The following is a 68615-nucleotide window of genomic DNA, read 5'->3' as shown; positions in this document are numbered from 1 at the left end:
GGCCTCCTCACTCATGCCCTGATCCTGCTCCCATCCGCACTTGCCCTGCCCCGGGGTGGGGGTGTGGGGGGCTTTTTAGATCACAGCCACGTTCTTGCTACTTTTCATGTCTTGTGAACCTGCCCAAGCCTCGATGTCTTCATCTGTATCATGGAGCCGATGATGTTTACCTTGAAGGACTGTAGGGAAAGTAAAATGAAACGATGAGCGTAGAAAAGGGTTTGTAAACTGTGAAGCGAAGTGCCATTGTGGCAATGAATGAGCAATTTTCAGGGCCAGAGACGTGGGGAAGCCGCCCTTGCATGAGTGTTGTCCGTGGTGCTGAAAATTGGTTCTGTGCTCCCGTTATTGGCTTCCCTGGGATGCTGGCTAAAGACGTCATCCGTTAGATTTTTTTTTTTCTTCTTCTTCATTTGCCATCTAGATTAAAAAAAAAAAAAAAGAAAATTTTTTTTAACGATCACGGTGACTTATGGTTCACCAGGTAAGTGAGAGGAATAGAAAGTAAGGGTGAAGCTTGAAGTTTCAGGAGTTAACTTCACTACTAACGCAGACAACTGATTTATCATCAGTATCTCAGTTTTCTTATCTGAAAAACGGGGATATAATACATTAATATTAACTTGCTTATAAGTGATTGGAAATTGAAATTAGATGAAACCGGAAAACAAAATTAAGGTAACGTTAGTTGTTAGGTTAACTTGCGGGCTTTACCATAAAAACACTGCCCCTAAATAAGCATTATATTAACGTTAGTTGTTACCATTTTTAGTAGGTGGTTTCACAGTACAAGCGAGAGGGCTTTATCACCTCTTGGCCATTACAGACATTTTTTCTTCTCTGGGAAGTCAAAGGGGAGGGGACAATTTCTCTGCTGAGAAAAGTTAAGGCAGGGTGGGCAGCAAGTCCTCCTGTCCTTGGCAATTCAGATTCAGCTGGAAGGCCCTTAACACCTACTTCAGGCTCCTTCATCCTTCCGAGACCACTTACTGTGAGGTGATTAATGTTAGTCCCACCTTACAGATCGGGAAATTGAGACTCGGAGAGGTGAAATGATTTGCTTGAGGGTACCCAGGAGGAGGAGAACCCGGCTCGCATAGACTAGAAGGTGGGCGGGCACCCCGGCTAGGGAGGCCGGTAGCGGGGAAATCGAAGGCGCTCCCCCCACCACGCAGGTCCCTCCACTCCCGGGAGCGTGGGTGGAGGCGAGACAAAGGGGGCGGAGGCGGGGAGAGGTGAGGGGGAGAAGGCCGGAAGTACGGCCAAGGCGGAGGCGGGAAATTCCGCGCAGGGGGAGCTCGGAGATCGCGCAGACCTGGGTCCCGCTCCAGGGGCCGAGTATCCGCGGACAAGCGGCTTCCCCTCTCTGGGCCCCAATTTCCTCCTCGGTGAAACAAGCAGAGAGCGTTCACCGGGCTGGATTGAGTGAGGTCTGACAGCGCGCCCCTCCCTCAACAGGGGCGAAGCAAATAGGCAGCCTCTCCACCCCTTAGTCTCCTGTCTGTGAAATGGGAACCAGGTCGAGGAGGGCGGGGAACCCAGGAGCCCAGCGGCCGTGGTGAGGGGCGGCAGGCGAGGGGCGCCCCTCCCTCCTTTGGGCCCCTGCTTCCCTGCGGGCACCGCCCCCTCCCGGGTTCTGAGGCCGCGAGTCGGCCAGTGCGCATGCCCGGGGCGGGGCGCTGGGCTGGAGCGCGTAGCCGGCGCGGAGGACGGCGTAGCGGAGTCCGCGGGTCCGCCCGCCAGCCCTGCCGGAGGCAGCCGAGGCAGCTTGGGCGGCGGCGGTGGCGGTAGCGGTGGCGGTGACGGGAGTCGGAGCGCAGCGCGCCGGGGAGACGGAACGGCGGCACAGCCGGGTAAGCGCCGCGCCTGCACCTGCTGCCCGCTCCAGGTGGGCGGTGTCGACCGCCTTCTTCGGCTCGCGGCCGCCCCAGAGCCGCTGTCCAGGGTCCTCGAACCTCCTGGGTGGCGGGGTTTGGGCACCGTGCGCAGCGTGTGTCTGGCGTGCGCCCGGGTGAATATACGCGCGCGGCCGGGGCGGCGGGTGTCCATTTCCAGGTTCCACTCAGGGGCGGGGCGGGGGTGGGTCCGCAGTCCTGGCCGGCACCCGAGGGGCCCTGCGGGCCAGCCCACCCTGTAAGACCCCGGCCCCGCTCCTGGCCTCGCCGCTGACTGCCGCTTTGTTTGGCGCGGTGGTGCGGGAGGGGACGCTTCCCGCCACCGCGGGGAGGGGTCCGCCCGCGTTGATTCATTTTCCCCCTGGAGCGAGCTCGGCGCTCGAGTGGCTCTATTGGCACCATGGAGCACATTCGCTGTCGCACGCTCAGTGTGGACTACACGCTGGGGCTCCATCACACACACTGTCACACACCGCTCGAGGCCACAGGTCTACACCCACTGTGTCCCTTGATCATTCCATCAGACTCATACACATGGTCACCTGTGCACCCACCCCGTACACCTTTGGTACACACCCAGGCATAGCTACACACTCACACCAGCCATTGCCTATCACAGCACACTCAGCAATACTCCCCGATCACAAAGCACTCGCAGCCATCCTGCTCTGGCCTGCTTGTGCCTATTCACGTCATGGTATCCCTCATGTACCCCCGGACCCCGGAGCAGGCGTGTCACACACTCCGTCACACACTTTTAGCTTGCTCTCCACACACACACACCCACTCCTGCATGTCTAGTCTTGCTCTCCTGTGGATAGATGGACGGATGGTCTGGAGGCCATTTCTGGAAGGAAGACTGGTTATCACCCTTTGCTAGACTCCATCTCCCCTCCAGCCCCAGGGAGGAAGCTTTGCTGCTCTGAGGGTTGTAGGAGACAAGGGGATGAGAGAGTGAAGTACAGCACACCAGGATTGTAACACACACACACACACTCTTTCTCACACACCTGCTGAAGTACCACAAGCCTTTGTCAGTCTTATCACCATGGGAGGAGGTGTTTGCAGGTGCCTGGCGCCCTGGCTCCAATTAGGGAAGAAATCCTGAAGGGAAAATAACTGGCTGGTCAGGTCTCTGGGCCTGAGTGAGCATTCACAGGGGCTTCTCTGCCTGGGGGCAGGGCACAATCACTTGTGCACATACCCAGGCCATCCCTCCTATGAGTGAGGCTCTGAGGCCATGTGGCCACACATGTGCATACCCACAGGGTCCAAGTGGCCACCATGAGACACAGGGCATTCTGCACATGTGCACACCAAGTTATTGAGCAGAAGGTAGGAGCCAGGCCCTGGCTCCCCAGGCTGGCCTAAGCTGGTGCAGATGTCCACAAGCCACCTAGGTGCTCTCCTGCATGCTGGGTGAGCCAGCCCATACAACCGGGGGTCATTTCAATCTTTTACCTCAACCGGGTGGGAGAAGTGCGCAGGCTTATCTGCTCATAGGGTGTTCCCAAAGGCGGGTTCCCGCACGGAGGACACTCTTGCTTCCTTTCCTAGACGTTCCCTCACACTGTTGCCTGTTAGGTCCAGGGGATTGGGAGGACCCTTGGCATGACCCTGAAGAGCAGAAAGGGGTCTTAAGAGCCAAGCATCAGTGTCCAGGATCTCAGCTGATATGAGTGGGAAGAACCAGGCTTTGGATTCAGACAAAACAGGCTTTGAATTAGAGCCCCCCATCCCAGCTGTGTGCCCTTGGTCAAGTCTTTTCTCCCTCTGACCTCAGTGTCATCTGTGAAATGGGATGATAATGCCCCCCTCGTGAGATTGTTGTGGAGTCCAGGTGCTAAAATGAGCCTGAGAATGCTGCGTCCAGGGCTGAGCGCACAGTGGGAGAGTGATGGGGCTGGGTTCCAGTGGGAGATGGGAGGTGAGGAGGTAGGGCCCCAGGCCTGAGTTGCCTTTTGGAGAAGAGTCTGGCCGATACCGAGGCTTCTTTGAGAACCAGGAAAAGTCTAGCAGAACTGTGAGCAGCAGAGCCTCTGGGAATGGTATCTTGGCAAATCTTAAACCCAGGGCTCAGCCAGCTCTACTAAATATAGCTACATCCTCTCCCCCATTTCACAGATTGGGAAATGGAGGTTCAGGGTGTGGAAAAACTCACCCAAAGTCATGTAGGAAGTCAATGACTAAGCTGGGGCTTGACCCCACATCTTTCTAACTCCCTGGCCAGGCTCTCTGTCCCAATCCGGGACCTTATCCCATATCAGAGAATTGTGAGCTGAGAACTAAGAAGCCGGCCTCTTCCAGGAGGACTTTTGGAAGGGGTATGTTACCAGCTGGGCCATGCCTGCCTCTTGGAACCTCAGTTTCCTTCTCTGGAAAATAAGAATACAACATCTGCCTGGAAAGTGTATGGGATCTGCACATAATAAGCATAGTAAGGGCTTGAGGTCACCTCCCACCTTTCTTGGCATCTAGGTCAAGGGTCAAAACTCAGGTGACTACCGGCCAGGTGGGCAGCATGCATGAAGGGCTGCTATAAGAAGAATGATGGTGCAAATCAGTGATCAGTGGCAGCGGGCAGTCAACCTCAGTGTCCAGGACACCACTGGGAGGGGTAGAGATGGTGGCTAATTGGAGAGTGTACCCCCAGCTAAGGAAGTAGCCACTGCTTGGCTCCAGCTGACTGCTGCCATGCAGGAAGCATGCTCAGATTGCCAAGTTTTAGTTTTCCAAGAGAAGCTAGAAATCTGATTTTTACATGAAACCTTCTAATTTTTAAATGTTGATGACTAAATTCCTTAAAAAAAATTTTTAAGCACTCTGAGTTAATCAAGCATGTCCAAGGGTGAGGTTTTGCCAGTTTGTGCCTGTGCTGCTGGCCCTCCCTCCCCTGCCCCCTCCTGGGACCACAGCTGGGCTCTGACAGGCTGAGTAGATAAAAACAGGCCTTGCATGTACACAGCCCAGCCCTAAAGTAGCAGAGACGTGCACACCCCTCATCTTTAATTCTCCCTGCAGCCCTGTGGGAGCAGGGGGTAGGTTTGTTAGGGTCCCCAGTGAGGAGATGGGACTGGCCTGAGGTCACAGAGCTGGTAAATCAGGGAGCTGTCCCAACTTACTACTCATGCCTCACCCAGGGGTAGGGAGCCTGTTGGAGGGGCTGGTGTGAGAGGACCCCAGGGCTGAGCTACCAGGGGTGAAAGGAAGGGTTGTGAAGACTCAGAGCACACCTCCTATAGCCCTTGGTGACTCCTTCCAGTTCCAGCCCAAGCTCCCCATACACCTGCCATTTTTATGCTGACGAAAACCAGATCCGAAGAATTGCAGCAGACCTCTCCTGTGTTTCAAACCTGTCTCCCAGCAGCCTCCTGGATATCTCCCCATAAGCCCCCCAGGCACCCCAGTTCAACTTCCCAAAACCCAGTCCCGCACCATCCTCTGCAAACTGCCCCTCCCCCCATGCCCCCATTTTGGTGATAACCCTTATCCCCCCAAGTCTCATATGCCCAAAGCTTGGGGGACCCAGTCGTGAACAATACCAGCTGAGTCCCCATCCAGGGACCTGAGAGCTAGGCGGGGACCCAGAGGTGTAAAGGGCTACAAGCAGAATGACAAGAGTCTGGTTAGGGGCAGAACAAGAGGCCACAGGGACCCTGAGGAAGCTGGTAGGCAAAGAAGGCTCACTGGAGGAGGAGGCATTTAAACTGAGGACTGAAGGTTTAATAAGAGCCAAGCGGGAAGGTGTGTAGAGGCCAAGATTGGAAAGAATGTGAACTCATGGTTGAACCCAAAGAGGTTTCGTGTGTGTGTGTGTGTGTGTGTGTGTGTGTGTACACACGCTTTGGGGGATGGAGTGCATAATGAAAGATAAAGCCCAGCAGGTGAGTAAATACACAGGGGCTTAGAAGCACATTGAAGAGTTGGAACTTGACCCTATAAGTAACAGGGAGTCATTAAAAGTTTTTTTTTTTTCCTGTTTTTAAAAAAATATGTGCACACAACCAAAATTCAAGTGTCGCAAAGGGGCATTCAAAAAAAGCCCCTTCCACCTCCAGATCCCTGGTCTCGCTTCACAAAGGCAATCACTGCTAAAAGTTTCATGGGTTTCCTTCCAGAAACTTTCTCTTTATAAATAAACCTACAGATGTGTATTTGTCCTTGTCCTTGCCTACCCGCATGGGATCCCACTAGCCATGCTATCCTCTGGCTTTTTTTCACTTAATTTATCTTGGGCATCTTTCCTCATCACTCCACACATTCTAACAGCTGTGGGGGAGGGGAGGTCCTCTGCTTGTCCCACATTTTACAAACCCACTTCCTGGTTTTCTTCTCATCACCAGCCATGTTCTCAATGCACCATTTGTCTGTCTTCAAGACCACCCCAGAGGTGGGCTTGCTGGCCCAAATGCTGTATGCATTGTAAACTGATATGAATTGATAAATGTCCTTCCAAAAACATTACAACCAATTTACTTCCCCCGAAAAAGCAAGGAGGGTTTTGAGCCAAGGAGTGGCATGGTTGGACTAACATCATAGACAGGTCATTCAGTCATTCATTTAACGAATATTTATTGGGAGCCACTTGCTTACTATGTGCCAGTCATCGTCTCAACCCTGAGACCACATCAGTAAACACAGCAAAGTCCCCACACTTCTGGAGATGACATTCTGATGGTAGAGACAAATCACGAGCAATAAACAAACATATGCAATATGGTGGCTGGAGACAGGTACCATGAAGGAAAACTGATCGGGGCAAGGGGGATGGAAAGCGTCAGCCAGTGTTGTGAAGGAGGCTATTTTACACAGGTTGGGTCAGGGAAAGCTTCAGGGAGATGCAGATGTTGGGAAGGAAAGCATTTCAGGCAGAGGAGACAGCGAGTGCAAAGGCCCCAAGGCAGTGGGTTCAAGGATCAGCGGGGCAGCCAGGGTGACTGAAGCAGGGTAATCACAGGAGAGCAGTAGGAGACAAGGCCAAGAGCGGTGACGGGGCCAGAAAATGCAGGAACTTGTGGACTATGGTAAGGAGTTTACTTCTACCTTGTATGAGATGGCGAGACATTGCATGGTTCTGGGCAAAGGAGGGACATGATCTACCTTGAGCTTTACTAAGATCCCTCTGGTTCCTGTGTTGAGAAAAAACTATATGGGGTGAAGGAAAAAGCAAGGATAATCCAGGTGGGAGAAGGTGCAGGTTTGGCTCAGGGTAGTGGCCAAATTCTCGATATATTTTGAAGGTAGATCCATTATGTTTTGCTGATGATGGGATGCCGGGTGTGAGAAAAAGTCAAGGGATATTGGCCTGAGCACCAGCAATATGGTTTTGGAGAAGATGGCAGGAGGAAGAGGTCTGGGGGGAATTGGGAACTCTGCTTGCTTTGGCCGCTGAGTGTATAATAAAACAGAGTTGCATGCAGATCCAGCTGCCTGCCAGACCCTCTCCCTGATATCCCCCAGGCACCACACACCCAGCTTGTCCAAAATGCAACTCCCCCTTTTCCCGGATCTGTCGTCCAGCACCCGCCACCCTAGCCAGCATCCTGCAGGCCACCCCCACCATCACCTCTTACCACCAGCTGGTTCCTCTTAGTTTCCCTCAAACCTCTCAATCCTGCCAACTCTTCATTCCCACAACCTTCGCTGTACCATCTCTCATCTAGACTGTCGCAGAGAAGGGGCTGGGTAAACGAATGAAGAATTAGATGAATGAGAGATTGAATAAATGATTGGCCAGCCCCTCCCCTCCAGCCTCCACACCATCCCTGAGCAACCTTTGAAAACACACATTTCAGACTGTGTCCTTTCCTTGACTGTAAACCATTCCCATCTCCCCAGGGCCTACACAGACATAAACTGGTGATCTGCAGACATATTTTGTTTGGGCCACATACTGGTTTTTTTTTTTAATCTTGAATTAATTGGGATATTTTACAGTAAACTTCTATATTTCCCACTTCTGGCTGATACTACTAAGATGCATTTCTCCAGGGCAGTACTTGGCTGATGGAGTATGGCTCCCCCTTTAGACAGGGCATGTGCTCTCCACTTTGCCTTAGTCCCCACCACTCCCTACTGTTCTGTACCCAGTCTGTTTCCCTCAATTAAATTACCTACCTGGCTCCTATGGCATCAGAATTTGTGACCCATGGCCTAAAGGAGAAAAGCATAACTTCTAGGTAGCATGTTGCATGGGGTGGGCTGATAAGGGAGGGGTGATGGTAGATGGAGTGCAAAAGTTAGACTGTGGCCAAGTTGTGAAGGGCCTTGAATGCCATTTTAGGAAGCCTGACCTTTATCCAGAGGGCCACTGGGAGCAGTGAAGCAGGGGAATGACATAGTTGGGTTCATGTTTTTAGCCCAGACCCTATGGGCAGGAGGGGACCAGACAAAGGCAAAGAACGTGGTGAGAAGCCCCGCCTGCTAGAAAGAGAGTGAGAAGGAGGAGGCCCAGATGGAGGCTCCTCCCCACTGGATCCCCTCTGAGTCTGAGTCTGCTCTCTCTGTGTTTCAGAACCAGACAGAAACCTGGGGCCCAAGCATGGTCATGAGGGCAGTTGGGCAGCGCTGAAGACCCAGCCTGGCTCCAGCTGCTTCGAAAGGACTCCAGCCCCCCAGGACCCCAGCCCACAGCCCTCTGCTGCCCACAGGATGGGAGCCTGGGGGCTGGGAGCCCGGCCATGAGGGACTGCTGCCCCTCCCAGCAAAAGGCCAGCCCTGCGCCCCCAAGGCACACCACTGCCCAAAGCCCAGGCATGGACACAGCAACCCCGCTGGGGCTGGGGAAAGGGCATCGTGCTCTGAGGGCCCTGGCAGGAGTTTGGCCTTCCCCTCCCTGACCTGCATCCCTCCCCAAGAGGCAGCCGCCAAGGAGACATTAGGGACACATGGAGCCTTGATCTCAGGGACACCAGAAACCACCTTCTCTGGGAAGCCAGAGCCTGTGTCCTCAGTGAAAACTGACCCTTCACCCTCAGAAAACAGAAATCCTATGTTATTACAGAAGATGGATTCCAAGTCTTCAAAGCAGGCAGATTCCATTTCCATAGGAAAAGAAGATGCCGGGTCCTTGAGGAAGGCAGATCCCATGTTTACAGGAAAGACGGAGCCTGTGGCTTCTGGAAGGATGGATCCTGTGACCCCAGAAAAGGAGGATCCTGGATCATTGGGAAAGGTAGATCCTGAGTGCTCCAGCAAGGTGGATACAATGTCTGCAAGGAAGGAGTATCCTGTATCCTTGGGCAAAGTGGATCCTGCATTCCCAAAAAAGGAGGAGCCCAGGTATTCAGGAAAAGACCTTCAAGTGTCCTCAGAAGAGGTGGGTCCTGCATCTGCAGGAAAGACAGATCTTGTATCCTTGGGAAAGAGAGATCCTGAGCTATCTGAAAAGGTGGATCCCATGTCCTTGGAAAACACGGATTCTGCATCTGTAGGAAAGACAGATCCCGGGTCCTTGGGTATGCTGACTCCAGGGTCATCAGGCAAAATCAAGCCTGTATCCCCTGGAACAGTGGCTCTGGGGTCATCTGGAAGGGTGGATCCTACTCACTTAGGGATGACAGAGCCTGCATCTATGGTTAATGCAGAAACCGTGTCCTCTACAAAAGAGGACCCTCAGTTCCTGGGAAAGATGGATCCTGCCTCCTCAGGAAAGCAAGAGTCCATGTCTGTGAGAATGACAAAAACCACGCCTACTGGACAGGTGGATCCCATGTTTTCAGGAAAGATGGATCCTACATCTTTGAAAAACATGGACCCTGTGTCTTCAGGCAAGACGGGTCCAGTTTCTTTGGGAAAAGTGGATCCTGTGTCCTCAGGAAAGCCAGAGCCCTTTTCTCCTGGACAGGCAGAACTGATGTCTGTGGGAAAGACAGAAACTGCATCCTCAAGAAAGGAGGACCCAGTGTCCTCCAGAAAGGGGGATCCCATTTCTGTGGGAAATACAAAAACATCATCTTCTGGAAAAGTGAATCCTGAATCATCAGGAAAGATAGACCCGGTGTCCTCAGGCCCAGCGGGTCCCCCATCCTCTGTAAAAACTGAGGCAGTGACTGGAGGAAAAGCAGATCCACTATCTTCAGAAACGTCAGGTCTTGTGGCCCCTGGAAAGGTGGGTCTCATGGCCTCAGGGAAGGCTGATCCCCCGACCTTGGGTAAAGTGGACCCTGTGTGCAAGGGAAAGGCAGAAACTGTTCCCCCTGGAGACATGAACTCCGAGTCTGTAGGAAAGGTGGCCCCCACGACCCTAGGAAAAACAGTCCAGGCATCCTCGGGAAAAGCAGAAGCTGTCCCAGAGGGAAAGGTGGATCCTCTGCCTCTAGAGAAGGGCAATCCTATGAACTCCACGAAGGTGGATCCCAGGGCTTCAGGGAAAGCAGAACCCAAGTCTGAGGTCAAAGCAGAAACAAGGCCCCCTGGGCAGGAGGGCACCGCCTCATCAGGAAAAGCAGAGGCTAAATCTTTGCAGGAGAAGCCGCTGACCTCGGAGAAGGGGGATCCTGGATCCTCTATTGTCTCTGGGAAGTTGGAGCCTGTAGCCCTGGGGAAGACTGACTCTGCGCCTCAGGGAAAAGGGGAACCCCCATCCTCGGGGAAGCAGGCCCACCTGACCCTGGAGAAGGCGGAGGCCTCCTCCTCCAGGCAGGCAGATGACAAACCCTGCGGCTCCGCTTCTTACCCCGCGGATAGCGGGGGTCGCGTGGAGCCAGCGCCACTGCCCAGCTCCGAGGCCTGCAGCCTTGGCCAAAAGGACCCGGCGGCCACTAGGGCCGAGAGAAACCCGGGCCTGGAGGCCGTACCGCCGTCGCCGGGGCCGCGAACTCGCGACAACTTCACCAAGGCGCCATCGTGGGAGGCGAGCGCCACGCCGCCACGCGAGGACGCGGGCACGCAGGCGGGCTCGCAGGCCTGTGTGTCGGTGGCCGTGAGCCCCATGTCTCCGCAGGACGGCGGGGGCGGCTCGGCCTTCAGCTTCCAGGCGGCGCCGCGCGCACCCAGCCCCGCGCCCAGGCCGCCCTCTCGCCGGGACGCGGGCCTACAGGTGTCACTGGGCGCCGCTGAGACGCGCTCCGTGGCCACGGAGCCCATGACGCCTCAGGCCGCCGCGCCGCCCGCCTTCCCCGAAGTGCGGGTGCGGCCGGGCTCCGCACTGGCAGCCGCCGTGGCGCCCCCAGAGGCCGCTGAGCCGGTGCGCGACGTGAGCTGGGACGAAAAGGGCATGACGTGGGAGGTGTACGGCGCCGCCATGGAGGTGGAGGTACTGGGCATGGCCATCCAGAAGCATCTGGAGCGACAGATCGAGGAGCACGGCCGCCAAGGGGCGCCCGCGCCGCCGCCCGCTGCGCGTCAGGGCCCGGGCCGTGCGGGCTCCGTGCGCACCGCGCCCCCAGAGGGCGCAGCGAAGCGCCCACCCGGCCTCTTCCGCGCGCTGCTGCAGAGTGTGCGCCGGCCGCGGTGCTGCTCACGGGCCGGACCCACGGCCGAGTGATCTGCTCCCCTTTTGTACGCCCGGGTTTCCAACCTTCTCAGGCTCCCTTCTTGACCCCAGACCCCTAGAAGGGATCCCCTCGACGCGTGACAGGCCTCCGAGGGGCGGGCAGCCTCTAGGGTCTTATCTTGTCTTTCCAGCCCCCTCTCCTCCTAAACACACAAATGAACGCCCTCTACCCGGCTCCCTCGTGGTCATGAGCCCACGAACCCAGCCCTGACACCCCACTGTCCCCTCACAGCCCTCAGTTCCACCCCCTCCCGGTCACACTGGGCAACCTCTGGGGACCCGCTCAGCACCCACGCTCCCAGCCCTGAGAGCTGAGGCAGGCTCCTGAGATGTCCAGACTGGTGCACTGTGGTCTCCAGCGGCGGCCAGGTCCCCAGAACGGGAGAGACTGTGTACAAAAACCCCAAGTGTGCGAGGATTGACATGTGAGACCCCCCGATGTGCAAGGCCCCGGGTGTATGCGAGTGCATGTCCATGCAGCGGGCTGGCCCCATGGCCTGGGCATCTCTTGCATGCTGGTAGTTGTCCCCAGTTCCTGTCTCCCCCTCACCTGGCCCAATCCCCAACCCTATCCCCACCCCCACTGGACACTGGTCCACAATTCGCAGACAGGCCAAAGGCAGCTGCAGGAGTGCCCTGGGGGCGCAGCTGAGTCACAGAAAGGGGAGAGGGCTCAGACAGGTCCGGGGATCAGAGTCAGAGGCTCACAGACAGCCTGGGTGACAACTGGTCTTGGGTATTGGGGGCAGGATGGAGAGCTCATTCTACAACCACAGTAGTCCCTGAAAGACCACCCTCTCCAGCCCTCGGTCCCCCAGTGCTGTGAGCCCCACAAGTCCCTTGTGACAACTCAGTTCCCGTGTCCCACCCCTCCAGCCGCGGTTTTTGGCTACAAACTGTCACAATATATACATTGGTAATAAAATACTCCCCCAACTCTTGTCAGCTGTGATTGGCTACAAGCAGACGGGGGTGGAGCAACATGATATCTTATTATGTTCAGGGAGGGGTAGGTATAATTTGGGGGTAACAAGGCTCTTCCAAGGTGACCCAGAAGAGTGGGGGCCCATGTGGGGCTCTGTGGCCAGGGTCCTGTGGCAGGGCCCCCATCACACGTCTGTGGTATTCAGGCCAGTGTTGGTGAAGGCCAGCTCCTCCTTCTGCTGTTCTCGTGTGCCCACCTTCATTCCTGACAGCACTCTGTTCAGGGGCTCTGGATCCGGCCCCATCAGACTGTGCAGGGGCTCCTCCTGTGGGAAGAGGGAGGGGAGGTGTGAGGCCAGGGCCAAGATGGGGTGATCTCCCCAGTCCTTAGGTGAGTGGGTGGCCCTCCAAGCCCACGACCAGATGGCTCCTTGGCTGGGGCCTCAGTTTCCTGACTCTGTCCCAGAGGGGGCCATGGATACTGGTGGTACAGATGGGCTCAGGTGAAGGGGAGGGCCTAGGGGGTCTACTCTGACCTTTGCCCACCCATGGACATGGTGGCATTTGGGTGTTCTGCCCAGTCCTGAACGATGCCAGGCCCTGGGTCCTGTGTCAAGGAGCCAGTCCAGCACAGTTCCTGTCACCTGTACCTCATGGCAGGCACCGTGCTGGGCTCAACCATCCATCAGCTGAGGTACCCACAGGACCCCCAAGGGAGGGATCATGTCCCCCACTTTACAGATGTGGAAATTGAGGCTCGGAGCGCTCTCTGGCCAGGAAGGGACAGAGCGGTGTTTGGACCGCTGGTCTTGCTGGCTCTAAAGCCTGTCCATGGCTCAGCGCTGCTCCTGGTTGAGTTTGGCAGGTCCTTCTGCCACCCCAGAGGGACATGTCACACCCAGGATCCCGCCTGCAGGCCATCATGGCACACACTCTCTCGTCTCCTGCCTTTCCTCTTACCCCTCCCCATGTGATGTGTCACACCCTCACAAGAATCCCTCCTGTGAACCAGCCAGGCCCCAAGACTCAGCTACTCCACCACGTAGACACCCACGGGGACAGAGCCTCCACCACCTCCACCCTCCCCAGGGTACACTAAGGGCTTTTTCCAGACTGGGACTGTTCCAGTCCCTGGTAAACAGTGGAACACATGAGGGGCCCCAGGAGGGACTAAACGTTGTGCCTGAGCTTCCCAGAGCCCTCTACACAGATCCCCAGTGGGAGCAGTTGGCGCAGTACAGCCCAGGAAGTGCAGCCTGGCCCGGGAGACAGGATACCTGGGTTCTGGGCTGCCCTGGCCTTGCAAGCTTTCTGACCTTGGGCAGCTCAGCACCCCTCCCTGGCCTTGGTTGCTTGAAAAGTTTGGATTGGATGGGCCCTCAGATCTCACAGACCTTCCACACAAACATTTACGGAAGTCTTAGGTGAGTCAGGGCACCAAGGGATCTGTGGAAGGAAGCCCCACCTGCGTTCCCCACCCAGAGACCCCAAGGCCCACCTTCCACTGCAGGAGTTGGGGTGGAGCCTCGGGCAGCTTCTCAGAAACTGAACAACCCCCTGCCGTTGCAGGATTGGCTCTTTTTTGGCTTTGAAGACTCTTAGCGGCCTGGCCCCCTCTCCCTTTCCAGACTCTCAGAGCTCCCTGAACCTCCTCAGCCCACAGGTCCAGCCCCACTGCTGGGGTTTCTGACCCCACTCCCCTCTGGGGGTCAGCTTTGGCCTCCACCAGGGCCTACCTGCTGGGTCACAAGCTCCAGCCCACAAGACTGTTCCCTTCTGCCTCAGTTCCCCCCAGATATGTTTATTGGAGTTTTTGCCCCAAACCATCTTGAACCAGAGATGAGCCATCCACCCAGAGGCCTCCTGCACTGCCTGGCAGCCTGGACCACCATTGATGACCCCCATCCTTGGGGGTCCATTTGGAGGCCTCCATGTTACAGCCAGGTCCCTGGGCAGCATTCTGATATTTTAACACCCACGAGAGGCTTTGGTTGACCAAATCTTTCCAAGTAAGGGGTCCTCAAGGGAAAATAAGTCCTGACTCATGAGGAACAGCAAGGGACCCCCTGGAAGGGCAGGGCCCGGCTGAGGGCAGGACCCAAAGTAGGGTGGATAAGGTGAATGGTGGGTGGATATCCACCCCTATGCACGCATGCGCGCGCGCGCGCGCACACACACACACACACACACACACACACACACACACACAGAACCGCAGACTATAAAAGCTCAGTGGGTCTTAGAGCTTCTACTCCAGTGGTGGTTTTCAGAGTGGGAAGGAGAGGGTAGTTCCTTCTGGTTCTGGCCTCCCATCCCCCATTCAGCCCTCTGATCTACTCTCCTACTTTCGTGGTTCTCACTCCTGCCTGCACATTAGAACCCCAGAAGCTTTAGCAGCACCTTCCTGCCCAGGCCCACCCCAGCTATCTGATCAGAATCTCTGAGCTGTGACCTGGCATCCTCAGGTCTAAAGAGCTCCCCACGTGATTTCAGTCAGCAGCCCAGGCTGCACAAATGCTTGGTCTAACTGAACCAACTAACCTATTGAATAAATGATGGTATTGTTGTTCATCTGAGCCTACCTTTGCTCCCTGGCTAGATTATGTTCATCTCTGGATCTCCTCCCCCCGCCCCACCAGCTTTTATATAAAGGATATAAAGGGAGGGAACCAGATTCCTGACCACTCGTTTTATGCCAGATCGTTTTCATACCCACTCTTATTTCATCCTCACAGGAGTCCTGCATATTTGGTGTTCTGATCCCCATTTATAGATGAGAAAACTGAGAACCAGAGGGAAGAATTCACCCACCCAGGGTCACAGTTAATGAGTAGAGGAGCAAGGATCGGGCCCCATTCCAAAGCCGTGGGGTTTCCCAGGGCCAGATGCAGACACACCCATGGCAGCAGGAGGTCCCTCGAGCTCTGTCCTGAAACCCACCCCTTCAGAGAAGAGCCCCAAGTCAGAAGCCTCAGGCACCAGCTCATCCCCCATCTTGCCTTGATTTCCTGCCTGCTATTTTCCAGATCCACAGAGTTGTCATCCAGGGAGTTGAGGCTGAAAGGGAGATAATGGAGCTCAGAGAGTTGGCAGGCCCAGCCCTCCCTGTCTCTGACCAACAGCTACTCCTGCCATCACCACCACCATCACCATCACTACCTCGACTACCACCTCACCACCACTACCATCACCACCACCATTACCACCATTGCCATCACCACCATCATCACCACCACCACCATCACTGTCACCACTACCACCATCACCACCATCACCATTACCACCACCATCACTGTCACCACTACCACCACCACCACCACCATCACCACCACCATCACCATTACCACCACCATCACCATTACCACCACTGCCATCACCACCATCATCACCACCACCACCATCACCACCACCATCACCATCACCACTACCACCATCACCATCAGCACCATCACCATCATCACCATCACCACCATCACTGTCACCATCACCATTACCACCACCATGACTACCACTACAACCAGCACTGCTCACCTGACGTGGTCCAAGTCACTGGAGGAAGACTGGGACTCGAAGCCCAGGTCCTTGGTGGGGAGGTTCAGCACGGGATTGGCACTGGAAAGAAGGCCCAGTCAAGCGACCATGGGCCTCAACCACCCCATGGGGCCTCTTACCCATCCTTCGACCCCCACTTACCGCTCAGTGTTGTACACGTTAGTCCCGGGGATAGCAGAGACTGGGGGCATCACCCCCGCCGCTGTCTTCCGGGCCTCCTTGGAAGCCTTCATAGCCCGAAGTTTCCGGTGGTAGCTGGGGGAACATGGCGGGGGGGCATCACTATTTTCCCTGCACACCCACTGTGTGCCCAGTGCAGGCCCTGAGAGTGTGACTTCACAACAACCCTGGCAGGTGGGAGTGTTAGCTCCATTTTACAGAGGGTAAAGGAAGAACCAGAGAAGGGAAATGATTTGCTGAAGAACACGTAGCTGACCAGTGGCAAAGCCTAGAATCAAACCCAGATGTGGCTACTGGCTTCATATGTATTGGAAAGGTAAAAAGAAGCAGCATTTATTAAACATATAGTATGTGCCAGACAGCTTGCTCGGTATGAGATGCGCATGGTTCCCTTGAATGCTTTGAGGAATCTAGTGTCATGTCCATTCTGCAAATGAGGAAACTGAGGCTTGGGGAGGGGAGTTTAACGTACCCAAGAGGTCATAACGGGTCACCTGGGATTGAATACAGATGTACCTGACACCTAAACCCCAGGTCTTTCTACCCCTCAGATTTCTTGGGTGGTGGGAGAGGCGAGGTTGAAGACACAGGGGGTGATGGGAGCAGCACCTCTTCTGGGTACACACGAGGACCGTGGTCATGATCACGATGACCAGCAGCAAAGCCACTCCCAATCCTATGATGGCGTTATGGAGCGTGTCCGGCAACTCTGACTCCTGGCTCCCCTGGGAGCCCTGGAGAAGAAGGATTGTGATGGGGGAGGATGTAGGGTCAACACCCCCCTCCTCACCCCCGCTGTTACCTCCACCCTGCCGGCACTCACCAGCACCACGAGCCCCAGCTGCAGCAGCTTGGTCAGGGAGTCCTGGTCATTCCGGATTGTCCTGGCCACAGAGCCCCGCTCAGGCCCGAGGGACGTTGGCATCCCCCAGGCTTCCTGCTCACCCTCCTGCCCACCCCAAGGGCAGCCCCACTTACACACTCAGCTGATCAAGGGTCAAGGCTGACCCATTTGAGAAGACAAAGTAGGCATCGAGGTAGGAACGGGCTCGGGCCCTGGAATGGGGCAGAGGTGAAGCCAGCAGCGCAGAACCACCAGACAGGCAGGCCCCTCCTACTGCTGGTCCTCTCTTCTTCGCCCCAACCACCGGTCCTGTGGGCACTCACCGAGCCATGGATTCTACGTCCTGAATGTTCACAATGTAGACAGTAGTCCTGGTCGCCTGGACAAGAGCCCTGCAAAGGGGGCAGGTGTCACAGAGGGCTGGGGTAGGGGCCTTAGCCCAGGCCTGTGGCCAGGGCTCTGCCAGTGGAATTAGGGATTGTGTGAGGGGCACCACCTCTGGATAGCTCCATTGGCTAAGCAAGTTGCACTTCTGTGCAAATTAGACAAGGATGCCCCTTCCTCTGGGACTGGGTTTCCAGTTTAGCAAGCAGAGTGCCCTTGTGCAATGCACAGCCTTTGCAACTGTACATGGCAGCCCTATTTAGGCCTGTCTTTGCCCAGGCAACCATAGGCTTCTGGGGACAGGCAGAAAGGAAGTGCAAGTACAGGTACAGGTACAGGTACAGGGTCAAAGACAAGGACACTACCTAATGTACTGTGGTAACCTAAATGAGAGGGAAGTCCAAAAGGGAGGGGATATCTGTATGTGTATGGCTGATTCATTTTGTTGTGCAGTGGAGGCTAACACAACATTGTAAAGCAACCATACTCCAATAAAAATTAATTTTAAAAAAAGACAAGGACAAGGTCAAGTGTGGGTCAGGGACAGGGTTAAGAGATATGCCATCCAGGTTTCTGTCAGGGACGAGGCTCCCAGACCGTGTTTTTCCCTACAGGCCCCTCCCAGCTCCCCAGACCTACGCCTTAATCTCTTCCGTGTTGGCGCCCACCTCCTCCTTGCTCATGGAGAACTGCAGCCTCACACGGTAACTCTGGTCCACAGTGAAGAGCTACAGAAAGAGGGTAGGGGGAAGATGAGGCACAAGGGACCCAGGGGTTGGCAGAGGGCACTAGGAACTGAAGGCAGAACCCGACACTCACATTTAGGGTGATTTTGGCTTCCTGGGCAGGACCCTCAGATGGCCTGTCCTGGGCCTTGACCGTCACTTGGTAAGTTCCTTGGAGAGTGGAATCAAGGTTGGTCACCAGCCTATGGAAGGTAGGAGAGCAGAGCTCAGTCCTGAAACCCAAGCTGAAGTCTCCTTGGAACCTCCTGGTACACCTCCCAGGACGAGGAACTCACTGCCTTGAGGCCCTGCTTGGCTCCCCCCACCCCATCCAGGGGCTGCCCACAGTTACTCAATGTTGCCAATGAACACGCTGGCCTCCAAGGAAGTGGAGACATGGAAGAAGCCCTGGAAAGGGATCACGGCCCCATCCTTAGCGATGAAATCCACTTGGAGGATGGAGAACAGGATGGCTCCATTGTTCCCTGAGTCATTGTCTCTGGCCTAGGAGCAAGGGCGAACAACAACTGCAGACCAGGCCAGGCCAGGCACCCCTCCATCCCCAGCAGGAGTCTGAGGCTAGGGTGGCCTGGGAGGCTGGTCCCCATGACCTCTATCAGCCTTCCCCAGGCCACTGACCAAATGCTTTAAACAAACAGTGTTTGAACAAGTCCCTGCTTCTGGCGCCCCAGCTCAACAGGTCATTGCCCAAAGTCCCTCCCATGTGGAAATCCCACCCTGCTCTCCCCCGCCCCCACCACTGCCACACACACACACAAGCTCAGGGACACTCAGATTTCCTGGGCACCTACTGTGTGCCAGTCACCTTCCCTTAGATCCCTCGTTTCAGTACTTGCTAACATGAGTACGAATTCCCCTAGTGGACCACAAAATGATGGGGGGAAAGGGCACAAGCAATTTTATTCATTCTAGTGCCTTTTAGAGAAGAATATAACCAACACACAGAGCTGTGAGTCCACTGACGTCACTTTTCAGGATGAGGCCAAAGCTGGTGTTTATGTTTCAAAAAGGAGTCAATTTAAAGAAAATTGTTCAAAGCCATGGCCAGACTCATGACATTAGAATGCAATTGGCTGAAGACTGGAAAACTGAATGTTTAAGCCTAGAAAGAACCTAGAGAGGGAGAATCACTATCCCCCTTTTATGGGAGAACGCTGGGGTTCTGAGAGAGACCCTGTCCTGCCCACAGGCACACACAGCTCTAAGTGGGGAGGGCCAGGCCCATCCATCTCCACACCTGTGCCCTTTCCTCAGCACAGGGCGTGACGCCCACATATAACCCATCTCTTAACCCTAAGGAGTTACTGCAAGGAACTGACAGCTCCTTGTCCAGGAGGGAAAGTGAGTTCCAGAAAGGTATGGCAGCTCCCCAGCTCAGTAAGAGGCCCAGCCAGGCCCAGGCCCCAGGGCTGTGTGGGAGGCCACACTACCCGCCCCCCCTGCATGGCATAGCTGCCACCCTCTAATAAACACATACAATGCCATAAAAATTGAAAGTATTTTTACAGCTTTGCTCTGAAAATTATTTAATACGAGGAACTTAATTTACAGTTACTATGGTTTCTCTGTAATACTCCAGAATTCTGGTGTAGTGAGAAAACCACTGCAAGTGATTTTTACGGTCATGAAATTTTTATGAATACTACATTTAACAGTTAATGGAGTTTAATCATATCAATTAAGCAGGTGTTCATTTCCATTCTGAGGTTTTCTTTTCATACGTCGGAGCCAATAGATTTTCTTTCTAGTGTTAAAACATTCTGGGGGCAGCTGAAGGACCTAAAGGCCTAGGCCCTGTGTCTCCTGGAGCTAATGTGAATGACAACGTTTGGAGCCAAGGACTTACCTGGACAGAAGCCACCTGCTGGTTGGGTATCACAAGTTCTGGGATGATCACTACAGGTGTGGACAGGAAGAGGTCAGTGGGGTCAGGACCAGTGCCCAATTGGCCAAGTGCCGACCGTAAGCCCAGCTCAGGGCTCACCCCACCAAACCTGCCCTTAACCTCTCTACCACCAGAGACCCCCCATTACAACTACCCCTAAGCCGTTAGTTAGCAGGTCCTCCACCTCTCATTGTGAAGATGGGGAAACTGAGGCCCAGAGAAGGAGGGCCTGGCCCAGGGTCAGATGTGAGTTGGGACAGAGCTGGGGTGAAAACTCAGGTCTCCCCTCCTGTTGAAACCCTGAGGGAGAGGCAGGGTTGGAGGCCTTCTTCCCTTTCTAAGTGCACACCTGGGAGTTGCCCAAAGGTAGTCCTGGCAGAGTACAGTGTGGGTGGGGAGGGAGGGCCTTGCTGCTTACCAAAAGTCTTATTCTCAGGCAGAAAGTAGGGTGCATTGTCATTCACATCCTCGATGGTGATGGGGAGGCTTCCTAGGGGGGAAATGTTGGCCGGCCTTGGTGTCTAAGCAAAGACCTGACCCAGAAAGTCTCATCCTCAGTCTTGCTCCTAGCAGCCTCCCTCCCATGCATCACCCATGCTCAGTCCCCTCCCCTGCTCCTGACTCAGGATGCTGACTCAGTCTCCTCTGGCCTTCATAGGAGGGAGCATCCTCCCCAGACCTCAGAGAGGAGAAGCAACTTGTCCAAAGTCATACAGCAAGAGCAGTGGGCCAAGACTGAGCCCAACCCAGGTATGTCCCACCTGACCATAACATTATTCTGACACTTACTAGCTGTGTAATCTAGATTATTGAACTGCCTCAGTTTCCTCATCTATAAAATTGGATAGGGACCACCTACCACATGGATTGTGTGGGAATAAAATGAAGAAATGCTTGCAAGGTACCTGGCATAGCTCTTGACTGTAGTAAGGATTCAATATACACTAGCTGTTAATATGATTGTTATTGCTACTTGGTGTCAGAGGTGGGATCTGAGTGCACATCTGGCTCTGAAGTGTGCTTTCTTTTACGCTGCCTCACAACATAATAGCATTAATTAAGTGCTTACTATGTGCCAAACACTGCATGAAATGCTTTACATATATATTCTCATTTAATCTTCACAGCCAACCTACTACCCAGCTCCACTTGATAGATGGGGCTACTAAAGCTTGGGGAGGTGTCATGACTTTCCCAGTGGAACAGCTGGTAAGGGCTGGAGCCACAATTTGAACCCAGACCTTGCAGGTGCCAGTTCTTTCCCATAGCCCCTATGTTACAGCCTGCTGAGCCCTGCAGGCCAGGCTGCCTCACCATTGTCACTGTATGCCTGGAAGCGGGGGTCCGTTGTGAGGTCATAGGCCCGCACAACCAGCGTGACCAGGTCACAGGTCTCATAGTCGATGACCTCACTCTGATGGATGAACACAGAGCCGTTGGCCAGCACAGAGAACCAGTCATGGCACAGACTGCCCACGTCGACCCCGGCCTTGGTACAGATGACGTTCACAAGCTGTACCTCCACCTGGGACATGGTGTCCCTGTCCTGAGCCACCACCTCGGCCACCATACCATGCTGCGAGCCATTCTCAGCCACACGGATGCCCCGGAGCGAGGTTGGGTCCAGGGTGGGTGGCACGTCATTCACGTCCTCCACATTCACGAGGACTTTTGCTGTGGCGTCACGCCCCTGGGGGTCTGGGCTCTCAGCACTCACTGTCAGATTGAAGAAGTCCTGTGTCTCATAGTCCAGGCTCACGTCCAAGGGCAGCCAGAGGTGGCCCTCTGCCAGCCCAGACCCCAGCACCAAGCCTCGGATCAAGAAGTTGTTGGCACCACCCCCTGATAGGCTGAAGCTGATGCGGTTGTTGGCTTCCGTCTGGTCTGCATCCCAGGCCTCCACCACGCCCACCAGCACTCCTGTGAATGAGGGGCAGAGTGTGGAGGGACCCCTGACCTGGCCACTGGGGGCATCCTCTGTCCTCACTCCCCTTGGGGGCTTCAGGCCTGCCCTCGAAGGGGTTGTATAGCCTGGCCGAGGGAGGACTTACCTGGGTCCCTCTCCCTCACTGAGAAGGAATAGCTGGACTGGTTGAAGATGGGAAGATTATCATTGATGTCCTGCAGACAGAGGCAGTTCTGAGCCCAGGGAACTCAGGAGACCCCAGGTTCAGCATCCCCAGAGCCAGTCTGAGAAGCCCATACTTCCCCTGGCCCGAGGCCCAGACTCTCTGTCCAGGTCTCCTCAGACAGCACTGCCCGCTTCCTAGATGATGAAACAGGCTTCAAGCAGACAGAACTCGCCCAGACCCCACCCCTGGGGCTCAGAGGTCTGTGGCGGTACTCTGAAGTTTGGTGTACACTCTGTTTCCCTGTGCACCACTCAGAGCCGTCTTAGACCCTGCTCTTGGGAGGGATAGTTCTGAGTCCCCACCTGTGTCCCTGTCTGGCCCAGCTTGACTCCCCATCTCTCGGATTTATTGGGTTGGCCCCAATACCACCATGATCCCACAAAGGCCCAAGATTTCCCTGGTCCCCTCCTTTCTCCTGTCCCTCCTGCCCTCGGTCAACCCCAAGACACTCACTCTGTGCTCAGGTGGGGCTGGGCTGGGGGCACCTGCCAGGGCTTGACCTGGTTCTGTCCTGAGACGTCCGCTGTGTTCTGTTCTCGCCTTCCCTCTCCAGCCCTGGTCACCCCGCCCAGACAGAGTGCTGCCCCTGTTGTCACAGCATCAGGCCAACTCTGCCTGTGCTTCCTCCCCTGATGCTGGTACGTGCTGGGCGCCCTTGGCTTTCCCAGTCCTTCCCCAGGATGGCCCAGAGGTGTCTGCTTTTGCTTTCAGCTTTTTCTAAATAATGGTAGAGAGAACATCTTTGAAAACTGAGCCGTCTCCCCCTTAACCGGATGTAATTTGTGATGGCAATTTCCCAGAGATGGCATTACTGCCTCCGTGCACATGGCCAACTGCACTCTCAAGGTCGTCCTAACTCACAGGAGAGGCTAAGAGCACAGCTCTGAGTTCAGTCCAGCTCCACCTCTTCCTCACATGTGACTTTGACCTCTCTGGGCCTCAATATCTTCATCTGCAAGGTGGAGTGGTCCTCCCTACTCACAGAGCTCATGGGTGTGAAAGGACTCTTCTCGCTCAGGAAATGCAATTTTGCTTTCTTCCTTCTCTGAGGCCTACTTCCACCCCAAGGACAGCTGGCAAGTCCTCATCCGACTTCTGTTTCTCTATTTTCCCTGAGGTCTCATTCTGATCCTTGTGGGAAAGCGGCACATCCCAACCCAGTGGGAAACAGGGCGGCTGTGTGGGGTGGTTCAGGCTGTGCACTGCACAACCCGAGGGGGCACCAACCACATTGTGGACATCATAGAGGAAGGTGCCTGTGACCCAGTGGCGGCCTTAGAACCAGACAGACTGGATTCAAAACCCCATTCTGTGACCCGAGGCAGGCTACAGAACCTCTGTGTGTCTTAGTCCCTTGATCAATAAAATGGTGCTAAACGATCCCTCCCTTGCAGGACCAGGTATACACTGAGTGTACTCTCTGGGCCGGGCATTCTTTGAAACACTTTCCATTTTTTAACTCGTTTTATATTATTTTCATCCCCATTTTACAGATGAGGAACTTGAGAACACAGGGAAGTTGAGCGATTGCCTAAGACCACACAACAAATGAGCCAGGATTCTGACCCATCAGCTTGGCTCCAGAACTCTTTTACCCACCGCACTGCAAAGGGCAGAAATGTGACTTGAGTTGGGAGGATGGGGAGCTGGCCATCTGCTCAGGAGCCCCCCAGTCCAGGGCTCATCCTGGACCCTGTCCCCGGCTGAGCCAGACCTTACCTCCACAGTGATGGTGACATTAACGTCAGTCCAGAGGGCAGGCTCGCCACAATCAGATACGCGCACGGTCAGCACGATGCGGCCCCCCAGGGTGGGGTTGATGGCCTCTCGGTCCAAGGGCCCCAGGTTTCTGAGGATCCCTTTGTCGGGGTCCACTGAGAAGTTGTGGCTGTAGGGGCTGCTCAGCAGGCTGAAGCGCAGAAGGCTGTGGTTGGTGCCTGGCTGGTCATCGTCGTGAGCCTGTGCAGGTAAGTAGGGTCAGGACGTCAGCCATCAGGTGCTCCCCGGCCCCAGCCCCTGCCCTGCAGTCTGGACTCTCCCTCCAGCGCTGGCCCATGAGGGCAGTGACTGGGCCTGAAGCCAGAGGGATGCTCCCCAATCTCCCAGTCTCAGTCTTGCATCTGAGAGGGCCAGACCAACAGCTTTCAAGAGCTTCTGAGGCCTGAAACATTGAGGTCACTCATTCATCCCACAAATGTTTACCTACCACATGCTCAGCCCTGTTCTAGGTACTGGGAATAGAGCCACGATCAAGACAGTTCCCTTATGGAGCTGATATTCTAGTGGGGAGGGAGGAGTGGGGGCAGTATAACATAGACAGTCGAAGTTTAAAATAAACAAAAATAAGTGTATGTGTGTGGACTTCCCTGGTGGCGCAGTGGTTAAGAATCCGCCTGCCAATGCAAGGGACACGGGTACGAGCCCCGGTCCGGGAAGATCCCACATGCCACGGAGCAACTAAGCCCGTGCACCACAACTACTGAGCTTGTGCTCTGGAACCTGCGAGCACAACTACTGAAGCCCGCACACCTAGAGCCTGTGCTCCTCAGCAAGAGAAGCCACTCGCTCATCGCAGCGAAGAGTAGCCCCCGCTCAACGCAATTACAGAAAAACTGCACGCAGCAGTGAAGACCCAATGCAGCCATAAATTTAATTAAAAAAAAAAAAAGTGGGGGGGGAATTCCCTGGTGGCCTAGTGGTTAGGATTCTGGGCTTACACTGCTGTAGCCCGGGTTCAAGCCCTGGTTGGAGAACTGAAATCCCACAAGCCATGCGGCACAGCCAAATAAATAAATAAGTGTGAAGTCCAACAAGATTCTGACTTTCCCATGATGACTACCTCAGTGCTATATTTTTTAAATAGCTGAAATTCTTCATCCAATCTGTGTGTGTGTGTGTGTGTGTGTGTGTGTGTGTGTGTGTTTCTGTCCTACCAAGGTTGTGAACACATGCTTAGTGTGCTTTTGGGGTGATCCAGCATGGAGAGCACAAGATGCTCTTCCCTGCCACCAGGCCTTTACACATGCACATGAATGCCCTCTACACCTTGTCTGCTTGACTCCAGGTCAGATTGGTGCCTCCCCTGGTCCTCCACGACCCCTGTGCTACCTTCAGTACAGCACAAGTGACATCCTCGGATGATGGTCCGCCACCCTCCCTGAAGGCAGGAATTATGGTGGGTTCATCTCGGAGGACCCAGGGCCCAGCAAAGGGCCTGGTGCCTAGTAGGTGCTCAGCAAACATGGCTTTGAATACAGAGCTAGGCTAGTCCCACTTGGATCCAATTCTTCCCCCTCCTCTCTGCCCACTGCCACCTTCAGGTTTTTGTTTCAGATCTGTTGGGATCGTGTTTATGAAATGAAAAACTCTGTCTGTTCATTCCTTGGCACTCTGAACTCAGGCCGGTTAATTCACCAAGCACTTCTCAGGGCTCACACTGGGCACCATGGTTCTGGCAGCAGATCTGAAATGCTCCTGCCCCAAAGAGCTCACAGACCAGGGTGAGGAGCACTGAGGTGCATGAAGGAAGGCCCAGGTTTCAGCACTGCCACTGACTGGCTGTATAACCACAGAAAAGTCACTTAACCTCTTTGAGCCTCAGTTTTCTCCTTCCGTGAAATAGGGAGCATTAGAGCACCTACTTCATAAGTTTGTCAAAAGATCAGAGATGGGAATGTACTCTGGAAACTACAAGCCCCAGAAAGACGGGAGGGCTCCACGGCCATGTGATTGTCATTCCGAGGACCTGGTTTCTCAATTCTCACAAGATCCCCTTACAGGTGACTCAGTGGAGAAGCTTCTGAAGGCCTCAGAATCAGAGGAGAAGCTTCTTTCCAGTATTCCTCTGGAGCCAGTAGTGCGTTTTTATCTCACAGAGTCTGTGAACCTGACCACTGATCTCATTTCCATTTTTGCTTTGGCCATTAGGAAGCTCAGAACTGAGTATTCAGCCCGCTCTTAGCAATTGTATGGCTTCTACCTTTGTGCACTTTAAAAAAATACCATCCTTATTTTCTCTTTTTCCTTATTTCTTTTATCACACTTTTAAATCTAAGCCACCTCAAATCCTTTTTGGAATGAGGCAGGCACCTGAATTTAAAAGAGCAATATGTTTTTGAGGGCTTGTTCTGTGCTAGGCCTTGTGCCGAGAACTTTACATCCGTTATGACCCTGGGAATAAGTACTGAGATTGTCTTCATTTTCCAAAGAAGAAATGGAGGCCCAGAGAGACTGAGTGACTTTCTCAGGACTACACAGCAGAGTCCAGATTCCAACCCAGGACCAGCAAGACTACAGAGGCAGGCCTGGTGCCGTGTGCCCCTCCCACCCATCAGCTACAGGCCGGCTCACACCTGGATGGTCACGGAGACATTGCCCTCCTCTTCCTGGACAAAGATGTTGTAGGAACCGCTGACCATGGGCTTGTTGTCATTGATGTCCAGCACAACGATCTGCAGCATGGTGGAGGACGACAGGTTCCCGCCGTCCGTGGCCAGCAGCGTGAGGTAGTACACGGCCTGCTTCTCCTGATCCAGCAGCTCACTGTTTCTCACCGTCACTGTCCCCGAGGCTGGATCCACCGCAAAGATGTCCACCCTGTGCAGGGTGGCCAGATGGAGCAAATAAAGATACAGGATGCGCACTTCAATTTGCATTTCAGATAAACAATGAAAAATATTTTAGGACGTCCCATGGAATATTTGCAACCTACTTATACTAAAAAAAAACCCCATTCATTGTTTATCTGAAGTTGAAATGTAACTGGGTACCCTATATTTTATCTGACTCCTCTAGCCCTGCTGTGAGGCAGAGAGGTGAGCCTGGGTCCCCTTCGCCCACCTGCCCGCTGCCCACCCGGGTAACTTACCCATTCCCCGGAAGCAAGCTGTAGGTGATGCGGCCCCCCTCGCCCGTGTCTGGGTCGGAGGCCTGTGAGGCAGAGAGATAGATAATGGGACACTGAGCAGAAGCCACACCTGCTCTGTCAACCGTGCAGTTGACGAGGACAGGGCCGTCCTGCTTCCTGACCCAGAGGGAGAAGCCCCCGACTCACTCAGACTGACACATAGACATCACATACATGCGCATGCGCATACACACCTGCTGGCCCCCGCTGACATCAGATGATACAGGGACTCCAGCAGGGCCACAGCCCCAGGCCTGCCCATCTCCACATCTCTCCCAGCCCTGCCCAGCCCTGTCCCCCATCACTCACTTGGATGCTGTCGGTGACCACATAGCCGACCGCACTGTGCTCGGAGACACTGAGGTTGTACAGGTTGTGGGGGAATGTGGGCCTGTGATCATTAATGTCTCTAAGGTGGATGGTCACCAAGGCTACCGAGGAGCTTCTGCTGACCGAGTCAGTAGCCACGACCTGAGGACAGGGGAAGAGGCAGCGACATTGGGACTGGAGCACCCCATGGCCCGCTCTCCGTGGTGCCCCAGAATACCCCTCACCTGCACCAGCATCACCGTTTGTGTCTCGTAGTCCACCAGCGACGGTGCTCTCACCAGCACCTGCACATCCACTGAGCCCGCCGCCCGCTCCGGGGAGACGCTGAAGGCTTCAACATTAGGGCCCCGGAGGGATAGCAGGAAGGTGCCGTTGCTGCCCTGTAGACGTGGGCTGTATATTAGGGACCCCACTCCTGCAATGTACCCACCTGCATCTTTCTCCCAATCCCTGGCCACAGGTCCCAGGAGGATAGGCTAGTCACTAGTCCCTGTCAATGTGGACTCATCAGAAGAAGACCTCCCCGAGGCCCCAGCCTGGGCTTCAGAGCCTGGACACACACCCTCACTCCCTTTGAGTCTTCCGTACCAGCCACCATGCACCACCCTCCACCACCCATACCAACACCAAATATCATCAATGTCCAACATCGGTCCATTATCCACACCCCCTCTACTCCACACCCCTCTCCAGTCAAGGCCAACCACCATCTCAACACACCCACCCATCCACCACTACCCAATATCACCCTCCAGTCGACATTTTGTACCAACTCATTATCACCAAATACTACCAAACACCATCCATGGTTATTCAGCATTCAATACTACCCAAATCACCCACCACTCAGTATCAACCTCCACCTAGGAATACTGTCCAACTTGACAGCCACCCAGACCACACTGTGCTCAAAACTGCCCACATCCCCCAATACCCAGTACTATCCCAGCACCCCGCAACTTCACCATCCACACATCACTACCCCCTTTACTCAACACCGCCAAAACTTACATTCCACTCAACATTACCCAGCATCCAGGACCAACCTCCTCTCAGTGCTGCCTTTCTGTTCCCCGCCACGTAGCACCACCCTGAACACAAGACTACCAGCCAGCTCAACATCACTCAGCAGTTCCAAGTGTCACCCAACAACTCCGACCACCGCTCATGGTCAGCACCACTGTTGCCCACTGCCCACTGCCCCACCGAGCACTGTGGTGCTGCACTCTGCTGGTCACTCGCCACTTCCCTCCCCCAACGATCTCCCAACCATCACTTCCACCCATGCCGCGCATGGTCTGGGTGCCCCTGCCTTGTCTGGGTCGTAGACCACCATGGTTAGGTCATCGATGGGGATGCGGGTGGAGGCGTGCTCGTCCACGTAGCCAGTGAAGTTGACTTGAGCCTCTTGGGGGGTGAAGGTGCAGGTTGGGAGGCTGCAGTTGTAAAACTCAGGTTTGTGGTCATTGACGTCTGTCACTCTCAGCTTGACCCATATGCTCACCTTGGCCTCCTGCCCATAGACGTTGGGGTGCATCTCGGTGGCCTGAGAGCAGAGCAGAGGCCGAGAGGCAGAGATCAGAAAACCAGAATTCAGAGAGAGCTGAGATCAAAGGTCAGAGTTTAGAAAGTCAGGGTACAAAGTGGGCAGTGGCCCTCTCACTCACCATGACCTGCACCTGCACCTCCTCATCCTCCTCCAGCAGCTGCTCTCTGTCCAGGGAACCGTTGACCCTGATCACCCCGTCTGGCCCAATGTCGAACCAGCCAGGCCTTGTGGAGTCTGGGAAAAGGCAGCAGGAGCAGCTACTTCCAGTGGCTCTGACGGAGCCCCCACCCCTTCCCTTGCCTCAGCCCCAGCCTGGGGACACCCCATTCTCACTGGAGATGCTGTAGATCACAGGGTCATTGATGCCTCTGTCGCCATCCATGGCCTCCACCTTCAGCACCGAGGTTCCCTGCAAGAAGGCATGGTCAGTGGCCAGACCCTTTCCCCACCTCTTGTCTCCACCCAGACCCCTCCAGTTCCCTGGCACACCTGGGGTGCATCCTCAGGCACAGAGGCCGAGTAAAACTCCCTGACAAACTGGGGGTCCAGGTCTGGCTGATCGATTACAGAGATGGACACGAAGACAGGCGAGGAGCACTGGACGACGATGCTGTTGTTGTACTCGCCGCCCGAGTCCTGCCGGGAGATGGGTCTCCATGAAGCCGGGGCTTCGGGTCCCGATGCCCCTGACCCCGCCTGCGCCTGCACTCACACAGGCCTTCAGCTCCAGCTGATAGAAGGCACTCTTGTTGTTGTAGCTGAGGCTGCCGTTGAGGATGATGGAGCCGTTGGGCAGGATTCCAAAGAGGTACTCACTGCTGTCCGTGCTAGGGATGACCTGAGGCAGAGCACAGTCAGGCCAGGCTCCCCCGGACAGCCCTGCCCCCAGGACCTGCTCTGAGAGACCTGGGGTCGAATCCTGGCTCTGCTCTCGACCTCACCAGGTCACTTAACCTCTCTGAGCCTGGGAAATGGGCTAGATATCGCCTCAGTGGGACGAAAACAGGGTCAAGTGAGCTAAGGTAGGTTCCAGGCATGTAGTGGGCGCTCAGTGATGGGGGCCGTGGCTAGCCAATGTGTCTTCGTGAAACTGGGGTCACACCCGCCACTGTCTGTGTGACCTTGGACAAGACCCTGGACCTCTCTGAGCCTTGATTTCCTCTTCTTTGAAGCCAGGATTGCCGCAGCCACCAGGTGGTGTGACGCTAACCGCGCAAAGACACAGACAGTGCCCCAGGCGAGAGGGTGGGAAGGAGAGTCTGGTCTGCAGCAGGCACCCTCCTTAGGCGGCTGGGCCAAATGAGGTCCAGAGGGGGGCCAGAGGAAGGCGTGGGGACCAGGGCTGGGCCGTCGCAGAGCCCCTCCTCCGCAAGGTCCCTGCAGGTTGTGTGGGAGATGCTGCTCCCTGGCGGCCATGAGGAGAGGTGGCGCCCACACTCCCACGTGGACCCGCACACACTTACCTTCTCTATGGAGTACACCACGGCGCCTCCGGCCCCCGTGTCTTTGTCCTTGGCCAGCACAGAGAACACCAAGGAGCCAACCGGCAGGGTCTGTAACAAGGGTTTTGTCACCTCTGAGCTCCAACACATCTCCTCCATGCCCAAGCACATCATGCCCCCTCCTGGAGTTTCAGTGCCCCCAGCTGTACCACGGGGATAGCGATGGACCTTCCAGAACCTGAAACCCAGCATTCCACAGATGTCCCCCTTTCCTTCCCACCTGGGCTGGGCTTCTCGGGGCATCTGGATAGAGGCAGGGAGCAGAGTTCCCCCTTCTCCTCTCCCCACACAGCCTCCCTGAAACCTGAGCTGGCTTCTGATTTGCAGCACCCCTCAGGACCACCATGAGTGACCATTCCAGAACTCAGGTTGTGCCATTCCCCTGCTTAAACAGCCCTGTGTGTTCTCTGTAGCGTCCAGCGGTAGGTTCCACACAGCACCTCGCAGAGCTGGAAGGTTCTTTTGGGAGGCTTTTCCTCTAGGACCTGTCCACACCCTCACTGTTTCTTCACGGTGGCCAAAAAGATCTTTGAAAATCCTGAACCAGGCCACATCAGTCTCGTGCTCAAAACCAACAAGTGGTTCCCGCATTCTGCCCAGAATACGGTCCAGACTGCCTCCATGGCCCTCCAGGTTCAGGCCACTGCCCACTTCTCTGACCTTACCTTCTCCTCAGCCTCCTCCCCACACACACATGAGCTTCCTGGCTATGCCTACAGCACTCCAGGCTGATTCCCACCTCAGAGCCTTTGCAGCTGCTGTTCCCTGCCTGGAATATCCTTTTCCTGGAGCAGCCCATGCTGGCTCCTCAACATTTAGTTCTGCTCAGATGTCACCTACCCAGAGAAGATTTTCCTGACTGGCTCAACTTAAAGCAGGCCCCTCCCCAGTCATGTTTTATGCTCTTCATAGAGCTCATCACTATCTGAAATAATCCTGTTTATTTAATGTTTTGTTGATTAAATGTTTTGTTGTCTGTGCTCTTCATTACAATGTGAGCTAGCGAGGGTGGCGACCAAGTCTGTCTTCACTGGATATCCTCAGCACCAAGGACAGTGCCAGACACACAGTAGGCGCTCAATCAGAGCCTGTTGAAGGGCTGTCTGAACCTCACCAGCCTCAGGTCTGGCCTGGGGGAGGGGGACCCACACCTATCAGGACTTTGAAGCCACGTAGTAATGAAGATTCAGGAGTGGTGTTGTGTTTGCTGCCCTGGAACCACTGGGAAACCTCCTCCCTGCCTATGCAGTTCAAGTGGGGCTGCTCCTCTTGCTAGAGGGGAAAGCACATGATGCAGACCTAGACAATTGGAGCATTCCATACTCCTCAACTGATGGGCACCTGACCCAAAATGGGCCAATGAGAGTCAGTCCTGGGGGTTTGGCTGGGACCATTGAGAAAGAGACAGTCTGTGTTGCAATTGCAAAGCTGGTGGGATGTGAGCCTGGAGCTGCTGGGGGACACTTTTATCACCATAAGGGAGAACTGCTCGCCCCACCCCAGGATGATGGCAACACGAGAAGCAGAGCTTCTAGGTAGAGAGAAATCTCTTCTTGATGACATGGCTTGAGTACCTGGATCCAACCATGCCTGAAGTCAGATATACTGTTAAATTTTTCAGAAACATGAGAAAATCAATTCCTTTCCCCCCACCACCCCTGACTATCATAACTTAAAGAATTCCAATCCAGTCTGATAGATTGCAAAATGTTGCTGTAACTATGGTATGTGGGGTTACATGCAACCCCCTGAATTTGGTTCATCAAGCTGCCCTTTCTAGGAGGTGCACTTCCCAATCTTGGATGCCCTGCTGTCTATCTCTGGTCCTTCCCACTCTGAGCAGATCTGTGGGATGTCTGCATCCTACACACACACCCCGTTAAGGCAGATGTTACCTCATTGATTCTGGTGGAGTAGTCTGTGTTCTGGAAAACGGGTGCGTTGTCATTTCTGTCCTCCACGATCACCACCATTTCCTTCCGCACCTGCAAGTGAGAAAGCCCAGGTGAGCCCAGAAAACGTGGGAGCTTGAGAAAACAAATTCAGGAGTATCAGGACGGGAGTGCAAGTTGGTATAGCTTCTCAGGAGAACAATCAGGTGGTGTCTGGGGTGACTTTTTTTAATACATCTTTATTGAAGTATAATTGCTTCACAATGCTGTGTTAGTTTCTGTTGTACAACAAAGTGAATCAGCCATATGCAGACATATGTCCCCATATCCCCTCTCTCTTGAGCCTCCCTCCCACCCTCCCTATCCCACCCTTCTAGGTCGTCGCAACGCACCGAGCTGATCTCCCTGTGCTATGCAGCAGCTTCCCACTAGTTATCTATGTCACATTTGGTAATGTATATATGTTGATGCTACTCTCACTTTGCCCCAGCTTCCCCCTCTCCCCTCTGTGTTTATCTGATACCATTTCAAAGGCCAGAAAAGTTGCAAGTACGGTACAAAGAATTCCTGATACTCTTCATCCAGATTTACCCCTTATTTAGTTTTTCTCTCCACAGATTTACTGAACCATTTGGAGAGTATGTTGTGGAAATCATTAGGTCATTAAAAAAAAATCTAAAATGTCCTATTACAAGAATGTTCCTTTTAGCTTTGTTAGCCATAGTGTAAAGCTGTGAACAACCGAAGTGTTGAGGAGACCAGCTGAGCACCATGGAGCTTATAGTCCCCACACTGGGCTATAGACATACAGGAAACAGGAGACTCATGTGCAGACACAGAAGGGACCCCAAAGCCGATTGTTGTTTTCTGGCCGCACCCTGTGGCATGCGGAACATCCCTGACCAGGGATCGAACCCGGGCTCCCTGTAGCGGAAGCACAGAGTCTTAACCACTGGACCACCAGGGAAGTCTTCCAAAGCTGATTGTCAAGTCATCAAGGCAGTTCAAGACCATATATGCAGTAGGATCCCACTTGGATTTCAGAAAACGCACCCAAAACTACCATCTCTCTTCCGTGGATGCATATATCCATGTCAGTGTTTAGCGATGGATAGAAAAGAACACGGTGATGGCAGACACTTCAGGTGGGAGTGGGCTGGGAAGGGTTGCCCAAGGGGACTTGAGCTCTATCTGCACTTTTAAAACTGTTTACAAAGAGAAAATATTTATGAATATCCAAGTCATTAAAATGATTTTTTTAACGGATAGGGTTTGGGGAATAGGTTATAAAGACAAAACCCCCAACTTTCACAGACACAAGACACAGCTGCATAAGTGTGTTATTGAGAAACATGAACACTGAGACCAACCCATCAGCCAAAGGGGTTGAAAGTGATGACCTCAGTGGAGAGAGGGTAGGGAGGTATTTGGCACTTGTTTTTTTATTAATAAGTATATTAATACAAGTTAATAATGTAATTGGGACTTCCCTGGTGGTCCAGTGGTAAAGAATCCGCCTTACAATGCAGGGGACGTGGGTTCAATCCCTGGTCAGGGAACTAAGATCCCGCATGCCACGGGGCTACTAAGCCCACGCGCCACAACTACTGAGCTCGCGCCTCAACTAGAGCCCACCTGCTGCAAACTACAGCGCACATGTGCTCTGTAACCCATGCGCCACAACTAGAGAGAAGCCCACACGCCACAACGAATAGCTCGCGTGCCTCAGTGAAGATCCTGCGTGCTGCAACTAACACCCAACACAGTCAAAAGTAAATAAAATAAATAAAAAATAGTACATAAATCTTTTAAAAAATAATAATGTAATTAATGATATACAATAGATATACAAAATACACAAAAGATAAACCATATATTTGTATAAATTAATATAAATTATAATAAATACTAAAATCTTGGTTAATATTGTATGATGAAAAATGGAGAAGTATAATTTCAATAAAAATAAACATTCAATTCATTTTTTGTTAGCTGGGGCTCTCTCTGCTTATTTGCGGTGGGCAATTAGCGGTGGGCCCTCAGTCCCCTGCTCTCTAATCCCTGGACCTCCCTTCCCTCCCCACTTCTGACTCACTGGATTATTGTGACCGTCGCTCACAGAGATGTCGATGGAAAACCAGTAGAGTGTCTGCAGTGGGCAGAGAGAAGGGAAACAAGGTAAGCCCTGTTCGGGTGCCCACCAGAGCCCTCCCTACCTCCCCAATCCCGCACAAGGCCTTCTCAGATTGCTTCCCTTTACCTCATAGTCCAGAAGGTTGGCCAGCTTCACTTCCCCAGTATTCGGGGTGACACTAAAGAAGTAGGCATAGGAGCCACTAATCCTATAGGTCAGAGGGTCATTTTCCTGGTCCTGAGCTATCAGCCAGAAGACCTCAGTACCTGCAGACGGGACAGGGAATGCACAGGGTCCACGGCCACCTAGTTCAATGCTGGCCTGGCCAAGCTGCCCACGAGGCCCACAAGAATGTCAAACTTCTTTTAAAATTAGAAGGGCCAAGACATGGAAACAACCTAAATGTCTATCAATGGATGAATGGGTAAAGAAGATGTGGTATACATGTACAATGGAATATTTTCAGCCTTAAAAAAAGAATGAGGGCTTCCCTGGTGGCGCAGTGGTTGAGAATCTGCCTGCTAATGCAGGGGACATGGGTTCGAGCCCTGGTCTGGGAGGATCCCACATGCCGCGGACCAACTAGGCCCGTGAGCCACAACTACTGAGCCTGCGCGTCTGGAGCCTGTGCTCCGCAACAAGAAAGACCGCGATAGTGAGAGGCCCGCGCACCGCAATGAAGAGTGGCCCCCGCTTGCCACAACTGGAGAAAGCCCTCGCACAGAAACGAAGACCCAACAAAATAAATAAATAAAATTAAAAAAAAAAAAAAAGAATGAAATCTTTCCATTTGTGACAACATGGATGGACCTAGAGGGAATTCTGCTAAGAGAAATAAGTCAAAGGAAAACAAATACTGTATGATCTCACTTACATGTGGGATCTAAAAACAAAAAACCAAGATCATAGATACAGAGAAGATTGGTGGTTGCCAGAGGTAGGGTGCGGGGGACTGAGAAATGGGTGAAGAGGGTCAAAAGGTACACATATCCAGTTATAAAATAAATAAGTCCTGGGGATGTAATGTACAGCATGGTGACTAGAGTTAACAATACTGTATTGGGTATTTGAAAATTATTAAGAGATGAGGTCTTAAAAGCTCTCATCCCAAGGGAAAAAAAAAAGCCATCTGTAACTATGTGTGGTAACATATGTTAACTAGACTTATTGTGGTGATCATTTTGAAACATATACAAATATATCATTATGTTGTACACTTGAAACTAATATAATATTGTATGTCAATTATACCTCATTTTTCAAACGGTAAAAAAAAAAAATCAAAAGGAATAAATGATTATAATCTAGCCCTCAGGATATTTGTCTTTATGCCAATGCAGTATATTAAAGTATATTTTGAATGTATTTTTCTGGAGGGAGAGGCCTACAAAAACAAAAGTGCCAGAACAGTGACATGGTGGTGGGGCCCAGCACCCAGCCTGAGAGTCTCAGAGAACCAGCGTGCCCCCACCCTTGCCCATGACAGCCTTGCAGGGACAGTCTGGGCAGCACATCTGGAGTCTGCTCTTCTTTGACCAAATAGTTCTGGCTCCTCCAGAAACTCCTTAGAAAGCTTGGTCCCTTCCCACCCAGGCCCCCTCCTCCAGGAAGACCATCGGGCTAGAAAGCTGTTAGTATCTACGGTATGTTTCCTCTGTTGTGAGACACACTGTCAATTTAATGACTGCTGGGGTGGGGAGTCACTCTGTGTTAACTGACTATCTCAAATATAAGACACATCCTGATTCAAAAATGTCAAAATGTAAACTGATATGGCCCTTATACCCATACCCATGGGAAGTAAGTGGGGATGTGTAAATCCTTCTCTGTAAACATGTGTTCATGGACACAGAAAGAAGGATCAGGGAGAAAAAGCTTTTTTAAAAGTCTGTCTGAAAAAGAATTAACTGTAACAAATAAATCAATAAGAGCTCCAGAAATAAAAGACATATATTAGGTGTCTGTCTTTAAACTCAAATTTGACGTATTTTAAAACGTCTGCCTGACAAAACTAAACTATTATACAGTGTGAGTGTCAAGTAAACAGGTCTTCTGCAGGAGAGAAAGGACAGGGAGTGACTAGAAGGGCAGAGAGGGGGTCGGTGTGCTTCCATGTATATATATTATACCTCAAAATAAAAGGTCTAAACAACATTTTTTAAAAACCTGACTGAAAATGCTTTCTCATCCAAAGAGAGCCATACAATTCATCTCAGAAAGGAAGAAATTGCTCTTCGGATTAAGAAAGCCCAGAGAGGGGCCCTGTGGTTATCAAAGAAAAGACTCTCATTTGGTCTGCCTGAGATCAGACTTGACATTAAAGGGTCACCCAAGAGAATGGAGATCTTGAGGACATTTGGGTTACCTATGTTTGTGACATTTGTTTGGAGGTGTGTGTGTGTTTATCCACGACCAAACAGCTATGAAAATATACATAAAATATCATTAACGTGTATATACTACTTCTCTGTTGTATTCACAGATATCAAATAGTTTGACCTCAGCCCAGTCCTCCAGGGAGGATTGTGCCAACTCAGAATGTAATGAGACTATCACCTCCCTCATCCTGGGATCTAAACCTTTATTAATATAACCCTTAGTAGATTTTGCTGTCCTGGCAACCACATGCAAATGGATGTGTCTTTCGTGGCTCTGAAGCCCATCGCCCACCCTTTCTTCGTGTACCTAGACCTGGGTTTCTGGATTCCAAGGCAGACTTTGGATTTCACCTTTGATGCAGTCTCTTGCTTCATCTAGTAGATTTAGATATTTGGGGACCCAATTCTGACACTGCAACAAAGACTGTAAATTGTCCCCCAGTATTCACAGTCCCCTTTCTCTCAGACTAATAGAACCCCAGATTTTGAGCTGTGCACATGGCTAAAAAAAATAAAGACCTCATTTCTCCAGTTCCTTTGCAGCTAGGGCATGTGGCTACGTTCTGGCTAATGAGATGTGAGCAGAAGTAACATGTGTAAAACCTGGAGCCCTGTCCCTAGGAGAAAGAAATGGGCCCTCTTGGCCCTTTCTTGCCCCCAGCTCTCACTGGAATAGGGCGTGACACGAGCCATCTAGGACCATGTGGATGAGGGCCAGGCCCTAGGGGAGGCAGAACCTGGAAATGGAAGGAGGGTCCCTGATGCCAGAAGCATAGGGCACGGAACAGCCTGATGGAACAGAGCCTCTGACAGCCCTGGGCTCACTGCTCTAGATGACTATGTAAGAGAATAGGAAACTTTGACCTTGTTGACAGCTCTGTTATTTGGGGTCTGTTATGTGCAGCTGACCCTGTATCCCAATGAATACAGTCATCTATCATTTCAGCTTCTTCAACCTCCATTCTGCCTGCGGGAATTTGGCATCCAGTCCCTGTGGCTTCATCCAAAACAATGTTTCATGAACATCATTCACTCCTGTACACTGCCAAGATCATTACCACATCCACATCTCATTGTTTATGACCCTCCTTTTAACTGACTTACTGTTTCATGTAAATACATTTATTTTAAAAGCAAACTAGATGGCTACTGGACGTAGAAAACTCATCTCACTCGCCATAGAGGGAAGGTAACTCTACAAACGAAGACAGCAAAAGTATCAATTTCTGGTGAGATGTGTGCATGAAAGGCTCTGAGCCTAAAGCCTGCTCTCTTTCTGTCTGAAAAAAAAAATAGCAGAGGAGGAAGAGAGATGAGCAAGTGAGAGAGGTAGAAAAGAAATAATGGTACCAAATGGATACTTTCTCCCTTGAGAAATCAGAAAGACTGAAAGAGATGGGAAATGCGAGGAATGTTCTCTTGGGGTGAGTCTTGATTATTTGGTGCTGTGTGAGGGCCCTCGACCCAAAAGCTGCAAAGGAGAAAACAAACTTCTGGAAAAAACTTCCTTCAGGCCACCTTTGCCCCATGACAAGCCGTGGAGCTGCAGGGATGGAGAGTAAGCCCACAGGGGAACCCCTGGGGCCCTCTTGTGGGTAAGCGTTTGGTGCAGTCTGGGCACAGGGACAGTTACTCACCCACTGGTAGGTCCTCGGGCAGGTTCACTAATGACATGTTGAGCAGGAATGTTGGGGGCACGTTGGCTGACACTGTAGGGACACAGAGTGTTGGAACATCTGGACACCTCCATAAAGACTGACCCCCATCTGCCCCTGTGGGAGCCCACACCAGTCCCACTGGCCAACTTTCAGTCCAGCTCACCGGCCCAGGACTGGATTCCTCTCCAGGCCTCCCCAGAGCAGCCAAGCCCAGGGCTGGGCCATAGACGTTGGGTGCTTGCTGATGAAGCAGCATCCCACCCTTCTGGAGGGTTCTGCTGAGGATCCCCAGGTTAGTGTTGCCCTGGTGGGGGAGGGGAGGTACCCACCAGACACCATGAGGGCAGGAAGCAAGAGGCAGGACAGCCACGGCCACACCATCACGTCTGGAGGGACCTGGGGGAAGAAGCATTAGGGGAGGGGCACATGAACCCAGGCCTCCCTCCTCTGGTGGACCCTGATCAGTCGGGTCTGAACCCGGCCAACTCACCTCCATCACACACACAAAATTCTGCCCATTTGCCAGATGTTCCAGGGGATAGGGAGTTGGGAGGCATGGCAGGGAGGGGCAGGGTAGCTGAGCCTGATCTAGAGCCCCAGCCTGAGACTGACCCTGAACTTGACCCCAGGGTTCAGTGCCCACTGTGTAGCAGGCACGGATCCAAGTATATTACGTGCATAATCTCTTTATTCTTACAACTAGGTGGCTGCTAAGGGGCTTGCCTGAGGCCACACAGAGAGTCAATGGCAAGCCCATGCTCTGAAAACAGGTCTTTTGAACTCCAGAATTCATTCCCTCACCAACTGCACTAACCTGCCTGTTTAGAGTCCAAGCTAATAGCATCCTTCAAAATCAGGGACCTGGAGAGGGACTATGACTTGTCCAGGACCATCCAGAGCCTCTGTGGGGGGGGCTCGGTCCTTTGTCCCACTTGCTGACACAATTAATAGCTGCCTTTGCATCCTTTCTCAAAGTATACTCCATGGAACCCCAGCCCTGTAAGATGTCCCATAACAGAAGGGTTCCCTGGTCAAGTCAGTTTGGGAAGGGCATTGTGCTCCTCTTGCTGATTGACAGCTGGGCAGGAACGCTTGGAAAACCTTGCCCTGCCCAGTCTTCTTGGTCATCTTACATTGCAAGCTATCCTTCATCTGGGAAAAGAGGGACTTTGATTCACTGTCATCGACAGATACCTGAACCCCCAAGGCTCTTTCATCCCAAAAGACAATTGTTACCAAAGTAAGAGGGAGAGCAGGATACATTTCGCAAATGCTTCTTGCTCTCTGTCAAGAAAATCTGTTGCGTGCTTGCATGTACATAATCATTCCATAAGACAGGATTTTTATTGCATACTCTTTTGTACCTTTTGGATCTCGTGCTAAGTGAATATATTAAATTTCCAAAGATAAATTAAAGCTATAAAGCACACAAAGGAACACAGCTGCTGCTAAGCACCCTCACTGGGTCCTGGGCAGCTCCCACTCCTGCCCCAGTGCGGCTGAGACAAGCACTGTTTTCCAGAGGAGCCCGGCTCCAAAGCTACGGGAGAACCAAGAAGGAGGAACCCTCACCCACGGTAGACTCCATATGACAGGCCCTCCGAGGGGGATGCGGAATGGCTTCCAGAGCTGAACCTTGACCGTGAAACACATCAGAAACCACAACTCCTCTCCCTCCCACCACCTACCCCTCCTCCTGTGTTCCTGCCTCGGGGATCGCCCATTTCCCCCATCACCCTTGACTCCCCCTCTCCCGAATGTCCCACATCCAATCCCGTCCCTGAACCTCTTAACACTTCTCTCCATCCTGCAACAGGCTTCCTCTCTCCCCAGCTCAGCCCTCCTCACAGTCTCCTTCCCTTCCGTCTCTAATCAAGTCCTCTCAACCAAAATTATCCTTCCTCACTCCCTCTAATCACCTTTCTCCCCTGCTCCAAACTTTTCAGTGACTCCCCATTGCCAAACTGCATACAAAGGCTTCCAACAGACCATCCAGCCCTACTTCCCTCCCTCACACCTCCCACATCCACAGACCCACTCTGTTTTCCCTCATTTTGCATATGCAGTTCCCTCTTTCTGGAATGCCTTTCCCTGCCTTGCTAACTGATGAGCAGCCCCAAGGTCATCTTCTGTCCAGACACTCCTTCAGTGTTCCCACAGGAGGAGTTGACTCCTGTGCTGGCCTAGAGACCTCACCAGATGCTGCTCAGATCCTAGCCTAACCTCTGTAGCTCTCAGGGCCCATTATCTCTTTGCAGATCAGCCTCTCCCTCGAGACCAGGAGAGATGTGAAGGCAAGGTCCAGGTCTGATTCATCTCTGTGACCCCAGGACAGAGCCCAGGGCTGAGCCCAGGGCAAGCTCAGGGGGCATTTCAGAAATGAATAAATGAGTGTGCCAGTGAATCACTGTAACCCCAGAGGCCTGACGTGGAAAGGCTGAGAGGTGGGGCAGGGTGCAAGGGGTAAACATACGGGCTAGAGAGCCTGAGTGTCAATCCAATGTAATCTTGGGCAAGTAACTTAACCTCTCTAGGCCTCAGTTCCACCATCTGTAAATTGGGAATAATAACAGCACCTACACTACAGGGTCTGTGTGAGGCTTACACAGTGCCTGGCTCAAAGTATGTTAGCAAAAAAATGTCAGCAACTATTATTATGGAGGAGATAAAAGTCTGTCTTCCACCCCCCTCATCATTGGGAGCCCCATATTCTGCTCTGGCCAGCCTTGGTCACCTCACAGGCCCCTCTCGGTCAATGTCCCCTAGATAGCCAGAGGGACACTGGCACCAATCTGGCCACCATCCTCTGGGCTTGGCTTGCCTCCACCTGTCCTGAAGTTCCAGCTTTAGTCTTCCCCCTTTAACTCCGAGTTGTCTTTGCCCAACTTTGCCCAGATCTACTGGGGTATCAAGAGGGTTGGTCATTTTAAATATCTGCTGACATTTCCTGAGCACCTACTCTGTGCTGAGTACCCTTATTTATCCATTCATTCCCCTAACAAATACTTATTGGGTGTCCTTGATCCACTATGTGCCAGACCTTGTTCCCAGCACTGGGGAGATACAACAGTAGGTATAACAGTCAAGGTGCTGCCTTCACCAAATTTATGCTCAGTGAATAAGACAGACCCTAAACAAGCAAGGAAAGTACTGTCTAATTGTTTACTGCATTAAGTGCTATGAAGGAAGAGAATGTGGGCATTGCGAGAGTACAGTAAAGGGACACTACTTTAGGCAGTCTGGCAGATAAAGTGGGCTGCAGACTTTTTAAAACTCCTCTCAGCAAGATGTGAGAATTGCTCCCCTTCAATCTGGTGCATTCATCATGTTTTTATTTTCTGTATTTTATGATGATTTGACATTTTGGGGGCTTTGCTGGTCTGGGAAAGGCTGTCCCTATCAGGGCTAGCTAATTCTTAGAGATAACAAGTGATTTGTCTGCAAACACTCCTCTCATGTATAAACCAACCAAATCAAAGCCTGTATTCCCAGCTGCCACCTTTATCAACTCTCACACACCAAACCAATACTCCTGCTGCCTCAAATCTCCCCAGCACCAGGTACTGGATGACTAAGCATGACTCCTATAACCTGCCAAAATTAGTCAAACTATCCAATCCTAAGCCTACTCAGCTGCTTAACCTGCGGCTTCCTTCCCACCTTCCTTCCCATGGAAAATGCAGTAAGGGCTCTGGGCCCTGCTTTCCCCTCGCTCCTTCTGCCTCCTGACCAAACCTGGTGCTTCCCCATGTGGCCCTGCATGGAGTGGCATGCCCCCTCCTCTAGGGAACTGTGAGTAATAAAATCTTCCTTCAATGGCTTTAGCCTCTCCAGGTCATCACTACATCATCTGCATAAATTAAAAATCCTGGGGAATTCCCTGGCAGTCCAGTGGTTAGGACTCCACACTTTCACTGCCGAGGCCCTGGGTTTAATCCCTCGTTGGGGAACTAAGATCCCACAAGCTGTGCAACGTGGCCAAAAAAAAAAACCCACAAAAATGTACAATGGAGAAAAGATGGTCTCTTCAATAACTGGTGCTGGGAAAATTGGACAGCTATATGTAAATATTAAATTAGAAAATTTTCTCATACCATATACAAAAATAAACTCAAAATGGATTAAAGACCTAAATGTAAGACAGGTAAACCATAAACCTCCTAGTAGAAAACATAAGCAGAACACTTTTTGACAAAAATTGTAGCAATATTTTTTTGATCTGCCTCCTAAATCAAAGGAAATAAAAGCAAAAACTAAAAAAAGGGACCTAATTAAACTTAAAAGCTTTTGTGCAGCAAAGGAAAACATCAACAAAACGAAAAGACAACCTACCAAGTAGGAGAAAATATTTGCAAATGATGAAACTGACAAGGGCTCAATATCCAAAATACATAAACAATTCATATAACTCAACATCAATAAAAACAAACAACCTGATTAAAAAATGGGCAGAAGATGTGAATAGATATTTTTCCAAAGAAGACATACAGATGGCCAACAGGCACATGAAAAGATGCTCGATGTTGAGCATCATCAGAGAAATGCAAACCAAAGCCACAATGAGATATCACCTCACACCTGTCAGAACGGCTATCATCAAAAAGAACAGAAATAACAAATACTGATGAGGATGTGGAGAAAAGGGAACCCTTGTACACTGTTGGTGGGAATGTAAATTGGTACAGCCACTATGAAAACAACATGGAGGTTTCTCAAAAAATTAAAAATAGAACTACCATATGACCCAGCAATTCCACTCCCATGTATGTATCTGGAAAAAAATGAACACTAATTCAAAAACATAAATGCACCCCAATGTTCATAGCAGCATCATTTACAATTGCCTAGATATGGAAGCAACCTAAGTGTCCACCACACACACACATACATACAGTAGAATACTACTTAGCCATAAAAATTTGCCACTTGCAACAACATGGGTGGACCTAGAGGGTATTATACTAAGTGAAATAAGTCATACTGTATCATATCATTTATATGTAGAATCTAAAAAATAAAACTAACTAGTGAATATCACAAAAAAGAAACAGGCACAGATATAGAGAACAAACTAGTGGTTACCAGTGGGAACAGGGAAGAAAGGGGCAAGACAGGGGTAGGGGATGAAGTACAAACTACTGGGTATAAAATAAATAAGCTAAAAAGATACATTGTACAACACAGGGAATATAGCCAACATTTTATAATAACTAGAAGCGGATTGTAACCTTTAAAGATTGTGAATCACTATGTTGTACACCTGAAACTTATATAATATTGTACAGCAACCATACCTCAATAAAAATAAATAAATAAAAATCCCACAGGTTTTACAGTTAAGACATCTGGGCAGGCCCTGTGAGCGAGCACTGTTATAGGGTCCTTCCAGGTTGTACGGACAATACAAGAGATGGCCCCGGGTCAGGTAAGAACCAGGTGTGTTCCAGGAATTGAAAGAGGGGCTGTGTGGCTGGAGCACAGGGACAGAGGGGAGAGGGGTGGGAGATGAGCCTGGAGAAGTAGGCTGGGGCCAGATCATGCTGGGCCCTGTAAGACATGGTGAGGATGGTTAGTTTTATTCTAAGAAAAACAGAATGTCGTTTCAGGGTTTTAAGCAGGGGAGTGACAGGGATTCATTTACTTTTCTTAAAGATCTTTCCAGCTGCTGGGTGCCAGTGGGCTGAAATGGTGGCAGCAGGGCTGGAGAGAAGAGGCGAGAGTAGAGATATATTTTGGAGGCCGGATATTTGGAATTCACATAATTTAATCTCCTTTTGCAGACAGGGAAACTGGGGCTCAAACTGATCCGCTAAGGATCTCACAGCTAGAAATGAGTGGGATTCAAACACAGTTCTCCAAGCTCAAGGCCCTGGTCTCTCCCATGCACAGAGGGAAGGGTGCAGCCCCACCTTCCGCCAGGACTCCAGCAGGAGAGGAAAAACCCAGTTCAGCTGTGGACTCAAAATCTTTAAAACATGCGCCCTCTTTGACCCAGTAATCTAACTAACCTAAAATAAAGAAACTTTTTGCAGAAAGTTGTTCATCACAAGCGATTATTTCTGACCTTGGAAAATGGAAGTAACCTAAACATGAAACACAAGCAAATGCTTAAGAAAAATGTGGCCGAGCCCTTGACAGAACGTGTGGCAGCCATTCAACACTGTGGTGATGAACAGTAAGAGCTGCCACGTAAGGAACAGCTACGATGTACCAGACCCTGGCCCGGGTGCTATGTAACACTCACAAGAGCACTTAAGGGTAAAAGCCATTATACCCACTTTACACATGGGGAAACTAAAGCTCAGAGAGGTGAAGAGCCTTGCTTGAGTTTACAGAGATGAGAAGCTGCAGAGCTGCGCCGGGCAATTCACTGCCCTTCCCTGAGCCTATTTCCTCATCTGTAGAATGGGAATGATACCTCCAATAAGTGATAAGTTGGGGGCGGAGGGGGGGAGGTGGCGAATGAGAATAGAATGTGCCAGCTTGGTGCCTGGCACACAGTAGGTGCTCAGCAAATGCAAATCCCTTCCTTGTGCATCTTGTGGGGCCATCTTCACTTTATGACTGCTATTCCCAGTGCGGTCACCACAGAAACCGCTCCCGTCTCTCCCCTGTGCCCATGATCCTGCCCATGCCCTGAGATTGAGTGTAGAGGTCAAGAACAGGGCAGGGCTGTGTGTGGATGACACCATGGACTGTATTTCTGGGTCATCACCTGCAGTGGGACTCTAGCCAGTGCCCCTGGGGAAGCGGCTGTGAAAACTGTTGGCTTGCCAAAGTCTCCAAAGATGATAGCTGAGGACAGCCCACATGCTGGACAGCAGGGCTATGCTCAGCCAGGTTGGGAAGTGCAGATGGACCCGCTTCCTGGGAGGAATTAATAAGCCCTCAGGGGCTTCCCTGGTGGCGCAGTGGTTGAGAGTCCACCTACCGATGCAGGGGACGTGGGTTTGTGCCCCGGTCCGGGAAGATCCCGCATGCTGCGGAGCGTCTGGGCCTGTGAGCCGTAGCCGCTAGGCCTGCACGTCCGGAGCCTGTGCTCCGCAACGGGAGAGGTCACATCAGTGAAAGGCCCACGTACCGCAAAAAAAAAAAAAAAAGCCCTCAGTCCTCAGAATCACGTGTGCTGAGCCACAGTCCTCAGTGAGATGACGACTGTGCTGTGGGGATGGCGATGCCATGAGAGGTGCTGGCGCGATGGAGTTGGGGTTCAGAGAGAGCAGTTTGGTTAGGGGTAGGGATGGCAGAGGGCATGGAAGTGGTGATGGCAGTGGGGATGAGGTGGGGGTGGACACAACAGTGATGTTCGTGATGATGCGGGTGGGGATGCAGATGGAGCTGGTGGTGCTGATGGTTGTGGGGCGGAGATGATGATGGTGGTGGTGGGCTGATAGTGGAGATGCCGATGGAGCTGGGCTCCGGTGATGCTGATAGACTGCTGGCATCCACTGTGTGAGCAAAATCCGGGACACTTAACACTGGCCGGAGGCAGCTAGCCCTGGCACCCCCTTGGGGTGTGATCTTGGACCTAACACCCTCACCTCTTTTGCTCCCTCGCTTCCCCTCCTTTAGAGGTGAATCAGCAGCCATAGGACTATTGGACACTTAAGTGAGCGGCTTCAGGTATGCCAGCCGTGCTCCTCACCAAGTCAAAGTGCAGTAGGGAAGACAGGAGACTCCTGTCCTGGGATCCAGTTCCCAGGGGAAGGGAGCAGGCACGATGGCCGAGTGCTGTGGCTGGAACTTTGCACCCATTACCACTGATTCCTCAGCAAACTGTGGTCCTGGATGGGAAGGGATGCGACCCAATGAGTAATGGGATCGGAACTCAGGGCAGGATGTCTGTGCTCTCTCCTGCCAGGCTTCTGGTTTTCTCTTCCCCTTTGGCCAGACTCTCCCACAGGCCGTGCAGAGCCCCCAGGGTCGAGATGGGGGCAGAACAGCCTTAACCACAGGCTTCATTCTGCAGGGTCCCTGAGGCCTCTGCCTCCAGGCCCCCTTCCCCCACCCAGCTCTACCCATCACTCATCAAAGTTTCTTCTGACTGCCCCCTCCCATTCTCATGGGGCCTCAAGAAGCCTGTGACCCTTACTCAGAGCAGCATGATGACCTTTGATGTTCTGTGTGAGGCACACGGAGTCTTTTACCTGTGTCAAGCCCTCACCATCCCCTGGGGAAGGAAGAGAGGGCTGAGTCCCAGGGAAGCTCGGGCTCCTGTTCAACACGCCACGCCCAGGGCAGAGCCTGGACGCCAACCTGCTGCCTCCCGGTCCAGCGCTCTTTCTCACTGCCTCGCCCCAGCCCTGGGTTTCACGCAATCTTGCCTCCTCCTTGTCACGAAAACTTTTATAAATGCACACTAATTTGATCATAATGAGGCCAAAGTTCTACAGTCAGAGCATCATCCTCTGGATTCGGTCACCTGAGAAAAATGCACAGAGTCTGTGTGAGCTGGGGAAGGCTCAGGCTGAACCTGCCCCACCAGTGAGCCTGCCCACGTCACCAGGCTCGGCCACTCCCAAGCTCAAACCTCCGCCATGGCTCCCACTGGCTGCGGAAGCCACTTCCTGTCCCTCCGCTTGGCAAGCTAGGGCCTCACAGCTGCTGGGTCTCTTCCCACACAAGCCGTTCTTCTCCTCCTGTGGCCCATGGGCATTGAATGCTCCTGTTCTCGGTACACAGCCTGTTTTCCTGCCTCCAGACATTTGCATATGTCCTCCCCTCTGCCCAGAACACCTTCCCTAGTCTTCTGCATATGTGCAAATTCTCTCTATCCTCCAAGGCCAGGTCAGGTGTGGAGCCGAATTCAGGCGTTGGTGGCCCCTCCACTGGCCCCTAAGCTCGTGGCACGCCAGCAGGGGAAAGGGACAGAGCGAGCACCAATGAACAAGAAGTGAATGGAGTAAAATAGATAACCAGCAAGGACCTAATGTATAGCACAGGGAACTATACTCAATATTTTGTAATAACCTATAAGGGAAAAAAATCTGAAAAAAGAATATATGTATAACTGAATCACTTTGCTGTACACCTGAAACTAACAACATTGAAAATACTATTAAATAGAAGAAGAAGAAGAAGAAGAAGAAGAAGGAGAAGCAGAAGGAGAAGGAGAAGAGAAGAGGAGGGGAGGGGGAGGGAGAGGGGGAGGAGAAGTGAATGGAGTTGCCCATGGATTATACTGGGGAAGGGACCTGACAGGGCCCAGGCCAGTCCCTTCCCCAGGGCTCCTTCGTGCCAGGCAGCCCTAGGCAGAGGCATGGGAGTGAAGGAGGCATGGCTTTCTCCAGGCCCCAGTCCCTGCACAGCTGAGCCCTGGGGCTCTGCTTTGCTCCTCTCTGACTCTCAGTTTGTCTCCTGAAAAATGAGACTACCTACATTCTAGAAATTACAGCTTCTTTTCCCCCAAGCCCCGTCCCCAAAGCTCTCTCTACACTTCCCCTTTCCCAGCCCTCAAAAAGTGCTTGGGAAAGGGTCAAAAAGGATGCAGAGGGCTTCCCTGGTGGCGCAGTGGTTGAGAGTCCGCCTGCTGATGCAGGGGACACGGGTTCGTGCCCCGGTCCAGAAAGATCCCACATGCCACGGAGCGGCTGGACCCGTGAGCCATGGCCGCTGAGCCTGCGCGTCCAGAGCCCGTGCTCCGCAACGGGAGAGGCCACAACAGTGAGAGGCCCACGTACCGCAAAACAAAAACAAAACAAAACAAAACAAAAGGTTGCAGAGGTGAATTAGAGTGGCTCTGGCCCGCACCCCATGAGACATGCAGGCCCTTGGGCCTGTCCCTTTGAGAGGGGCTTGCCCACCCCCTGCGGCAGCCACAGCTCTCAACAGCCCATGGCTCCAAGACTTTCTAGAATTCGGAGGCACTGGGAGTGTGGACCCTAGGACTGCTCAGGGCCTCCAGGAGGGTCAGAGAGGGAGGTGGCCCTCCTCACCCATGGGGCCCCTGCAGGCAGGCTCAGCCACCAGCCACTCCACCACTTCCAACTGACTACAAACTCTCACTTCCGCTTTCTCGCCTTCTTGTTTACTTTTCACAGTTGTTTCCCAGCTGTAGGAATTATTATTCTGGGGTCCAGGTGAAGAAACTGAGGCTCAGAGAAGCTCAGAGAGGGATGGCCCAGAGGAAGGGGCAGAGTGTTAGACCCAGACTGGCTCCCAAGCCAGGAGCGCCTGGGCCAGCCTCCATCTGGGCTCCACTTGATGCCACCAGGGCCCTGGGGCCCCTCCAGTCCCATCCCCAGGCTGCTTCCCTGGTAAACAGACATGGAGTCAAATGATCCGGAGTTTGGATTGCCGCATTTCACTTACCCCAGGCAAGGTCTTATCCTCCTGGCCTCAGTTTCCCCACCCCACCCCACCCCTGCCTGAGAATAGGGTGTGGATAAGAACCAGAGTCCACACACTGGTCACAGCCTGTTTCCATAAGTTGGATCTCAGTGTCCCCAGGCCCCTGCTTTTGTGCCTGGTGCCCCAACCCAGCAGTCCCTGCCTCAGGGAAGAGGCCCAGGCCCGGCTCAGCTCTCAGCCAAGTCTCCACCTGGTACCCCAGGGCAAAGAGATGTGTCGGGGCCTGGGAATGTGCCAGAGCTGGGGGCCACCTGTAGTGAGTCCCAGCTAGACACTTCCTAGTCTGGGCCGAGGAGGCACCAGACTTCATTACCGACCACAGGCCAAATTGCTCTGGGGCTCTCCAGCGTCTTTCCTGCACTATTACCGTCCCCATTCTACAGATGAGGAAACTGAGGCCCAGAAGAGTTATGGAGCCCACCCAAAGTCAGGATGGAGCTGGGATCTGAACCCAAGCACCTGGAGTTGGAGCCCAGTCCTTTCTCTTTGAGCTCTGGAGCCCCTGGCTCAGCCGCCCTCTCTTCCCCACTTCAGGCTTCCCGTGAAAGGGGCTGGGGCATGTGAATTCATTTTTCTAGGGCACCTGCCTCCCTCTGTCCTGAGAAGAAACCTCATTGGATCCAAATCGCCCAAGGCCTTAGAAGGAAGGGAGCCATCAGAACCTTGAGAATAGGTATTACTAGCCTCACGCTGCAAGAGACACTGAGGCCTTGCGGCCAGGCTGGGACCCACTCCAGGTCTGCTCAGTGCTTGCTCCCTCCTCCCAGCGCTCCCACCCAGCTGCGGGGGAGACCCCCAGAGCACGCCATGGCCCCAACCATCCCACTCGGTCCCTACCCCTGGCCAGGAGACCCCGCGCCCCTGCTGCAGAGGAGCTGTGCCCTCCCTACCTGTGCCCCGGAAGGGGCCCCGGAGGCAGATGATGGGCCCTGCAGCACAGGTGGGCACCTTCTGGGGCCTGCAGTGGTGCGGCCAGCAGACTTTGACACCACCTCCGCCTCTCCTGAGCAATCATTAACCCTGAGAGAGACCACACCTCCTGGGATGGGAAGGACTCCTCAGGAGGCCCGGAGCACAGATGAGGAGAGGGTAGGAGGGCAGGATCAAGGTGACAGTCCCTGTGCTCCCAGGCCTGGGGGCCTAGGTCACAGGAGCCAGGGTCTGGCAGAACTGAGCCCAGGTAATGTGGGAACCAGGCCCAGCCCTGGGGCAGGCGGCAGGCGAGGAAGGTGAGCCCTCCATCCCCTCCTTGCTACAAGAGTCTTCCGTGGCAGAGGACCTGTGTGGAAGGTGAGAAAGGCAATAGGTCAGGGAAGGGAACTAGTAAAATAGCGTAATAATCAAACACGAGGTCTTCACTGAGGAGTGAAGGCAACCTTGATTGTTCCCCTCCTTTGAGGCCCTCAGAGGGTATCTACCCCCCCACACCAGGAGCTCACCCTCAGACTGGCTTTAAATATCTTCCCAGAACCCACGGCCTCCCAGCAGAGGCCGAACCCCCAACTCCTCCTCCAGTCTCAGGCCCAACCATCCCCATGTTGACACAGGAGAAAGGGGATCTCAAGTTCTTGGGGCTGGGAGGCCTGGGGAAGTCACCGCCCCTCTCTGAGCCATGCTGTCTGTGTCTGGACCATGGGGCGCTGGGTCCTCCCACACCAGGGGCAAGTGAGGGTGGCCAGGGAGACACCCAGCCCAGGATGGGCACTCAGTGAGGCCTCGAACAACCAAAAGAGATTGTGAGATGCAAATACACTCTCAGCTCCAGGGAAGTCCTAGGGGAGGATGTCCTTGTGCCTCCTGAGTGGAGTTGGAATCAGCATTTACTGAGCACCTACGGTGTGCTTTACATCATGGTCTCTCTGATGTCTGACATTGCCCAGGAGAGGCAGGTTCCATTCTAACCATGCCTACGCTACAGAGAAGTGTCATGGGGCTCAGAGAGGGGAAGTGGCCGTAAGCCAGGAACCAACTCTGACCGCAGCACCAAGGCCCTGCAATGAGGAAAGAGTCCTCCTCGCTCACCTCAGCCCTCCCCATTTCTCCTCACCCAGTGGGGCCTCCTCCACACTTACCCCTGCCCACCCCCCGTTCTGGCCACCTAGCAGCTCTCCTTGCTTCCCTGGTAACAACACCCAGTTTTCCTTTGGGAAACTTCTTCACCCCTCCTTCTCCTTACCCCATGGGGTGCATGTGATGAGGCCTGACCAGTCCGGCACAGCAACCCCCTGGCCAGAGCTGTTGGTTTGAGTTTGGGCATGTGACCAAAGCTGGGTCAGTTAGAACCAGTGGGACTCAAATAAAGGACTTTTGTTGGAACTGCTGAGAATGAGAACCTCGTTGCTCCCCGCTGGGATGTCCAAGCTGTGAGAAAGCGACCTCCAACAGCTGTCTGTCTTACTACCATGAGGGAAAGATCTACAGAGAAATAATCCAAGACTGAGTAAAGCAGAGCTGAGAAATGGAGACACGTGGACTTCTGAAGACTTTGTGTGAGCCCCTAGATGTAGCCATGCCTGAAGCCATCACCACCAGACTCTTCCATTATTGAAACAATACTTTCTTTTTTTTTGCTAGGTCTGGTTGCATTAGTCTGTCCTGACTACAATGCCCCTCAGGCAGGAAGTTCCCCATCCCTATACCGCCCCACCCAGATGCTAAGGATGGGGCACAGAGTTAGGGTAAGAGAGGCCAGAGTTTGAACTTGGCTTGGCCATCTCCCTGTTAAGCCTCCTGGAGTCCCCACTTCTCCCTGTAGCATGATATTGGACATCTTCATTCATAACTTAGAGAAAATAATATTCCTTACTTCACAGGATTCTTGTGAGGATAAAACCAGATCACTGAGATACTGTTCCTGGCATGGGGACTGGCACATAGCAAGGACCCCACCCACCAATTGTTTGAGCTCCCAGGGCATTGAATCCATGGCTTGCTCAGGACACATGCCCACTGTCTTTTCATCATCCTGGGTGGCCCTCTCCTCATGGCAGGTGCCACATCTGACTTACACTCAATAGATATGTATCAGGTAGTCACAATATGCCAGGCACTTTAAAAGAATGTTTGTTTCCTAAACCTCCAATTTTAAAACAGATTATCAAAATATATATGCTGCATGTATACCCGTGTTCATAGCAGCGTTATTCACAATAGCTAAAATGTGGAAGCAACCCAAATGTCCACTGACAGATGGATGAGCAAAATGTGGTTTATACGCACAATGGAATATTAGTCATCCTTAAAAAGGAAGGGAATTTTGACACATGCTACAAATGCTATAAATGAACCTCGTTATGCTAAGTGAAACAAGCCAGTCATAAAAAGACAAAAATTGATTCCACTTATGGGAGCTACTTAGAGTAGTCAAAATTATAGATAGAAAGGAAAATGGTAGTTACCAGGGGCTGGGGGAGGGAGGAATGGGGAGTAATTGTTTAATGGATACAGGCTTTCAGTTTTGCAAGATGAAATAAGTTCTGGAGACAGATGGCAGAGATGTTTCCACAGCAATATGAGTGTACTTAATACCACTGAACTGTACATTTGAAAATGGTTAAGATGGTAAACTTTATGTTATATATTTTACCACAATTTTTTAAAATTGGAAAAATTATGTGCTACAACAAGCTTAAAAAGTGAAGAAACCTGGATGAAAGGAAAACAAATGAGGAAAATTTAGGCCTGAGTAGAGTCCATGAAATATTTAAATATTTACCTTGAAGTTCTGGATAAATGTCAGAGATAGGCCATGAATTGGGTTCTGAGCTTCCCAGCAGGCAAGGCAAAGAGGGAAACAGGATCTGGGATCCATTAAGTTCAGCATCCATGCAACAGAGACCGGGGGTGGGAGAGAGAGAGAGGAATCGTGAACCAGGATCTGGGAGCTATGGTGCAATTCCTAATACCTAAGATGTGTTTCCTCTTGTGTGTCTCCAAGGAAAGGATGCTGCAGGAGGTTGGATGGCACTTGACACGGCTATTATAACGTAGCTGTCAAGAGATCAGGTTCAGAGTCAGGGCTGGGTTCAACTGTAGTGAGGCAAGTTACAGAATCTCTCTAAGCCTCAATTTCCTCATCTGTAAATTATGGGTTATGTATGAAACCTACCTCAGAAGGTGGTGGTAAGGAAGAAATGAATTCATGCACTTAAAGTCCCGAGCACAGTGACTAACAGAGTGAAGGCTCATGGAATATTAGCTTTGTAGTGGTGTGGTGGGATCATTGGTGGCTTAATTGGTAGGCGGAGAGGTAGGCAACACTGCCCAAAGCTCCAGGCTCCAGGCCCACCGCAGACCAAGGGAGCTAGCCTAGTCTCTCTGCCCAGGACCAAGTAGGGCAGATCCCAACCTAAGGCCCTGCTATCCCTCCCTGCTCTGACCGCTGGGGCCAACAGCTCTGGATCACTGCTCCGACCCCCACAGGGCATGTCCTGGCCTGCCCAGACCTTTGGCCAGTGTGTGGATGAGCCGGGTATGGCCAGATGGTGCCATAACCATCTCAAGGGGCACCTGTCTGCCTGCCACAAGGTGGCCTGAAAAGCTCACTGGGCTCTGGGCTGTAATGATCCAGGTCTGAGTCACAGATCCAGACCCAGAGTCAGTTTTGGGTACTGGCAGACAGCCAGGCACACAGTAGGGCTAAAAGGCCAGAATGTGGACTCAGATGACCTGGGTCCTAATCATCTCCTTACTGCTTACCAGCTGGGGACTTGGGCAAGGGCGTTCATCTCCCTGACCCTCAAAATCCTCATCTGTAAAATGGGCACAACAGCAGAAACCAACTCATAGGTTTGTTATAAAGATGAAGCTGGGGCTTCCCTGGTGGCGCAGCAGTTGAGAGTCTGCCTGCTGATGCAGGGGACATGGATTCGTGCCCCGGTCCGGGAGGATCCCACATGCCGCGGAGCGGCTGGGCCCGTGAGCCATGGCCGCTGAGCCTGCGCGTCCGGAGCCTGTGCTCCGCAACGGGAGAGGCCACAACAGTGAGAGGCCTGCGTATCGCAAAAAAAAAAAAAAAAAAAAGATGAAGTAGGTAACATGGTAAAGCACCAGCACAGGGCAAGTGATAAAGAGGTGTGCACCTGAGGTAGCAATTCAGACACACATCAGGGATCCTTCATAGCCACTATCTCAGGGGTGTGGTTTTTAAAAGTTTTGATCAGAAAAACTTCTCATTGCTTGTCTTTGCTGGCAACCTATTGTGTGCACTCACTATGTGCTCAGAAATTAATCAAGCTGAAATCAAGTCCTCACTTGCCCTCTGACCAGTTGTATGATGTCCAACAATTCACTCACCTCAGCTGCCACTTCTTCATCAGCAACATGGAGGCGCCACCCCTCCCCCACAGCGTGCAGCTTCAGAGGTGACCTGGAGAGCCTGCGCTGAGTGTGGCTCTTTTCTGTGCATGTGTCTGATCCCTCCTCAACCTTCCAGTCATCCCTCCCTGTTGCACACAGCTTTGCAAAGTAAAAGTTTCTTTCATCGCTCTGTCTTACAGCTGAGGGGCCAGCCCAAGAGGAGCCCCTTGGTGTCAGAGACTCATAACCTCCCACCTTAGAAAGAACCTGGAGACCCATAAGACCAACTCCTCACCTCCCCCCAGACCACTGAGCCCCTTCCCAGGGCACACAGTCCCTCTAAAGGACCACTTCCAAGGGGCTGTTCTGCCACGGCTTGCACACCTCCAGTGATGGGGAGCTCACCTCATCCCATGACCTCCACTCCATGGCCACAACTGTATTTGTTTTATTGAGTTGAGAGCTGCCTGGCCACTTCCACGGGGCTGGACTTTCGGGAGCACCAGGCCCCACTTCCCCACTCTGCTCTGGAACAACTCTCCCAGGGCCTTCCCTCGGGCTCTTCCCATCACTCCCCACCACCACCATCCCAAGCCCGCATTGCGGCCAGGCAGACCTGGGTTCCCATTCCAGCTCTGTCCCTTTCTGGCTGTGTGCCCTAGGGCAAACCACTCTCCATTTCTGAGCCTTAGTTTCCACATCAGGAAAATAGGGGGAAGTGAAATAACATGTGCTTTTTTTCTGTCAGTCCAGTTCGTGGAGCTCTGAGATTGAACAGGCCTCTGAGCCCTCTAGGAATGCAACCTGGTGTCACACGGCCCTCCTGGGGTCCCCTGCCACTTCTGTGTCCATTCAACAGACAGAGGCTTACTGCTCACCTTAGCCAGGCACTGTGCTTGGCGGTGGGCACTGGTGGGGTGGGGACCAGCATCCCTGCCCCCACTGAGGGACACTCTGTATGAGAGCAGAGTAGTCCAGGCCAAGAGGAAGGAAAGGGAAGCCCAGACAGAGGGAACAGTGTGTCCAAACCCCACTGTGGAAAGAACCGGGCCCTCGGGGGAACTGAAAGACCAAGGTGGCTGGAACTCAGGGGTCATTTGTTCAAAGGATTGGGTTTCAAAAACTACTGTACATTCATACAATGAATTACTAGCCAGCAAGTTAAAAAACAAACACAACACAACTAAAACAAAAAACTTACCTGTGCTCATTGCAGTATTATTCACAATAGCCAAGACTTGAAAACAACCTAAGTGTCCAGCAATGGATGAATGGATAAAGAAACTGTGATATATATATATATATATACACATACACATACACACACACACATACAATGGAATATTATTCAGCCATAAAAAATAAAGAAATCTTGCCATTTGTGACCATATGGATGGTCCTGGAGGGCACCTTGCTGAGTGAAATAAGCCAGATAAAGAAAGACAAGCACTGGATGATCTCACTTATGTGTAGACCTTTTTTTTTTTTAAAGTCAAATACATAGAAACAGGTTGTAGAATGGTGTTTGCCAGGAGCTGTGGGCTGTGGGAAACTGGGAGGTGTTGCTCAAAAGATACAAACTTTCAGTTATAAGATGAGTAAGTTCTGGGGATCTAATGTACAGCAAGGTGACTATAGTTAACAGTACTGTATCTATCTTTTTTCTTAAATAAATTTATTTATTTTTATTTATTTATTTTTGGCTGTGTTGGGTCTTCGTTTCTGCGCGCGGGCTTTCTCTAGTTGTGGCAAGCGGGGGGCACTCTTCGCCATGGTGCGCGGGCTTCTCATTGCGGTGGTCTCTCTTGTTGTGGAGCACCAGCTCTAGGCACACGAGCTTCAGTAGTTGTGGCACGTGGGCTTAGTTGCTCCACGGCATGTGGGATCTTTATGGACCAGGGCTCAAACCCGTATCCTTTGCATTGTCAGGTGGATTCTCAACCTCTCTGCCACCGGGGAAACCCTGGATCTATCTTATACTTGAAAGTTGCTATGAGAGTAGACCTTTAATGTTCTCACCAAAACAACAAAATGGCAACTGTGTAGGTGAAGGATGTGTTAACTAACCTTATCTTGGGAAACATTTTGCAATATATACATGTATCGAATAATATTGTACACCTTAAACTTACACAATGTTATATGTCACTTAGATCTCAATAAAGCTGGGGGTAAAAAAAGGACAGACTATTGATACGCACCACAGGTTGGATCTCAAAAAACATGATGCAGAAAGAAAGAAGGCAGTATTTATACAGTCAGCCATTCCATTGACATGAAGTTCTAAACATGAAAAACAAATCTATAGTGATAGGAAACAGATCGATAGTTATGACCAGAGTAAATTGACTCGAAGGGGGTGAGAGGAAACTTTCTGGAGTGATGGAAATTTTCTAGATCTTGATTGGACTTTAGTTATACAGAGGTATACATTTATGAAGAATGCACTAAGCTATACACGTAAGATTTGTTTATTTTACTGTAGGGTTACAAAGTATACCCTAATTTAGGCTTTAATGTAGTTCTGATTTAAAAAGAAAAAAACACAAACACAAAAAAAACCCAAAAAACAAATAAACTTGTTTGTTTAAAGGATGAACCAGAGTGGGGTAGAAAACAGGCTCTGAATGTCCCGCCTGAGCAGAAATCCTGAGCCCTGTTGCTTCCTAGCAAAATCCCTTAGCTGGCTATGTCTCGGTTTCAAATCTATAAAACAGGGACAATAATAATATTCCCTCACTGGATTGCTGGATTTTATGGACCAACTAAGTTAATTCATTTTAATCACTTAGAATATTGTTTGGCACGTGGGAAGAGCTCAACAAATGCAAGCTTTAAAAAATAAATCGGCCTCGAGGTAGCGGGTCTAACTCCCGGAAAGACCCAGCCGGAGCGGGGCGCGCTGGAAGTTGTAGTCCTTGCCGGCTAATTATACCCAAGGATGCAGGCGGCGGGGATCCCCTCTGGGACTGGGGATGCCCGGCCTGAGCAGGTATCAGCCACGCTCCGGTCCAGGCTAGCTCTAGCCATGGGCATACGCATTCTCTTATCACTAGTCTCCCTACCGCCCAAAGGCGGTTATCATCGCTCACATTTCACAGACGAAGAAACTGAAGCTCAGAGAACGACACAAAGGGAGGAACCAAGAACTGCTGACCCCATAGTCCTTAATCTTTGTATTTTGATCCTTGACACACACACACACACACACACACACACACACACACACACACAATTCCGAGGCTGAGGGAGGGGAACAAACTGTCCGCTAAGGGAAGGTTCCTTGAACGACCACGGAGTCGTAATATCTTTCCTATTTAGTCACTCGCCAAGGGCACACAGTAGTAAGGGGGCGGCTGGAAGGCCAGGCCCCGGACTCTTTGCCCTTGCGCGCCCTTTGCCGCTGGACACTGAGTGGGCGTGGCCGAAACACGCTCCTCCTCCTCCCACCCTCCGCTCCCGCGCGCTTGGTGCAGTCCAGGTACTTCCATACACCCGCGGGAGGGAGGGTGAAGCTGCATAGCCGGCGTGGACCCCGCGCGCGCGTGCGCGCGCCCGGGCGAAGAGGTTCGTGGACGGTTCCACTGCCTGGGGCCAGAGGGGGGGCCGCGGCAGGCGGCGCGAGCCGCAGCTGGACCGGGACCCCCGGCTGCAGCGGGAGCGACGCGCCGGCCTCCCGGTGGGGGTGGAGCCCCGCCGCGGCCCCAGGTAACGCCCGGCCTGGACCCTGCGCCTTGCGCCCCAGGCGCGGGGCCAGAGAGACGGAGCGATAGGGGGCGGCCGCGGGCTGGCAGTGTAGCACAGGGACATCCAGCGAGGCCGCTGCCTGCGCCCGCAGGGCCGGAGCTCGCTGTCCCGGGACCCGGAGCCAGAGCTGCTCCGCCCGGTAGGTCTAAGAGCCCCAGTACGGGAGGCCCTGGGAACTACGAGTCCCAGCGTGCCCTGCGCCCCACTCATGCCCCGATCGCAACCCCTGGCGAGTGTCGGCTTCGGCTGGGCCCCAGGCGTCCGGGACAGAGCTGCAGTCCTTTGGCCTCGTCACGACTGCCCCACTTTACCAAAGCTCCTTGTCCCAGCCGCTGGGGATCCAGAGCGACCCGAGCCCTGCCCTGGGGCGGCTGCGGGTCCGGGGAACAGACCGCCGCGCGCCAGCGGCTTGGTTACTGCTTTGAGGGCGTAGGAAGGCGGGGACTCCAGAGGGTCTGTGTCTTGTCCAAGGTCACACACCTTCTGTTGCCTGAGGGCTATTAAGCCCGAGTCGAGATGGTGTCGGGGCGGGAAGGAGATGTGGGTGTAGGAAACTGGCCTTGGATAGAGGGAAAATGGGGAATTCGGCTGGACTCATCTCTCCCTGGGTCTGCCAGGCACCCCCACTCTTACAGCCCCCGATTTTCATCACCGGATGATGTGGTGATGGTACCTGCTCCTTCCTCTGCAGACCCTGCGGGTTCCAGTGGTGAGAGCTACAGCGGGGAGGTAGTCAGAAAGGGGAGCCCCTCCCAACGCCCTACCCTCAAAGCTCACACATTCAAGCGCAGACCCAGACCCAGAAAGCCAGGCAGGTACCGCCGAAGATGCACACACAAGTGAGAGCCACTATTTACTCATTGAGGTAGGTATAATCGCCCCCATTTTACACCTGGACAAACTGTGAGCCTCATAGAGGTGGTGACTTCCTCAAGGTCACCAAGCTGATAAAAGGCAGAGCCAGGGTCCAAGCCTCGGTGGGCTGGTTTCAGAGGCTCTGTATTTAATCATCAGTGTATGCCTGCCCCCTCAGTAGCCTATAGGAGATGAACAGCAGTGCTACACACACTAAGTGCTCAGTAAATGTCATCTGTCATTAGTGTTGTCATCATCCTGGTTTTACAGATGAGACTGAAGAAGAGTGAGACCACATAAGTGACCAAGTCTCAAAGCTGGAGCCAGAGTGCTGCAGCCCTGGACCCAGACCTGGGAACACCTTTACAGACACTCTGCCCTCCCCCATATGCACAAACAGCCTCTGCTTTTTAGGGGAGACAAAGCTTGGGGCTCAGGTGTGTTCAGGCCTGCCCTGAGCAGAGAGGACTTGGCAGGGGGCCTGTCAACCCCCAGCCTGGAGCGTGAGGCTCAAGTCTGATGCCCTGGGGTAGCTGGGAGGTCTGTGTCCTGAGCTGGCTTTACCAGGCTGTGTTGTGTGTCCCTGGATGGTCCCTCAATCTCTATGTTCTGCCAGCTCCACTTGGGAAGGCCCTGCATCTGGAGGAGAGTTTGAGGGGTCTTAGAAAAAAGGAGTGGAGTACTTTCTGATCCTGATGGAGGGAAGGAGGCAGCCAGCTGTCCAGGTCTTAGGTAGGCAGATGGAGCAGGGGAGGGCTCCAGCAGGAACCGATGACCCCACCTTCTTCCTGCCTGCACAGAATCCCTCCCATCTCCTGCAGAGGAGGCCTGGGAGTGGAAGCTGGATTGTAGCATCCAGTACTTTGCACTCGAGGGACCAGGATTCAAATCCCTCTCTGCTACTCTTCCACTCTGGGACCTGGAGAGTCTCTTGCCCCAGGACATCTGTGCTTTTGATTATTGAGCAACACTTGGGGACCCTGTGTTGGCATTTGCATTGCATGCACCAAACTTAATCTTCGTTTAAAATGTGATCCCAGGTTTGCCCCTTGATGGCTGTGTGACGGTGGGTGAATCATATCCTCTCTTGCCCAAGCTTCTTGGAGCAAACACTGGTACCTAGCTCTTAGGTCATTGGAAGGACCAATGAGATGATCAGGGTAGGACTTGCCCAGATCATGCAGAAGACTCTAGAACCCTGATTTCTCCACAGAGCTTCGAGGCAGATGCCTGGGCAAGAGTGAGCCACCCCCACCTGGGCTACACTTCTGGGATCTGTGGCAAGGGGAGTCATTTCCTTAGCCACTTTCCTCATCTGTGTAAGGTGAAAGTAACAGAACCTGCCTTCAAGGGAGTGGGGGTGGGGTGATAAGAATGGGGCACAGAGTAGGTATGCAGGCCGTTGGGCCCACGTTGGGGTTCCAAAGCATAAGACTTGTCAGTGAACCTGAGAGGAAAGTCCAGACTTCTGGCTTCTCTGAGAAATCTGGTAAAATTGAGCCTCCCTCCCTCTTGCTCCAGAGTGATTCTGCATGCACCCAGCAAGGTTTTTCAGAGGGAGATGTGTTATTGGCCTCCGGTCCTGGGCGGAACCCAGAGGTCTGTGGGAATTTACTGAGGGCCTCCCAGGGGCGTAAACTAGAGGGTCATGCATGAGAGAACACAGGGCAAGGATTTCCTGGCCCTGAAGCATCAGGGGCGAGGAAGGGCAATACAGAGTCCCTTCCTTGGGCATCCAAGGAAGTGTGAGCCAGGCCCTGCTGCGGGTAGGGAGAGCAGTCCCATGGAGATACCTTCTGCCATCCTGATGTGGTGTGATGATAGTCATGCCGTATATTGAAGAAGCCAGCAGATGGTCAGGAGAGGCTCCGAGGAGGCAGCCTTTGAGCTGAGCCCCGAAGGTTGAGCAGGGTTTGGCCAGAGGTGAGTAGGGGTGTTGAGGACATTTTAGACTGAGAGAATGGCACAGTCAGAGGCTTGGTGGCTTCAAAGGAGTAACTGGATTGTGGAGTAGTTACTGGAGTCGCTTTCTGAGGGTGGGGAGTGGTAAAGGATTTTCACATTGTGGCCTCGGGCAAGTCACTTCACCTCCTTGAGCCTCAGATCCTCAACCATAAAATGAGACTGGTTACCCCGTGGTGTCTGCCTCTCAGTGAAGGCTGAATGTCAGTGCAGTTAAAAATGCTGTATCCTCTTCCGCCAGGAGGAGATTCTTTATTTATTTATTTATTTTTGGCTGTGTTGGGTCTTCGCTGCTCTGCACGGGCTTTCTCTAGTTGTGGCGAGCAGGGGCTACTTTTAGTTGCGGTGCGCGGGCTTCTTGTTGCAGTGGCTTCTCTTGTCACAGAGCACAGGCTCTAGGCGCGCCGGCTTTGCTAGTTGCGGCACGCGGGCTCAGTAGTTGTGGCGCATGGGCTGTAGAGCACAGGCTCAGTAGTTGTGGTGCACGGGCTTCGTTGCTCCACGGCATGTGGGATCTTCCCGGACCAGAGATTGAACCCGTGTCCCCTGCTTTGGCAGGCGGATTCTTAACCACCGTGCCACCAGGGAAGCCCAGGAGGAGATTACTGAGTGAGACACGAAGCAATCACGACAGGGTTGTGTGCAAATTAAATGGCATGAAGTGAAGGTCAGGGTGCGTCTAGGCCTGAGTTCAGAGACAGAGGAGTTCAGTACAAGCTAGAGACTTCACAGCTTCCTATAAGAAGTGAGATGGGAGCAGAGCCTCAAGGGACAGAGAAGAGGAATGGATTCGTAGAAAGGAAGAGAGAGAGCATCTCAGGCAGGGAAGGCCAGAGGGAGCACTGCCATGGTCATGGGAGAGAGGCTGGGGAGAGGTGAGCCTGAAAAGTTTGGTAAGGGGGGCTTCCCTGGTGGCGCAGTGGTTGAGAGTCTGCCTGCCGATGCAGGGGACGTGGGTTCGTGCCCCGGTCCAGGAAGATCCCACATGCCGCGGAGCGGCTGGGCCCATGAGCCATGGCTGCTGAGCTTGCGCGTCCAGAGCCTGTGCTCCGCAATGGGAGAGGCCACAGCAGTGAGAGGCCCGCGTACCGCAAAAAAAAAAAAAAAAAAAAAGTTTGGTAAGGGAAGCTTAAACAGGGAAGGGAAGTCTTGTTAAACAGAGCCCTGAAAGCCAGGCATTAGGGAGCCATTGCAGGTTCTATCCCTACACAGGCAAGCAGGGGGGTGGTCTTAACAATGTAGGCACTTTGAATGTGGGAAGGATTTTCTGATTGCTTTTACAGAGTGAGAAAAATAAAAGGTTGGAAGGGATTTAGGAGAAGGGAGAGTTGCTGATAAGGAGATGGTTAGAGAAATGCAACCCCATTTATTCTCATGCACACGTAGTTTAACTATGATGGATAGAGTTTGGCATTCCAGGTAACATCTGTAGCACTGCATCATGAACTTGATCTTCTGTCCTTAGAGATATGCAAACAGCGAGTGGGTACCATTTTCAGTCATCGTGTTGCTGGCTGCCATCCACATTGTGGTGTCAGATTGTTGCTGGTCTAAACAACACTTGGATAAGCATGTCTGTTCCCCAGCTTCCTTCTGGATTGTTTCCACTGGATACCCTTTCCAAAGGGGGATTTCTGACTCTAAAGGAACACAAGTTTTTTATGGCTTAAAATATTTAAAACATACTCTTTCACAGTAATTTTCTTTAGAATTTTCAGTAGGTTATACTGTATAGAGTTTTTCTTGTTTTGTTTTGTTTTTAAGGAGCAAATGTACAAAAGCGTATACAATAAAAAGTCTATCCTGACCCAGTGCTCTCCTCCAGTTCTCCCTGAGGACAGTTATTTATCAGTCTCCTGTATATCCTTCCAGGAATATTCTATATACAGATACTGTATATATCCAATTTTTAAAAACATTGATACTGTTATACTCTGTTCAGTATCTTTCTTTCAGTTTTTAAATTTGGGATTATGAAATATACCAAAGAAGCATAGAAAATCACACACACACACCCAGCAACCCCACCACACAGGCTTAACAAATGTTTTAACATTTTTTGCTGGTATCTTGTTTAGGGCTGTGCTGGAGGTAACCCTATGTCAGTGCAGCTGCATACAGAGGAGTCCAGTTATTGATTATATGCATAATTTATTTGACCTGTTCCCAGCTTTTTTTTTTTTTCTATCGATGTAGAGATAATACCCCACTTTGTATAACGTCTGCCTGGGGAGGCGTCGAGGCAAAGGGGAACGACGCTGGGCTTTGGCTTGGGTTCAAGTATCTGCTCGGCCACTCTTCCTCGCTTTGTAACCTGGGGTGAATGACACCCCTCTTGATTCTCTCTACCCATCTGTAAAATGGGCAGGTTGTAGTAATGCGTCTCATAATTGCTAGGAGGAGTACAGTAGAAAACTAAAGACTTCATTGGGTTTAGTTCCCCAACCCCCTAAGCAGGGAGCTCTCCGAGGCCTCGCCTAGAGCAATTAGAGCGCGGGACGGCTGCTGCTCCAGCTTCAAACTGTTCCCCGCCCTTTTCCCGGGCCACGCTGGGGGCGGGGTGTTTAAATGTCTCTGTGACGTCAACGCGAGCCGGGCCAATCCTTCCCGACAAGCGTTAGCTTATTTGCATGGGTTGCCCATTATTGGTTCGTTGGGCAATCCAGCCCCTCCCAACTTTTTAAAGCCACCGCGCAGTATAAACAAGGAGATGCGAGGAGGCCAGGCCATGATGTCATCGCGGCGCAGTAGCTTTCGGGGCTGACGTCATCTCCGGGGAGGTTGCCGGCCCAGGGCTGTTAGAGCCTTCCTAACCACTCGGACTGGCTTAAGAGCCGCTCCTGCCCTGTCGAAGGTCAGGTCCATTGCACTTGTGTCCCAGGCGCCGTCCCAAGGAGGGGACCATGACACAGTAAGTCCGGGCTGCGGCTCTCCCGGCGGGACCCACTTATGTGGCGGGGAAACTGAGCCTCAGAAGCATGAGTGATTTGTGAGTTTGCATAGCAAGTTAGAGTTACAGCCAATTTGTCTTGCTTACCGCGCGGTCTCCCCTCTTTAGGTCAGACCATGTGGCCCCGCCCCTTTCCTGTGATGGCTGCGGGCACTTTAAGTGAGGAGGTGGGGGCGAGAGGAGGTTTTAAAAAAAAAAAAACTGCCTTCCAAGATGGCGGCCCACTAATCACGTGCCGAGTCTCGGCGAATGATTGGCTCTTGGCGCCCCCGAGGGGCGGAACTCTTAGCAAGGGGCGGGGCCCTCGCGGGGAGCAGTCGGCTACTGTTTGCCGGAACCTCCCGGCGCGCCCCCGCGAGCCCCCCTCCCGCCCGGCGCGCGACCCCGCCGCTTCGAATGTTGTGAATCAAATGTGGGGTTTGTTACATTCCGCTGCCGCCGCGGACAGTTCTTAAAGGGCCAGTCGCCGGCAGCTGCGCAAACCCGGCCGCGTCCTGCGCCGCCTCCCTCTCCCAGAGGGCCTGGGCCGAGAGACTGACCGCGCGTGGGCCTCGCGAGGCAGACGCCCGGCGGACGGACAACAAAGAAAGAGGGCCCCGGAAGGAGCCGGACTGCCCCCGGACCGGGGGGGTGGGGAAGGGAGCACATTGTTCCTCAGGGCGGGGGCTCTTAAAGGGTCCAGGCAGCACACTCCCACCCCCCCACCCCCGCCTCTTGCCCAGCTTGGCCGTCCTAGATCGGGAACAAAGGAGTCAACGTGTGGCCAGGCGGCCGAAGGTGAGTCGGGGCCAGAGCCCCCAGCTCCCGATTTCCGCATCCCTGGAATTCCTGCCCCCCCCTTCCCCTGGGACTGAGGGCTGTGATCTAGCTGGCTCTGCAGGAGTTAATTACGGGCAGTCCGGAGGGGAGATGGCGAGGCCTCTAGAATCCGGGACCCCTCCCCACCCCCAGCGCCCCCCAAGGCCAGGCCGAGTCTCCCTTCTCCAGAGGCAGAGCGCTGCGGTTGGAGAGGAAGGAGCCGCCCCCTCCCCCTGCCGCCGCCACTTCCTTTGTTGTTGCTTTTGTCTCACGCCGAGCACATGGTCCGGGATCCTCGGCTCTTAAAGTCACAGCGCTCTGGCCCCGACGCCGCCGTATGGCCTCCAGCCCCCGATGTCCCCCCGAGCCCGGCACAAAGGAGTGAGAGGGGGATGAGGGAGGCCCCTCTCTGGGCGAGTATCTGTACCACGTCCTCCCCACCCACGTCCCCAGTCCCAGGGAGGGATGACTGAGGAAGCTCCCCGAATCCCGCAACCTGCTCCTGGCCCACATTGAGGAGGGGCTTGCTCCTCAGGGACACTGGTTTCCTCCCCCAGTAATGTGACCACCTGGTTTTTTGCGTCTTGCCTCTTGTGGCTTTATTTGGGAGCTCTGGGAAGGAGAGATTTCCACTCCCATTTTACAGTTGTGGCAACTGAGGCGCACAGAAGGGAAGATTTCCTTGACCAAGGTCACCCAGGGAGTCTGGGCTGGCCAACAACTCTTAACTCGCAGCCTGGTGGTCCTGCTCTCAGCTGCCTCCAGGCACCACAGTTAGGGAGCTCTGCGTGCCCACCAGTCAGTGCTGGGCCCAACCCGCCTCTTTTTTGAGGGGTGGGAGGGGGGCTCCTCAGCCTGCCTGGGTCTGCTCCTGTTCTCAGGGCCTGACTTAGCTTATCTGCAAAACAGTCCCTGTACCTGCAAACAGCCCCCAGGCCCAAATGATATGTCAGGATCTCCCTAGACCAGGATGGGGATAGGAACTAGGGAGTTGGCTGCCTCCTGGGCGAGGGGGTGGATGCAAGGTGCAGTCCCTGCTTCTGGGCGAGATTGGATTTAGGGACCCTCAAGACCCTTTTACGGAGACCTCACAGAGAGCCCAGCACAGAGGAGGTGTGGTGAAAGGCAGAGCAGTTAGGTGGTGGCCTTGTTGTTTGACCTTGAGCAAGTTGCTGCTCCAGCTCTGGGCCTTACTTGCTTCTTTCCACAATAGGTCTAGTCAGGATGCCTGAAAGAGAAAGCTCCCCTGATCTCCTTTAGGGCCTGCAGTAGAGAATTGGCATTAGGTAATTCTTGAGGTTACTGATGGTAATGAGAGTCAGGGGTTGAGGAAATCTGGGCCTAGCGGGCCAGCCAGGACTAATTCTGTCCTTCTTTGGCTTTGTGGTCTGCAGCAAGTTACTTTCTTTCTCCTGGTCTCAGTTTCCTCAACTGTGAAGTGGGTGAGTTTCCCATGGGACATCTCTGTCTCCAGTCAAGAACCAGGGTCCCCTCCCTTGCCAGCTGGGAGGGGATATTCCCTGAGGGAGGCATGTTTCCCAGCTGCCTCCTGCAGAGCTTAAAATAGCATCTTTAAGCTGCTTGGGGGGTGGGAGTGAAGGTCAGCCTGTTGTATTTTCTGATAGTGATCGGTCACACCTAAACTTTACAAATCACTGCAGCAGCCTTTAAGCAGTCTTGGGAGGTGATTATTGGGCTATTCCCATTTTACAGATGAATAAACTGAGGCTCAGAGAGGGGAGGCGATGTGCCCAATCCTCAGCCAAGACTCTGGCCAGAAGTCAGGGTATTGTGTGTAAGAATGCAAGGGTCAACACTGTCATCTTTGTCACCGTCAGTCACAGCTAGAGGCCTTCTGTCTGGTGGTTGGGTTTCTCGGCTCCTTGCCACTTCCTTTCCTGAGGTGTGGGTGTCCTTGAAGAGGCTGGCCAGAGCAGATTCCCATGGGCCTAGGCCTCTGTGATTCTGCACCCCTGAGCCTTGACACTGCCCGGACTTCAAGACAGCCTGGCACAAGAGGAGCAGTTGAGGCCACTGCCATGTCCCAGTACACTCACAGCTCCAACTGACTGGCCTTGGACCTCACTTCTCTGAGCCTCAGCATGCCTACTTCTGAAGGTTGCTATGAGGACTTATCAGGATGGCACATGGGAAGTATTGTATACTCCTCATAGGCAGGACTGTGGGCTCCCAGGATCTCAGAGGTCAGTTAGAACAGAGGTTCTCAAGCACCTGCCTCTGCTGTAGAAACTGCTGGGGAATTTAGTAGAAATCTAGGTGCCCTTGTTCCCCAACCCTCCAAAGATTCTGATCCAAAAATCTGGGGTGGGTCAGGAGTCTGTTGTTAAGTTATTTAGGGGTTTCCTCTGAGTCTCTCTTGGCCTTTGTTTGCTCGGCTGGATTATCAGCAGGAATCAAGGAGGCTGTGTGTGTACACATGAGTGTAAGGATATGCACTTGGCCCACGCTGGGGGCTCACGACCCCAGTCACCTGTGGTGGGCAGGCAAGGAATGGGCCTGGGGTGGCCTGGAGAGAAAACTCATGCCCAGAGTGAGGTGGGTCAAGCAGAAATGAGGGCCCAGTGGGACCAGATTTTCTGCTTCCTTCCCCCCCGCCACACACACAACACACTGAAAGGACAGATTTTTTTATGTCCCAGTTTTTAATCATTGGCACTAACTTCACTGCTGCCAGACATGGCCTTAGACCTATGTAATTGGCTCTCCAGTGAGCATTTACCACATCGGGCCTGCCCTGTGCTGGACACAAGCTGGTCACTGGGCCCTGCCCACCCCTCTGCCAAGTGCTGGAGCCCAGGTTGGGTGGGAGAAATGTGAATTTCAGCTCTACTGTGGCTGTGGCCTTGGCCCTGTGCTGTCTTAGCAGGTGAAGAGCCTCCCTTTCAGGCTCATTTTGAAAGTCAGGGCCCATGCACGTAAAGCCCAGCACAGAGGAAAGGAACAAGGTGTTGAGGGGACAGTACACCGGTTCCCTAGCTGTGTTAGCAGGGAGGTGACACTTAAAGCTGGGTATGAAGGAAGCATAGGAGTTTTGTTAGATGGAGGCAGGGTTCCCTGTGGCAGGAACAGCCAAAGGCTGGTCCTGTTGGATGCGCCCTTCAGCATTGCAGGGTCTGACAGTTTCCAGAGTTTTCCCTGCCAGGGCCTCATTCCAACCTCTGGAGTTAATGAGTGGTCCCCCCAACTTTCCCCACCTGGACCCTAGCTCCTGCCCCGCCCCATTCTCACTCAACTTCCTCCCTTAGGTTTAGGTTCTTGCTTCCTCTTTTCTCAGCAAGCCCCACCTCCGACTTGGGGGCTGTGTTGGGTCTGGTTTGCATGCACTCCCCCCACACACAAAGGGCCTGGCTGCACGCCAGACCCACCAGTTCACCAGAGGTTGACTTCCTTCATCACATCCTGCCAGAACCCTTGGGCTGGACCCCTTCCCGTCAGCATCAGTGTGCAGCAAGAGGCTGGTAGTCAGCCCACCTCCCAGCTTTGACACTTATTGTGAGGCCTTGGGCAAGTCCTTTCGTCTCTGAGCCTCAGTTTTCTCTTCTGCAAAATGAGGCTAACAGTACCTTACTTGAAGAGTAGGTGAAGTCCCATTTGGGTAGGCACTGTGGGAACAGATTATGAAAAGAAAGTATACAGTCAGCCCTCTCTATCCATGGGTTCCACATCCATGGATGTAACCAATTGCAGATTTAAAATACTTAGGGAAAAAAATTCCATAAAGTTGCAAAAAACAAAACTTGAATTTGTCACTTACATAGCATTTACATCATATTTACATAGCATTTACATTGTATTAGGTATCATAAGTAATGTAGAAATGATTTAAAGTCCATGGGAGGATGTGTGTAGATTATATGCAAATATTATACCATTTTATATAAGGGACTTAAGCATCCTCGGATTTTGGTATCGTGGGGGTCCTAGAACCAATCCTTCGTGGATACTGAGGAATGACTGTACTGACTTGGCTTGGACTGGGAACCCCGAGGGCAAGAACCAAGTCAGAACCTCTCACCTGTTACTAGTGGAAGAACTAGGCCCCAGGCCTGTTTGCAATCCATCTTGAGCCAACCAGACAGAAGGGAGGAAGCTGGAGTCCCCTCAGGAGCCCCAGTTACCTAGAGGTCAGAGTTGTAGATCCTCACGCCAGGACAGGTTTTCCTGGAGACCCCACCCTGAGGGGGCCTTACCAGAGCCCCCTGGCCTGGAAGCATGCCGGCCAGCCCTCTGAACTTACCCTGAGGCGG

The 68615-nt window shown here is 52.6% G+C and overlaps 3 protein-coding genes across 9 annotated transcripts in view; 2 read left to right on the top strand and 1 right to left on the bottom strand.

The window, feature by feature from the left end:
- The first annotated feature begins 8542 nt into the window (after positions 1 to 8542).
- On the top strand, positions 8543 to 12332 carry GPRIN1 (G protein regulated inducer of neurite outgrowth 1). Its single transcript, XM_027098177.1, has one exon. It carries the CDS (start codon positions 8887 to 8889, stop codon positions 11380 to 11382), a length of 2496 nt encoding a protein of 831 aa, XP_026953978.1. The 5' UTR covers positions 8543 to 8886; the 3' UTR covers positions 11383 to 12332.
- An 86-nt stretch (positions 12333 to 12418) lies between these two features.
- On the bottom strand, positions 12419 to 38768 carry CDHR2 (cadherin related family member 2). 2 transcript variants are annotated; one of them, XM_027098176.1, is made up of 31 exons: positions 38717 to 38768; positions 38367 to 38438; positions 34478 to 34617; positions 34329 to 34366; positions 32221 to 32323; positions 30287 to 30376; positions 29536 to 29661; positions 29313 to 29459; positions 29157 to 29232; positions 28942 to 29057; positions 28587 to 28820; positions 27499 to 27654; positions 27254 to 27415; positions 26906 to 26967; positions 26391 to 26634; positions 23758 to 23997; positions 21958 to 22027; positions 21221 to 21826; positions 20325 to 20396; positions 19868 to 19917; positions 18353 to 18504; positions 18095 to 18203; positions 17915 to 18003; positions 17215 to 17283; positions 17026 to 17103; positions 16871 to 16931; positions 16657 to 16781; positions 16009 to 16122; positions 15847 to 15927; positions 15315 to 15372; positions 12419 to 12641 (listed from the first exon to the last, which is right to left on the bottom strand). In XM_027098176.1, exons 1-31 carry the CDS (start codon positions 38766 to 38768, stop codon positions 12501 to 12503), a joined length of 3933 nt encoding a protein of 1310 aa, XP_026953977.1. In that variant the 3' UTR covers positions 12419 to 12500. The 2 variants fall into 2 exon arrangements, with proteins under 2 accessions (XP_026953977.1, XP_026953976.1); XM_027098175.1 differs by lacking the exon at positions 12419 to 12641 and having other exon boundaries at positions 15024 to 15372; positions 32221 to 32310; positions 34313 to 34366.
- An 18814-nt stretch (positions 38769 to 57582) lies between these two features.
- RNF44 (ring finger protein 44) overlaps positions 57583 to 68615 on the top strand; it is a 16711-nt gene continuing 5678 nt past the window's right edge. The window contains exons 1-2 of one of the 6 annotated variants that reach the window (XM_027098271.1): positions 57583 to 57743; positions 58474 to 58647. The gene's annotated coding sequence lies outside the window, so the exon portion shown is untranslated. Of the gene's footprint in view, positions 57744 to 58473; positions 58648 to 61673; positions 64327 to 68615 lie in introns of those variants that run through there. The other 5 variants (XM_027098269.1, XM_027098270.1, XM_027098268.1 and 2 more) reach the window with 5 other exon arrangements.

This window comes from Aethalodelphis obliquidens, unplaced genomic scaffold (genome assembly GCF_003676395.1).
Source record: "Aethalodelphis obliquidens isolate GAN/ISIS:26980383/991018 unplaced genomic scaffold, ASM367639v1 scaffold121, whole genome shotgun sequence".
Taxonomy (NCBI): Eukaryota; Metazoa; Chordata; class Mammalia; order Artiodactyla; family Delphinidae; genus Aethalodelphis; species Aethalodelphis obliquidens.
This window is presented reverse-complemented; position numbering and strand designations above follow the sequence as displayed.

Excerpts from the sequence above, each read along its gene's own strand:
- GPRIN1 (XM_027098177.1), top strand. The coding sequence starts at position 8,887 with ATGTTATTACAGAAGATGGATTCCAAGTCTTCAAAGCAGGCAGATTCC.
- CDHR2 (XM_027098175.1), bottom strand. The coding sequence starts at position 38,768 with ATGGTGTGGCCGTGGCTGTCCTGCCTCTTGCTTCCTGCCCTCATGGTG. Across the intron at positions 22,028-23,757 it reads ATGTCACCATCACTGTGGAG|GACATCAATGATAATCTTCC; the intron begins GTAAGGTCTGGC and ends CTCTGTCTGCAG. Across the intron at positions 16,932-17,025 it reads ACCCTTGATCAGCTGAGTGT|GACAATCCGGAATGACCAGG; the intron begins GTAAGTGGGGCT and ends CTCTGTGGCCAG.